Genomic DNA, 54717 nt, shown 5'->3' with positions numbered 1-54717 from the left:
CAGACCAAATGCATCAGTTTATTCAGTTAACATTGCCTTTGTGTTCTCACTTTAATTCCAAAGCCCATTGCATTTATGAGTATGACGTATGATCTGTCCATCTTCAAAGATCTTCACTAAGCCAGGACTTCTCTGTTCTGACCTTAGGCTGCCAAATGTTTGTTGTTGGCGTGTGCTTCTGTCTCTCCTCAAAGTAGTAGGGTAATACTAGCCTCCTTTACAAGAGGGTAAGAGTGTACAGCAATTCCCCTAGATGTTCAGGGAAAGTGGTGTGAATGCTTTATTATATTTAATGAGTCCAACTTAAGTTACTCTAAGGGTAGGAGGTCTTGACTATCACTGACCCTCATCTGAAAATGGGAAAGAAACATGTTAATATATATTGTCTCTTGGCAAATGAGGCAGGGTAATCTCTTACCTGAAAATGATCTTTCTGCTTTCACGTGCCTCTGAAGTTCAGAGCAAATTCAATGGAAGTTCCTACAGTCGTACTGATTCTGAAAGCTGTGAAGTCTTTGAGAGCATGTTCAGAGACCATCCCCTCCCTCCACTCGTTCTGGCCTGGGGCAGGTTCTTTCAGAACGCCCCAAAGCTCAGTCCTGCATCAGAAAACCCATCCCTTGAGCTCTAGAAGGGGCAGTGATTGCTACAAATGTTGATGACTTACCCATTGGTTGGCATCTGTCTCAGGAGACAATGGAGGAGCACCCCTTTGGGGATGAAGTCAAACTGTTGGAAGGTTACAGCGCCTGCTGTGGCTGTAGAAACAGATATGGGAAAGACATGTTTTGTTTCACCTGGGGCAGATGAAGGCATTCTGTTGTGCCACTGCAGATGCACCATGGCGCTTCTTCTCTGCACTCCTCCCAGTGATCATTCCTCCTCTGGTCACTGCTATGGATGATCTACCAAGACATACCTGCTGGGCAATATGATACCAACAATAGAAGGGGTGTGGTGTGGGGCAGACTCCTTCAGCCGTTTGAGAAAAGTGCTCTCTCATTTAAAAAGTCTGACCACGGAAATATTTCTCAGCTTGTGAGCAGGACATGTATATGTTATTTAGAAATAGCTTACAAATCATTCTGTCAGGGTTTCTGCCTCCCTTTAGTAGTGTGTATGATTTCCTGCATTGGACTGTGATTGTTGCAGAGTTCTCAGAATTTCCTCGTGGTGAAAAAAACGACAACTTTTCCTTTTGGATGCGAAGAAGGGGATGAAAATCTACATGTTCAACTTGTAGGTAGTCTAATGTCAAATGGTTAGATGTTCAATAAGCACAGCCCATTTTTCACCATGGCCTGTACGCTACACCTGTTCAAACACTTGAATATTGCACCTTTTGTAATATGGTTCATGCTCCAAATGTTTTCTGTGGGGCAGGGATTGGGGAAGAGCAAGAAACACCTAAGCTAATTGGGATTTGTGGGCTTCAGAATATTATTTTTGAAGCTTTTATGTTTTATCCGTATACTTGGGTAAGAAATCTTACGTGCCATAGTTAAATTTGAATTGAGCCTCATTCTGCTCAGTTTTTTGCCACATGTACAACTGGCTCATTCCCACGCAAAAATCAAAATTCTTATTTTCTAGAGACTTTTAACACTCATCAGGTGCAAGGAGATCTGTAGCATGCTTAACTGCCAAGGGGGGAGGTAATGCTATATAGAGACTGAAAATGGTGAAGTCAGGAAAGATCAAAGTGAGGATAAGGGGTGAAGAGAACCAGCCATTGGATTAGAAATGTAAAGCAATGAGTCATTTCCAACTTTGGAGATGAAGCTGAGCTGAGGAGGACAGCTTTTAAAGCTACTAATATTGCAGCTGGGCTCCAATGAATAAAGCAATTCCTAGGAAGGGTACAGATTTTCCTATGCTGCATAGTTTAATAACAAAAGAGAGTAGTTTAAAGGTGGTAATTGTTGTTTAGTCTTTTAGTCGTGTCCGACTCTTCGTGACCCCATGGACCAGAGAACACCAGGCACTCCTGTCTTCCACTGCCTCCCGCAGTTTGTTTGTTTGTTTTTTAAAATAATATTTATTAAAGATTTTTTAAAATTATAAAAAAGAAAAAATAGAAAAAAGACAAAACAAAAATGGAAAGAAAAAATACACCCATCATTCTCAAGTTTTTAACTTTCATTACCTTCTTTCTTTGACCTCCTCCTCCTCCCCTTTCTTGTATCCTGGTTAATAATTATCACAGCAAATCCTATCCATAGTTCATAATATTTTGTCCTTACATTATCTTGATTTATTTTCATCTTGTCTTATAGCAAACCTTAAAACTTAGAACTTAAATCTTATTTTTACCGACTTCTCATAACTATACCATTAACCTAATTCTTTAAACATTTTTACTAGAACCAAGTAGTTCCCCTTCAACATTTTTCTAGCATTCATCAATTATTTTAAAGCAGTCCTAATGATAAAAGAAAAACAAGTAAAACAATCCAATCATCATCCAGCGTCCCTTCCTCCTGGTTCCGGATTTTGTCAGTCCTTTTTGTCCCATTTATCTAGCGCATTAACCTGGTGTCCTTATATCCCACTGCCTCCCGCAGTTTGGTCAGACTCATGTTTGTAGCTTTGAGAACACTATCCAACCATCTCATCCTCTGTCCCCTTCTCCTTGTGCCCTCCATCTTTCCCAACATCAGGGTCTTTTCCAGGGAGTCTTCTCATGAGGTGGCCAAAGTATTGGAGCCTCAGCTTCAGGATCTGTCCTTCCAGTGAGCACTCAGGGCTGATTTCCTTAAGAATGGATGCGTTTGATCTTCTTGCAGTCCACGGGACTCTCAAGAGTCTCCTCCAGCACCATAATTCAAAGGCATCAATTCTTCGGCGATCAGCCTTTATCGTCCAGCTCTCACTTCCATACATCACTACTGGGAAAACCATAGCTTTTACTAAAGGTGGTAAAGAAAGCAGCAAATAGGGACCAAGTTTGTTTGCTAAAAGTAAGGCTATACTTAAATACTTTTTAAGAGGGCAACTGGTATGCTGAACAAAATGTAGATGGATTATTTAAAATGTTTGGCTTTTAATACAGTTGATGTATTTCCTGTGAAGTTTACAGCCCAATACATTCACGCAGAGTCTGACCGAACTCAAAAGTGTATTTCAGGAGTGAAATTAAAACTGTGAAGGTGGTTTGGCTTCTCAATATGGATGCACAAAGGGTGCAGAAGGTCATAGCCATAATGCCCTGTTTCTGAACTCCTAGGATAATCTATCTGGCTCCTGCTGGCACCTTAATTTGTAGTAAGGCATAGCACTAATGGAGTTGGGGGCAAGAGGAAAGGTGGTGTAGGCTTTCAGTTTGACAAGCAGTGGAGTGACTTTGCACAGGGCTCGTCCACACTTCTGCTTGTCCCATGCCTAGAAAGTTCCCCACTTGTTCTTTGCCTTCTAGACATGGATCCATTTTCTCCAAGAAAGTCCACTCTTTAGTGCTGAATCGGTGCAAACGTCAATCCTCTCTAAAACCCCATCGATGATGGTTTCGATTCGGCTGTAAAAATCAGATTTCCTCATGGGAAAGCGGTGGGAGAAGTGGAAGTCTGATGATGAGTCCATGGTCTTGGGCAACCAAATTGTTCTATATTTTCAGTCATTAGCTAGTTGGAAGGACAGCTGGGAGTATTTTTGTTTGAAATTTGCAGGTGATATCAAGCTGGGAAACATGGTAAAAATGTAGAGCAAAGTTATTCAGGAGCAGAAGAGAAATTAACTTCTTGATTCGTACGGGGCAAGTTAGGTTCGGTAAGTATTGGCATTCCTTGTTCAAAAGCACTGGTGAGGGCCTTGCTTTGCCTCCTGGCCTTCACAAATAATTGATTAACAATGAAGCTGCTATCATAGCCACTTTCTCTGCAAGCTCTGAACTAAGTGGCCTCATCTAGGCATTGCACAAGATGATGGAAGGTCCTTGGAAGACAATGAGCAATCAAGGATTTCCTACAGCATGGTTGGCTAACCTTTTTGGCCTGTGGCCTGTATTCACCCTGGCCCAACCTTCAGGGAAGGAGGATTACATATCAGCCGTAGGTGTGGCCATCCCATAAACTTGTATGCATGTGCACACACACAAAGGCACTCGGAATCCCTACTGAAATGACTCATACTGATTGTTTCTCCATCAATGAATCCAATGATTGGAAGGGAGATCTACAGCCTTATTAGGGTTCTGGTCTTCGTCTACCCAACTGCCATCTACTCTTGCCACCAAAATTGGTGGGGTTTGAGGGGGTAGAAACATTGCCTGGTGAGGCCAGATTCGGCTTTGGGGTTTAGTCAACCCTTGTCCTACATTCTCACTGGGTGACACCTGGCTTGAGAGCAGTACATGTGAAAAGGATCTAGGAGTCTTGGTTGACCACAAACTTGACATGAGCCAACAGTGTGACGCAGCAGCTAAAAAAGCCAATGCAATTCTGGGCTGCATCAATAGGAGTATAGCATCTAGATCAAGGGAAGTAATAGTGCCACTGTATTCTGCTCTGGTCAGACCTCACCTGGAGTACTGTGTCCAGTTCTTGGCACCACAGTTCAAGAGGGACACTGACAAACTGGAACGTGTCCAGAGGAGGCAACCAAAATGATCAAAGGCCTGGAGGCGATGCCTTATGAGGAACGGCTAAGGGAGCTGGGCATGTTTAGCCTGGAGAAGAGGAGGTTAAGGGGTGATATGATAGCCATGTTCAAATATATAAAAGGATGTCACATAGAGGAGGGAGAAAGGTTGTTTTCTGCTGCTCCAGAGAAGCGGACACAGAGCAATGGATCCAAACTACAAGAAAGAAGATTCCACCTAAACATTAGGAAGAACTTCCTGACAGTAAGAGCTGTTCGACAGTGGAATTTGCTGCCAAGGAGTGTGGTGGAGTCTCCTTCTTTGGAGGTCTTTAAGCAGAGGCTTGACAACCATATGTCAGGAGTGCTCTGATGGTGTTTCCTGCTTGGCAGGGGGTTGGACTCGATGGTCCTTGTGGTCTCTTCCAACTCTATGATTCTATGATTCACTATTTCCAGATGATGAACCAAATCTCAAAGTAGTTTCACAAGCATTACATCTTCAGTATAAAAAACCCCCACTCCTGCTTGCCATGTGTGTATTTGTGAGGTTATGCAACTGGAATGGCAGGGTTGTGTCCTAAGTCATACCGAAGAATAACCCATTGAAATAAATTGTCTTAAGTCGATTGATTTCAGTGGGTATACTCTTGTTAACCTAGGAAGCTATTAAAGAACAGTAGGAGGGGGTGATGGTAAGGCACCACTGTCCCTTTTCAATGACCTAACCCACAAAGCCTGCCATTGTAATGACATATTGTTCACTATTTTGTAATTACTGAGACACTTAACATTGTCTTACACTACTACTGCTTTTGCATTCCTACCTGTCATACGGGGTGGGGGTGGGGGGTGAGATGGCCAGAATTTTAAAGCAAAACTAGACTCCTCTTTAGCTTTTATTTATTTTTATTGCAAATATAGCATGCTGCTAATTAATTAAAACATACCAACTCTACACCTGAGCCAATAGATTCTATGATTTCTCTTATGTCTACCACCACTGGCAATTGTTGCATACTTACGGTAGTTGCAGGCAAAATAATTAAGAGCACTGGTTGAAATTTTCTCCAGCAAACTAGTGCTGTTAGTTTTTTGAAAAATTATTCACATGGACAGGGAATTCTGGTACAGAATTGTGATTGCTGTGGATTCACATATATTTCTCCAGAGAGAGGAATGTCTAGTTCTTTGCCTGTATTTTGTCAAATGTGTCTCTATGACAATGTTGACACAAGGTTTTGGGTTCTAAGGCATCCTCTTTCAACTTTGTGCTCTCCAAATACTTTGGACTATAACTCCCATCATTCCAAGCTAGCATAGCCATTGGTTTTTGTTTTTGGAGTGGGGGGGGGGGGAGGGAGAAAATATAGCAGGTTCCTGGGGAAAAGTTTGGCAACTGAGATTAATCAAGTGCAACTGAATACATTTAACTGAGCTCAGAATTTGGAAGCTTTTGAGATGCAGGTGTGAACCGTTTAGGTCATGAATTTCTTTAATGTGCTGTGGTTCAAGGGTAGCTGCTTAGCTGTCTAAACAATAAAGAATATCTTGAAGTGTGTGAGAACTTAATTTAGGGTGGTTATCCAGCAGTTCTCTAATGTCCCCTGTGTGAGTGCGATACACACTGCAATGTTTTCAAACAGCTTAGGAATTTCCGTTCTTGATCTCTTGGATCTGCTGGGGTTAGCTGGCAATAACAATTCATAAATCTGCAAAATTGAAAGGGACCAGTTTATAACCTTATCTTATTGCTTTCTAAAAACAAACAAACCACATTTGTGTCTTGATTCAAACAACCTAAAAGCTGAAAATTTTTCAGCAACAGCCTAGCAACATGTGAAGCTTTCTTGTGTAGAGATGAATCGTTAGTCCGTATCCCTCAGTGTTGCAGGAATATCTCCTAAAATTGCTACCTGGGCTTTCCCCCCCTGAAGATGCCTTTGTAGATTCTGAATGCCACTGAACTATGGACCCCTTACTATTTCTTATTCCAACAGGCTTTGGGGAACTAACAATTTTTAATGAAAGAGCTGGCGCCATGCTGTTTTTAGCTGTAATTATATGTTTGTTTTTAATCTCTCTCTCTCTCTCTCTCTCTCTCTCTCTCTCACACACACACACACACACACACAGAGGTTTATCTCAATTCCCAGTATCCATGTAGGTTAACATATTTTATAATAATCTTAATAACCCAAGTATTAACTTTAAAATTAGTCTACACATTTGCAGAGAACCACTTAACTAGGACTCCTGGGATTGTCAGGTGTAGATCTCATATATATTTTATACACATCTCCTCAAGCATAGCGGAAAATATGTGCTCAGCATGCTGTGTAAATGTGGTGTCCTGTCTTTAGGCAACATAAGAAGCCACCCTAATGTCACCCCCTGGGCTGAAAAGGAAGGTGAAAAAAATATTTAAAGGGGTGAGGGCAGAAGTTGGCATTGAGCGTGTGAGGGCACAGGATAGAAATTAAGAGGCTGAAGAGTAGGCTAAAACGCAAGTGCAAGAGACATGGTTGGAAAAAGACTGTGTATGGATGCTTATAAGCTAATGGTAGAAGCCTCCTAGCAAAGATTAGTGAGCTGGAATGCTTGGTCTTGCAAAGAATATTTAAATGCATTAATAACAGGAGACCTGCTAGGGAGGTAGTTGGGCCTTCGGATGACAAGAGAGTCAAAAGTAAGTTAAAGGAAAATAAGAATGCAGGGATGCAGAATGATTTTTTTGCTTCTGTCCTCGCAGAATAACTTTCAGGGCAGATCCCTGTCTCTGAACTAACTTCCACAGGAAGCCTTGTCAATATAATATAAACAAATCGCTGGATCTGAACGCCATCCCCGTGAGAGTTCTTAAAGAACGCAAATGTGAAATAAGTAACTTGTCCCTCTGATCAGCCTCAATACCATTTATAAATAAGGGTTCTAGAGGGGATTCTGGAAATCACAGACTGGTTAGCTTAGCTTGGTCCCATGTCACTAGCCTATTCAGGGGAGCTGTTGTTTAGAGTGTCAACAAGCATATAGATAGAGGTGTTCCAGTTGACACTGTGTACTCAGACTTTCAAAAATCTTTTCCCAAAGTACCTCACCAAGGACTCAAAAGTGAGCTTAGCAGGCATGGAATAAGAGGAGAGGTCCTCATATGGATCATGAACTGGTTTAGAAACAGGAAGAAGAGCAGGAATGAATGGGCAGTTTTCACAATGGAGGTATATAGAAAGTGGAGCCCCCCACACCCGATCAATATTGGGACCTGTCTGTTTCAACCTGTTCCTAAACAATCAAGAGTTTGGATTGAACAATGAGGTAGCTGACAATACAGAATAGTTCTGTGTGGTTAAAATGGGGTTTATGAAGAGCTCCAATGCTGAAGACACACTTCCCTGACCTGCCTTTTGACACTTGAAATGTCTATTTTAGGACCCATCTTATTTCTGTAATTTTAACTTTTAAACTGTTTTTAATATTGCGTAGTAGTGTGATTTAATATTAGCATTGTGTTTTAATTGTTGTAACCTCGGAACTTGGGGTGAAGGGCAATGGTAACCACCACCACCACCACCACCTCTTTGTTTGCTCCCTCAATATCCATAATCCCCATTAAAAGATTGTTCAACAATCCTGTGGTATGTTTCAGTGGCTGGGCCTTGGAAGGTGAGGCTGAACAGAAATTGACCAGTGACACAGACATGGTTGCAGTGAAAGAAGAGGCAGAACTTACACATTTGTGTGCATTTCTTTCACACGGACGGCGAAAGGCAGAGGAGGAGGAAAGTTGCCTGGGCAGTGGGCAAGGGCTCCTTTAGTAAGGCACATCAGAAGTCGTGTGTAGTTTATTGTACAGCCCTGGGGGGTGGGGGTGGAGGAAGGAATGTGGGCCGGGCAAAGTCTAGAATTACACCATTGCAGAATAGCTTTTTTTCTTGCTTGCTTTAAATAGCCAGCACCTTTTTCTTATTGCTTTCACGGTTCCCCAGTCAGCCAGACCCCTGACAGCTCATTCCTTCAAGGTAACAACTTAGTTTTGTACCTCCTCCTCTGCTGTGTCGGGCTGTGTTGCAGTCATCAGGCGGACTGTGCGTTTGTGTGTGGTGTGCATGTGTGTGGACTGCCTAACAATTTTTAGTGGCAAAGATATCTTTATGCACCCACCTCTTTCTCCTCCTCGCCTCCCCCTGCCCCTCTGATTTAACATGATTTCTTGTTCCTTCTGGCTATGCATTCATGTGTAGCTTTCAAAGCACTTTGGGCTGTAGTATTCCTCCCTGTGTATTGGAATCTCTTGTTTTCTTCACAAAAGGAACTGGCTGAGAGAATGAATGAATCAAAGAATTTGGTTTTGACGGGCAGGCAGGGTGGTGGAGGAAAATTGTAACCTACAAATGGCTGATGCTCTTCACATGAATTGTGCCATCACTATTTTCTTGGAGCGGTTCTCCATAGGGAGCGGGATCCAAAGATCCTTTGAGGTGCATCTGGAAGTGGCATGAAGGAAGTTAGCATGTGATTGGGCCACTGTGAGTTTGTGTGTGTATGTGTGTGTGAGAGAGAACTGGACCACTGTGAACTATTAAAGATTCTGAATTGGGAAGGTGGGGGAGAGGCAAAGTATACGCTGCACATGATGATTATGGGAATATTCTCTCACTGGGCAAAGCACTGAATGAGACATTTTCAAAAAAAACACACCTTGGTTGACTTGTGCTTGAGGCAGGTGTGGAGAACCTTTGGGGCTCCAGATTTTGTTGAACTACAAATGCAATCAGCCCAGCAGACCAGGGATGGTGGGAGTTTTAGTTTAGTAACATCCAGGGGGCCAAAGGAACCCTGGAGTATGATCTCAAAACTGACTCCCCCCCCCAAAAAACCCCCACACCATTAAGAGATGGTGTGCAATAGTTGGCACATCGCTAAGGTGAACTAATGGGAAAGTGATCAAGACTCTCTACTTTTACAAGTTACAAAGAAGTAGGGATCCCAGCAGGTGGAATATCCTCTCCTGCAGACCCATTAAAGCTGTGTTCTTCTGGCTTGGCTCCCTGGATGTTGTTGGACTACAACTCCCATCATCCTTGATGATTGGCTAAAGTGGTTGAGAATGGTGGGCGCTGTATTCCAGCAACATTGGGGGACCTCAGACTGAAGAACGCACTGCATTATTAAAATTACAGCAGATGTGTCATTTGTAGTTGTTCATCCTATTCTTAACTGGTTCGTTACTCCATCACATGTATTCAGTTTCTATTGAAATAATGCCCAAAGTGGCCTTAAAAAGGTGGATTTGCACCAGATCCCTCAGGTGCCAGATCTTCCTTGCATTTGGCCTCCCAGCTGGTATCCACTGTGTATTTTAATAAAAGGGCAATAGATGTCCAGATCTGTGAGCAGAATGCAGCGTCCTGAGAGTCTCAGAGTCAATATTTTTTCCAGGGAAAGAGGCATTTCTGGTTCAGAGGAGGCAGGGGGCAGAACCCAATCACAACAGAGAGTCTGCTTAATTTTCAGAAACTAATGTGCCTGGAGAAATTTACCGGGCTCGGCTACTTTTGCTAGCCTCTAAAGATCCCCCATTCTAGTCTCCGTCCCCTGTGCTGCTTCAGCTTTCCACAAAATAAAGGCTTTATGCTTAATAGTGACGTACAAATGTGCATGGTTTGTATAATAAAGTCTGATTATGGAACTAGCTTTCCCTATTTCAGAATCCTCCTTATTTAAAACAGTCCCCAGAGCCAGACACAGAATGCTTTCATCTGCCTTGCAGGCCCATTCCACTTTTACCACCACATCCAATCACCTAAAGCAGCCCTCTCTCAGCCTGAAGCACCACCACCTGCCGTGTTACCACCTTGATAGTTACTTGGTCTTGGACTCTAATGGCACCAAAGCGCCATTGATTTAAGAAGAACAGCAGACACACTTGGCTGCCAGATCTTTGCCTTGATCAATGAACAATGCTAAAGATTCGTGCGATGTGAGTTATGATGCTACAGAGCATATGCAATGCCCTCTGTCACTGCCTAATTTCTTAGGATTCGTCAAGTTCCTTTCAGTGATGCACTCGGGATCAGTCAATGCATCAAAGGCAGAGTAGCCAAGAAAGTGTCCTTCAGATGTTGTGCACTCTAAATCCCACTGTCCCCAACCAGCACAGCCAATGGTCAGGGGTGATGGAAGCTGTAGCTCAAAATGTCTGGAGAACACCATTCTGACCACCCCTGGTCTAAAGCAATGGAGAGGTTTACAAGCTTCTTTCCTCCTGGCCCTCCTTCCTCTTACAAGCAGGGCTGGGGTTAGGTTTGATGAGGCTCTAAGCTACTGAAGGTAGTGGGGCCCTTTATATGTCCAGTTGTCCTTTGTCAACAACAAATTGTTGCTGTTTTTTTGTGTTGAATATATACTATGGACCTAAAGCCATTTGCACATAACAAAATATGTATTTTATCAAATAATTGTTATATTTTGGAAATGTACATCCAGTTTTTTTCCTTTAAATTTCTTTGGGGGCCCCCAAGAGAGTGTGGCCCTAAGCTATAGCTTGTTTAGCTTATAAGTAAATCCGGCACTGCTTTCAAGGGAACACTGCCTACCTGCTACAGAACCACAATCTGTTGCAAGCGGTTTCTGGTACATATTCAGGATTGTCCACTTCATTTGAATGGTCAGGCCTGTTGGGTCTCACTGTTGCCCAGCTTAACTGAAAATGTCCTTCAGGACAAGGGTTGGAAACTTGTCCCGTCTCCCCCCCACCCCCCCCCCGATGTTGCTAGACTACAGATCTCATAACCCTTGGCTGTTGGCCATGCTAGCTGAGCCCAATGGGAATTGGAGTCCAGCAACCTCTGCAGGGCCACATGCTTTCCCACCCCTGATCTAGAGCAGGGTTTCCCAAACTTGGACCTCCAGCTATTGTTGGACTACAACTCCCATCATCTCTAGCCAGCAGGACCAGTGGTCAGGGACGATGGGAACTGTAGTCCAAAAACAGCTGGAGACCCAAGTTTGGGACATCCTGATGTAGAGCAATATTCTTCAACCTCAGGTCCCCAGATGTTGCTGGAAACAGCTCCCATCGTCTCTGACCATTAGCCTAAGCTGGCTGGGAATGATGGGAGTTGTACTCCAAGTGCTATTAAGTATAGAAAGAGAATATGGGAATGAAAATGTATTTCAGCACAAGTCACCTTCAACTGTATTGCTTAAATACTGGTAATTTAGCTGGGCCAGAATTTAGAGAGGCAGTTGAGGCTAGTATTCATCTAAAGTCATGTTCATGTTTCTGATGGTAAGAGCTGTTTGGCAGTGGACCGGACTCCCTTGGAAGGTGGTGGACTCTCCTTCATTGGAGAGTCTTCCTGCATTGCAGGGGGTTGGACTAGATGACCCTCAGGGACCCTGCCGACTCTACAATTCTACGATTCCATGGTTTGGCTTATTTTGATCAGTGCAGAAAGCCAATATGAAAAAAAACCGGAAGGTGCAATTTTAAAAGTAAACAAGCAAACACTACCACCTTCACTTGTCAGGCTCTACCTGGAATCCTCTGTTTAAAAGAATTTAGAAGTTAAATAGTGTCACCACCATTTTTTGCAGTGGGGGGGGGGAGTTGTTGTTTTTTAATAAAAATAAGGGGACAGAATATGTGCCCATGAGAACAAAGCATAGAAGTCTGTGATTTAAAGGTGGATAAATTTCAGAAGACTCCCCCGCCCCGCCACCTTCAAAAGCATCAGTAAGGTTCACCTCTGGTCTGAAGACTGGTGCTGTCGCCTTAGTTACAGGATGGGTCTGAGCTCTGGAAAAATTGGAGTCTACTGATGTACAGAAATAATGGGGAACCTTGACCCTTCTAATGAATGATGCTCTTCAACCCCCATCAGCCCCAGCCAGCATTGGCAATGGTCAGCGATTATGGGAGCTGTAGTCCCATCTGGAGTACATCTGGAATAATAATAATAATAAGTATTATTATTATTATTATTATTATACCCCACCTATTGGCTGGGTTTCCCGAACCACTCTGGGCGGCTCCCAACAGAATAACACACGATAAAACATCAAACATTAAAAATTTCCCTAAACAGGGCTGCCTTCAGATGTCTTCTAAAAGTCAGGTAGTTGTTTATTTCCTTGACATCTGATAGGAGGGTGTTCCACAGGATGTGCCACTACCGAGAAGGCCTTCTGCCTGGTTTCCTGTAACTTCACTTCTCTCAGTGAGGGAACCACCAGAAGGCCCTCGGAGCTGCATCTCAGTGTCCGGGCTGAATGATGGGGGTGGAGACGCTCCTTCAGGTATACTGGGCCGAGGCTGTTTAAGGCTTTAAAGGTCAGCACCAACACTTTGAATTGTGCTTGGAAATGTACTGGGAGTCCATGTAGGTATTTCAGGACTGGTGTCATGTGGTCTCAGCGGCCACTCCCAGTCACCAGTGTAGCTGCAGTTTCTCCATCCCTGACACAGATCACAGGAGCATCCAGCTGGTGGTCAGCTATTGTTCAGGTATCCCAGCCCCAGGTTGTGAAGTATATTGCACTGATGCTCCATGGCAAATGTGAATACATTTTCTTGAAGGGGGACCATAGGGCTATTTCTATGGGTCTGGGAGGATGTGATGGGCCAGTGACAGGAGCAAACATGGCCCAAAACATGTCTGAGCCCAGTGCTTCTAGGCATACTTTCGTAAAAGTAAACAGGATTGCAATATCTTCACTGAATTGTTTTCACAAGTGAAATGAATTAAAATGAAAAGGGGAAGTAAATAAACAAAATACCTGGTGGTGTACAAAACATCGGCGAATGCTTACTGAAAGGATACTCTGTGAGGAACCAGAACATTTTGAGATGAATCATTTAAAAATTAAGCTGACACTGTTCTTCTAATCCAAAGTAAATACCTCCTGCCTCAGTAAAGTCTATGGGTACATCTTGTGCACTTGGAATGTCAACATATCCAGCTGTTGTAAGCAAGGAAGCTGTGGTGTGAACTTTTGAGCGTGTCCCTGAGTTTGTCTCTCACTTTTCCTCCAGCTTGAGAATTTGATTGTTGTAAGCGTAACAGTGGAAGGGCGAAAGGCGACACTGACCTTTTGAAGGTGGGATGGATTACAGAGTCCCCGGGGCAGTGATCAATGGAGAAATACCTGCACAAGCCTCTGGGGAGAAGAAGAAGAAGAAGAAGAAGCAAGAAGCAAGAGATCAAACACTAGAACGCGACCACTGGAACAACAAAATGGAATATGTGCTCTCTGTAGCAGGAGAAATCATTGGCTTGGGGAACGTCTGGCGGTTCCCTTATCTCTGCTACAAGAATGGTGGTGGTAAGTGCAGCTCTTGCCTAGCAAATTTACATCGCATCTGCTAGATGTCTCAACTGTGTCACTTTCCCATTGATCACAAGAGAACCTGCACACCTGCAGTTGCATACCATGGGGGATGGGTGGGAGGGAATCAATAATGCCAGCCGAAGCAAGCCAAGTGCCAGCCTTTTTCAGCGTACGAAATGTTTTGCAAAGTTTATGCCATTTATCTTCACAGCACCCTTATGTGGTAGGTTAGGGTGAGAGAGAAAGAGGAACTTGCACAAAACCACTTAAGAGTTTCCTCTTCAAACCCCAGTACAAGGTGGGGAGGGGGGGACTTAGGAGGCAGACAGCGACTTCCACAATTTTCTCCCGAAAACTGTTTGTTTCCTTGCGAGCTAAGTGTAAAACCACACACAACATGAGATCTCCCGACATTACTAAAAAGAATAAATAAATAAATATTCATGCAACTATAAAGGCCTTTTTTGGGGGGGGGACTGAAGCAATGGTGCTGAGTTTCTTGGTGAACTTTTCCTTCCCGTGTCGCTTTCCACTCCCACCTCATCAAAAAAAGAAAAAGGAGGAACACACAGACCATGCTTAAAGCATGGAAAGCAGAAATAAGCAAACTAACCTCAGCCCCATCCCCACTAATTCCCCTGGCATACCACCCATTGTTCCATCACGCAGCACAAAACCTCCAGATAAAAACCTGGCAAACCAAAGGCCTATATCGCCTAACAGACTTCTATAAAAATATCAAAGACAAATACAAGACAAACTAGAAGACATCCAAATGCCTTGGTTAACACATCACCAATTACATGCCCTTTTAAACAATCCAGTAGTAAAATCAGCAGCAACTAGGCCCCTGACAACCTTCGAAAACCTCCTCCTAACAACAAAGGGACACGGCAAAGGAATGGTATCCGCAATATACAAAATGCTACTCCAAAATCCCACGAACCCCCTAGACGTAATCAAAAAACAATGGGAGGACAACATAGGCTATGAGATTAACCCCACTTAGTGGACCAGAATGTGGTCTAACCCCCCCTTTAAATCTATATCAATGAAAAGAAAATTACTTACTCTGAAACTTACCTATAGGTGGTACCTAACACCAAGGAAATTAGCGCTAATTCACCCAGGAACCTCACCAAAATGCTGGAGAGGGTGCACCTACACAGGCACATACCTCCACATGTGGTGGAAATGCCCCAAAATCCAACTATTCTGGACAACAGCCATACGAGAAATATGTAAAATAACTAAGCAAGTATAGTGGTACCTCAGGTTACAGATGCTTCAGGTTACAGACTCCGCTAACCCAGAAATAGTACCTCAGGTTAAGAACTTTACTTCAGGATGAGAACAGAAATCATGTGGCGGCGGCGCAGCAGCAGGAGGCCCCATTAGCTAAAGTGGTACCCCAGGTTAAGAACAGTTTCAGGTTAAGAATGGACCTCCAGAATGAATTAAGTTCTTAACCCGAGGTACCACTGTATTAGAAATCACCCCAGAATTGGCCCTGCTGAGCACCTTCCAAGACAATAATGCCCACTCACATCACAAAGAACTCATAACCCACCTACTCTCAGCAGCCAGAAACATCATAACCAGACACTGGAGAGACCTGTCAGGAGTAAGCATGGACCAATGGTACCAAACAGTATGGGAAACAGCCCTACTAGAAAAATTAACCAATAAACTGAAACTGACACAGGAACAAAAATAGAAAAAGATGCCTTCACTCCGGTATCACATACACAGCCCAACAAGACAATGACAGGAATCCACCAACAGCATACAAATCAATATGGCTAATCTGATTCAAGAACACCCACCCACCCCACTCACACACAAAAACAAAGTTCACCACAGCCAATCACAAACAAGCAATCACACCCTAGGCCAACCCCAACTTCTCTCACCACCAAAGGAACACAAGCGAATAGCAAAGAGAACCTGTACAAATGCCACTGACACAAAACCCCACACATACATTAAGTAAAATAGAAACATCGCCTCCAGACCCCCCCCCATGGCCCCCTCCACTTCTTCCCCCCTTTTTCTTCCTAATGTAACCCTAATGTCTCAACAAATGAAACTGACCTATGGAAAATGTAACTTGAAAAAGAGACATTGTGCATACCTTTGTAAACAAAAAAATCTTTAATTAAAAAAAGGGGAAAGGAAAAAAAGAGAGCAGCTATTAACCCTGCAAGCAGAAACAAAATGGACAAAGTTGAATTCAACCAAGTCCTGCTCAGAGGAAACCCATTGAAATGGATGAACCTAAGTTAGTCATGTTTATTTATTTCAGTGGGCCTACTTTGAATAAGGACTAGCACTGAGTATCATCCATACGTACCTTTCCAACCAAAACTTGTGCTGATTAACATGCTATGGCCTTTTAAATGTGTTTGTGGGAGAGGAGTTATTGGTTTGCTTTTGCTCATGTTATGTGCGCACGCCACACGGCTTGCGCCGTGATGCAAGCACAGTGCACGGCATGCGCACATCATGGCTGGATATTGAGGGCTCCCCCTAGCTGGCGCCCCTGTGTCCCAGTCTGCATGTAACAGACTTAACTGTGGCTTCATGGCTTCTTTCCTCACTCATGCAAAAGAAGCGAAAGGGCTGCACCTGTGTGCCCAGAGCTCATTAGTATTTATGAAGCCTGGTTTGGATTGTCCTAACACGGCTCCTGGCTTCCTGTCCCTCTATGGATGCTTAATTTACAAAGCGGGTCTAGGATGACTGCTTTGTAGTGCTGAAATGGTTGCTGTACTTATTTTCCATGCTTGAACTGATCTGTTTCAGAAGGCACATTCTGCATTCCATGGCCATTTTCTCCTACTGCTTCTTTCTCTATGCTGTGTCCGTGTGTCTGTCTCTTTCACTCACAAATGTCCATAGAGAACAATCCCTCATGCATCTGAAGTGAATGTGTGTCCACAAAAGCTCACGTCATAACAAATTAGCTAGTCTTTAAGCTGCTACAGGACTTTTATTGTAAAAAAACCCAATCTCACTAATCTTAACAAGAGCCTGGAAAGCCAGGCGGAGTAAGTGGCGTAGCGTGGGTTGTCAGCACCCGGGGCAAGGCAAGTAATTTGCGCCCCCTAACCCATGGATTTGCGCCCCCTAACCCTAACCCTAACCCCCAGATGTTGCGCCCGGCCCCCCTGCACCCCCCACGCTACGCCACTGGGCGGAGTGTTTGCTATATTGAGGGAAGAGGGACTAAAAACCTGGCTATAACATTATGGCTCTGTAATAAGGTTACCAGACGTCCCCGTTTCCCGGGGCCGTCCCCAGATTTACAAATCAGTCCCCACACAAAATCCATTGAAGTTGAAAAGTGTCTCCAGATTCATCGAAAAGAATCTGGTAGCCTTACAGTCTGTAATGGGTTAGCATCCCAAAAATGACCCCCAAAAATAAGGAAGACAGGGATGGCTTTGAAGCACTGGTTTCTCTCTCCTCCTTCCTTCCTCTGCTGAGAGCCCCAGCTAGTCAAATTAGTAGAAATAGTTCCTTGCACGAAGGAAGAAATTATTCTGTGTTCCCACTAAAGGCAGGGCTTTTCCCCTTCCCTTACCCATCTTTTGGAATGAGAGGACAGCCTGACTCCTTTCCACAACATTACAATTTTGCCTCACATGGTGCATAGTCCTAAGATGCAATGAAGAGAGTTGCCAAGGAGATGGCTTCTTTTACTCTGTCCTTAGAGAGCTCTCTCTCTCTCAGACACACACTTGTTTACTTGTGGGTAAGGATGAGGGAGAAATTTGATTCAGGACACATTTAAAGGAGAACCTACCTAACCCACACTTTCTGAAATAATGTGCAAACCGAAACACAATAAGAGCCACGCGTCTCCAAATTTTGCCAGGCACATACTAGGATAAAACGTGCAGAAAATGTATATATTTGTGAAAACAACCTATAAGCATGTGCAGGATTAGGGGAAAAAATATTTGTAAAAATGTGTATTTTAGGGGAAGTTGCATACAAATGTCTATACTGGAAGAAATTCACACTACAATGCTGACAATTTTTTCATGAAATCTTTTTTTAAAAAAAATTCACAAAGGTGGAGAAATGAATTTAAGATGGGAAAATGAGGTTCTGAGAGAAACTGAAATTGACAGATTCTCCCATCTGTCCTTGTGGGGCATTCAGAATGATGTAGGCAAGGGGTGGAGCGACTTGTTATGAGTCTCACAGTGATGTCACAACAAGACACGCATGAAACTATCATCCACAAAACAAAATATGCTGGGGCGAGAGAATTAGTTTTCTAGCACCATGTTAAGATGTTTGTGCTAGTAAACTAAATTTCCCCTCACAATGGAAGCATGTACCAGAGAACACTATATAGGTGGGTTAGTGAGGCCCACCATTCGTTGCCATACCTGCTAAAAAAGGGCCCCATGGTTTTCTTTTTATGTTAAGTGAAATATACTCAGAGTCACAAAGTGATTTCATGCTCTTTATTCAGCTCATAGTGGTGAGGAGGAATGAATGAATGTCCCCTCAAAGTATCTGCTTTATATACATTATTTACACAATGGGCTGCACATGATTGGCTAATTCTGGAATTCTACTGTAAGCCAATCAGGTTGTGGATTCACTTCTACCTGGAGCATGATTGGGTGGTTCCTGCCAACCAATCATACTGCTGCATTGTTCTAGGACCAATCAGACTGCTGCCTTTTGGATCCTATTGTTCTAGGACCAATCAGACTGCTGCAGTTTGGATCCTATTCAACTCAGTACATAACATTAAAAATAATAAAGTCAAGAAAATGTTTTCGTCTCTCTTTATATTAGTACCACTGGTGTGATAAGTTGCAGTTTGGACATAATAGGTGTTCATCTCGACCAGCTCCACTGAAGTAAAAAGTGCAGTAACTGTCTTAGTAAGATTTTAAATCCGATGAGTTGTATAATATGAGTACAGAAGTTCTTCTCTTCAGTTAAGATAATTTATAGGCTTTTGTAGTACAAGAACCTATTACAATAACGTTTCCTTTAAAAGACTCAACAGGAGTCATCTGCCACAGAGACGCTCTGTGCTGTCGTGTGGGTTATGTATGTGCTCTGGAAAAAATTACCTAGAGACCTATTTAGGAATTGTTCTCCTTGTTTTGTTTGATAACTATTTACTTAATCTGACTTTCTGGAAGCTTGTAGAAAAACAGGTTAGAAGGACTTGGTACTTGTAAGAGTTATCGGTGAGTAGATTTATGAACTCTGGTCTGAAATCTTTTGGATTTGCCTTAGAGGCCTACCTAAACCGCTTTCCCACCCTGACAGCATGAAGGGGATTAGCTACTTCCATGCCGGCTTTCCTTTTTGTTTCTCTTTCTGCTTGAGAATTTTGTTTTTGAGGAGGGATTAGAGGGGAGGCTTGTTTTTATTTTTATGAGGCTGGAATGTTCCTAAACTTGGGTTCGCCAACCCTATGGATGTTTACTAAGAAGCCCCATTGTTACTTCGGGAACAGGCAACATGGTGCACTTCAGATGTTGCTTGACTATCAACTGCACTAACTCCCATCAACCCCGCTACAATGGCCAATGGTCAGGGATGATTTCAATATTTATTTTAAACCATTTTTATACTGCTTAATATATAAAATTTCTCTTGGTGATGCATACCCTCTAACACCTTGATGGCAAAATCCAAGACACAATATTCCCAGACGCCATCTTCCTGTTTTTTCTCAAGAGAATGTTGGCCGTTTTGGATGTCTTGATCTCGTGTGGTTTTGCACCACAATCCTGCCCCCTGAAAAAGAGCTTTTTTTCAGGCATGGTGCTCCAAAATGTGTATTTTGGGGGCACTGCACAAGATCACAGCCTCAGGAAATAATTGTGGTGTACAATTGCGTGAGATCATGGCATCCAAAATGGCCAACATTCTCTCGCGACAAAAGAAAAACCACAGGATGTCTTGATTTTTTCCAGGACACTTTTGGGGTCTGGTGATGTACAACAAATTAAACCAAACCAAAGCAATTATTACAAAAATATACAATGCAACCATCAATACAAATTGGAAATCAATACAATAGTAATAAATATATACTGGTAGCAATACTGTAATTGAATACTGATGATGGATATTCCTATCCACTCAACCACTCTGATGAGTTTTCTTTCTTTTTTTTACAGTCAAGTGATATATAAATTTTATTAAATAAATAAGTAAGTAGCAAACCTCCCCTTCATATAATGCTGCTTTAAATGTATGGTGTTGAATGTGGCCCTAGTCTCCCTGCCTTCTACCTCCCAGCCCCATTGACACCAGCCACCACTGACACTCAGTTCAAACTTGACCTACATGTGGATCTCGCTATTGGTTCCATTCCTTGTTCCTCTAAAATATGACCTGGCATCATGTTTTAACTGGACCCTGGATTTCCCTTCAGCAAGAAAAAGGAATCATCTTTCAGCTGGTGTTCTTGACTAAACTGAAAGGTACATGCCCTTTTAGCACACACAAAAAAAGCAATGAAAAGCATGGAGGATACTAGCCCAGTTTCTGCTGTCAGGCTTAGTAAAGCATCCTCCTTTACTATTGGCTAGGAAGAGAGGAAGGCAACCAGAGGAGTGATCTCACCTCCCTCTGCCCCCAGGGTCTGAAAGCTCATTGCTTCCATAGCAGGCACAGCCTCCTGCCATGCCAGCTTGGTGTGGACTTCAGTCAAAGGGCAGGGAGCCCAGTCCAGCCTGCTAAGAGCTGGAACCGTTAAAGGGATTTCGGAGCAAATTAAAGTTAATTGTGATTTTCCAGTCAGTTAAATATTGGCTTGATCCTGGAACGGATGGAGGTGTTGAAAGTGGCTAGCAATTAACGCCGAGGAGCAGAGTCTGCATCTGTCCAAACCTGGACACAAAAGGCATTAGAATTGCTTTAATTCCTTCCCTTTTCAGTCAAAATGTTAGTCATGGGTTGTATCTACAGTAGGGTTGAGTAGTGCATCCCATCAGTGCAAAAATTTCTGCTTGCTCAGTGGGACTTGGCCCACCTCCCCGTTCATGCCTCCAACCCTCCAGTCTAGATTTGGGGAGGACATGGGGTGGGAAGGAGAGGAGGGGGGAGTTCTGCTGCAGAAATTCTTGTGTTGATGGGATGTGTTAGTTGGATACTGCCCCATATGTCACCAGGGGCCACCATTTTGAACGTTGCTGAATAGGTTGGTGGTACTGTCATAAGCATCTTTTGACTGCTTTAATGCTGGGCCAGCATCAAATATTAACAGCATTTGATATTACATGACAACTACTGAATGCTGTCTAATATTAACTATGGTTGCATGTCAGCTGTAAAAAATAACTTGCAAGATATCCTTGCATGGCAGCAGTCAAGCGCTGTTGAGTACGGAATACCATGTTGTATCAAGTATCAAACCTTATTCTGGTATCAAATAGTGAAGCGAATATTGTATGTAAAATATAGATTTCCAATCCCGAGTAAGTATTTGGCAAAGATAAGAGTATTCCAAAAATATCTTCAATATGTTCAAAGTTTGCAGAGCAAAATATTGTGGAGAATAGTTGGGAGCATATTCATTTGGGCTCTTAAGACTAATGAATTGATAGCCTTGCTTTGTGCAGAGGGTTAAGCTAGACAGTGTTTTTGTTCCAGAGCTAACTCTGTGATGTCAGTAAACTCATTTTTTTAAATGCAATTTATCTGTGATCAAATACAATCAAAGTTGCATTTGTCTCATCCTGATCAAAGGTTTGAACCTTCTTCTTCTGCTAGGCAGTATTCAAAACCATATTTGTTGTAGTCTGAGCTTTCTCTCTCAAAACCATGCTAAACCTGCTCACTGGGCCATTGGGTCAATGTGTCCACAAGCTCAACATTTTGCTGGCAGAATCCCAGAGAAGTGTATTGCTATTGGCTGGCCCAAACCCAAGGGAAGATCTTCAAACACCTCTGAGGGTCAAACTACTTCAATTGTGTGGTTAGCAAACATATCTTTTCTAATAATAATAATAATAATAATAATAATAATAATAATAATAATAATATAATAATAATAATAATAATAATAATAATAATAATAATTCAGTTTGGTTTTCTGAATATAACAAATGAACAACAAAAGGATGAATATTTTCATAAATAAATAAATAAATAAATGCCCCTCCCCATTTGGCTCTTTGTCATCACCATAGCTTCCTGTTTTGAAAGCCTGAGCATCTAACACCTCCATGTGTTTCTGAACCTGTAGGTGCCTTCTTCATCCCCTACCTCATCTTCCTTTTCACCTGTGGGATCCCAGTATTCTTCCTGGAGACGGCACTTGGGCAGTACACCAGCCAGGGAGGTGTCACTTCCTGGCGGAGGCTGTGCCCTCTCTTTGAAGGTGAGTTGGGTATGATGGGGCCAGCTTGTTTGCTAGAAAGTCTGTACCACCTTTTGCACTAAAGGAGCTATCTTACATAGGGCACCAATGGGATTTTCTGGGCCCAGTACACTTGCATGTGGATTGGACCCTCTGCCTGGCTTCCAAAAGGGGACACATATTTGCATAACATTTCCATACACTTTGTATCACGTGAAGATCTTTTTGCTCTGTGGCAGGTGGGGTGGAGGGCCCTAGCATAAACCAGAGGCCACGCTCAAGTAAATAAGATGTCTGATGGACAGACAGAATGTGAACAGGTAAATCCTTTGCCTCCCTGCGCACCCACAAGATTCAGCTGTGGGTGTCAGCATTCACATGCAGATGTCAACATTTGCCCAGTTTTGGATGTTTGCTGTAGCATTAGCATCAGATCATCGTGCATCGGCACTATTTTGGGTTTTAAACGACTGTGTCTCTTGCAACAGCAGCACCGCTGCTTCTTGAAGCTTGAGAGTGATACCTGTCAGTGGAAAATGCAAATGCCCCTCCGTTGTGACAAAGCTCACTGTTGTGGAGGCAACAGAGTGTGGCTGAAGTGGCCACAGGAATCTCAATTTTTATAAAAGAGGAAAATTAACATGATGCAAACAAAGGGAAAACAGAAGCTCAGGTTGCACATTAGCTGAAAGAAAATGTTAAATGCAGATGTTTACTGATTAAAAGAAAGGATCTACCAGGTTGGGGAAAATTGTATTAATGCAGTGCCAATCAGCATGGGGTGGGTGCTAATCAAAGATCTTTCTTCTTTTTTTGTTTTGCTCTGTAAAATGCATGCTTATGTCTACTTTTGATGTTTTTATGTTTGTTTTAAATCAAAGATTCCCTCACTCTCTTCCGGCTGGGGTAAGGTCTGTTGGGAATCTGAGATGAGATCCCCACACAGCAGAAGTTGCCTCCAGATCCAGTCACCACACAGAGGCAGCTTAGAGCCCCAAATAGTCTACTGCTGCAGAAGATAAAGCTTCAGTAATACAGTTCTGGATGCTGAGAAATATATATACAGGATGTAGCATATACAGCTACAGACACATACAAGTACAAAGCATATCTGTTGCTCCAGCAATTCAAGACGTAATGCCGACTCTCTTCACAAGACTGACCCGGACACACAACACACCCTGGCACAGATGAGCTGGCATGCATCAATCCCTTACACAGATGACCCTGGGCCGTTGCCATAGCAACTGGCTTGGCTGGCCTTGCACCTCTGGCCTTTTCTAATATATAGGGTGATCTGTGCTCGTGTAGGAAATTAACACCTTCCTCATGCCCAGTTCCTCCAACAAGGGCTGCCGTGGAACTAGTGTAAAGTAACAGAGAAAAGGGGGAGCCTCTACTTGTTTTCCTGTAGCATTGTAAGATTCTAGAATATAGGAAATGTACAGTGCATAAACAGGTGCAGGGAAAATTAAAAAAGTAAGTGGAGATTAAACCAAGGGGAAGACATGGTGAATGAAAGGAACACCCAGAATGGTGAATGGAGCACCTGAGAAAATGGGAAAGAAAAGTTGATGTATCCTGCAATGAGAATGCATGCCCTATGGGGATTTTATGAAAATTATGGATTAGGGCAGGCGTCTCCAATCAGCCTCAGCCAGCATGGCAAATAGCCTGTTCTGAATCCCCTATCCTTCAGATTCAGTGGATGACACCCCCTCTCCCAAGTTCTAGTATAGTGGAACACTTCACTTTCTGATCAGATGTTTGCATGATTTTAAGGTTACTCAGAATCTGGATCAAATGGAAAGTTGAGGCTAAAAGGTTCCTGGGTCATTAGGGACTCTTGATTTATTTCTGCTTCATTCCAGGACAAATTACTGTGTTAATCACAGCCTGGCAGTTAGCTCAGGTAGGTAGAAGTGGATGGAGTTCATTGTTCGCTGTAACATTGTAAGCAAAGGGCTGCTGGAATTTCTTGCCCATGTCAACAAAGGCAGTTGTTTCATTGCAATCAACAACTGATAGCCAGCTGACTTTAGCAAAGGGAACTTCAAGTCCTGGGGGCCAAGTATAGTCCTCCAGAGGATTTAATTTGTCCCTCAGGCCTCTCCTCAGGCCACACACCACCCCAAGGGGCCAGATACTCCTTTGCCTGGCTGGAATGAACCCTTGAACCCTTTGTTTGCATGGAAGGAGAATGGAGAGGGGTGTTATATGGAGCGTAAGTGAGTGCGCTTGTGTTTGTGTATAGAAACCACTGACTTTTACAACTTGCTTGCCCACCACTGGGATGCAACCCAGGGCAGATCTACTATGAAATTTAAGAATCTTAAGTTTCAGAGCCTTTAACCCCAGAGGGGCCCCAGAAATGTATATAACATTTCCCTATTTCTCACCCCCTCCCAAGAACTTGAAAACTACAAGGCATGGGAAATATTTATTTACTGCAGTGACTTTGACATGGGAGATAATCCAGTATAGCAATTTTAATCAAGATCTGAGATGTCGTAGTCATCTCATTAAAAATAATTGTGGGGATCTGTCGTGGAACAACCCCACTGAAGAAGATAACCGAGTGGTTACCGAGACCTCGTTGCTGGTTGCAAAGGGGGCCCCATAACAGTTCGAGCTTCGGGGCACCCCAAATGTAGGTGCAACCCTGAAAAAACAAAACCACCCTGGCTTTATTACACCAATTAATTTTCTTAAAATCCCCTCCCTGTTTCTTTTGTTCACTCTGCAGGAATTGGTTATGCTTCCCAGGTGATTGTTGTACTACTTAATTTCTATTACATTATTGTTCTGGCCTGGGCCTTGTTTTACCTCTTCAGCTCATTCACCATAGACCTTCCATGGGGCAGCTGTGATCATGAGTGGAACACAGGTAATCTGGAGTCCCTCCCTTGCTGTTCTGCAAGATGCTTTGTATTACTTTGTACTGATTCCACCCCCACCCCCCACCCCCGCTAGCAATAACCATCTACAGTACTTCATTTCCCATCATGGCTTCAACCCTTTGGAACTCCCTGTCCAGGGAGATCCACATGGCCACGTTCTTACTCTTCTGCCCCTCCTTCTCTGTAGGAGGCCAACCCAGCATATATCCTCTGTGTGCACTAAACACAAACAAACTTCTGCCCACTTTTGACAAGGCAGTGCAGGCTGCCTTGTCTTGCCTTCTCTCCATTACATGTGGACATGGATATTGTTGCAGATGACAGGCTGAAATTTAGCCCTAGCCCCACATAGGATTGGTATTGTGGCAGGGAGGGGGGAGAGGGGAAACCACCTCTGAACTAGCTGTAGTCTTGAGCTGTTAAGTCCTGAACTTCATGGGCTTTAAAAGAAGAAGAGGAGGAGTTTGGATTTGATATCCCACTTGATCACTACCCAAAGGAGTCTCAAAGTGGCTAACATTCCCCTTTCCCTTCCTCCCCCACAACAAACACTCCTTGAGGTGAGTGGGGCTGAGAGACTTCAGAGAAGTGTGACTAGCCCAAGGTCACCCAGCAGCTGCATGTGGAGGAGCCGAGATGTGAACCCGGTTCACCAGATTACAAGTCTACCGCTCTTAACCACTACACCACACTGGTGTAGTGGCCAGTCAATCAAGAGTAGCCAATCTTGTCTAGGAAAGAACTTGCCTCATCCTTTTCATACACATATAGGCTTGGATGCCCAGTCACACTCATGAACAGCTATCTCATGAACAGTTTGGCACCAAACCTTGAGGTCGGTGGGTTCGGCATGGTGTTGGTATTGGGTATCCCACCACATGCTCACCATCTTCATCGCTTCCCAGAAGTGCTTCAGTGGTAGATGGGCCCCACTTTTCTGGACACTGATCCCAGGCCTGCTCTCTGTAGGATCCTAGCCTCATGTGACACAGACACTTTCTTTCCTGAGCATCCTATTGAGTTCTGCAGTTTTATTCCTGGTCTCCCCCCCCTTTTTTTAGGAAAGTGTATTAGTTGCATTTTGTGGGGATGTCTTCCAATTGTATGTTTTCACAGTTTCTGTCACTTGGGCCTGTCTTACAGAGAACTGTGTGGAATTACAGAAGACAAACACTTCGCTAAATGTGTCGGCCGAAAATGCCACCTCTCCTGTCATCGAGTTTTGGGAGTAAGTGAAGATTCCTCCATTTTCAGGTTCGGTTTCCGCAGCTAGGACCAACCACCAGCCACAGGAGTGTTCTTCTGTTGGGCGTGCAAAGTCTACAGATCTCAATAGCTTGCATTGCTAACTGAGAAAAGCATGAACTGTGGGAATGGAATCTTGGTCTCTGAGCACCTTAACTCTTAATTTGCGATTTAAATCAGTTAAGTTCTGCACAAAGTGGAACGTAAATCTGGCCTTGGGTTTCTTGTCTATTCCTCATCTTTTGCATATTTTTAAAATGAACTATGCAAATTTCAATGCATACCTTACCTGTAGGATGAATATGCTCTTAACGTAAGGTCCACCCATCCGGTATCTTGTGGCAGCTGCTGCCTGCACCTTTGTAGCTACCCAACAATGAACCCCCTCCTCCTGATTCCAGGCACAAAAGCAATAATGGTTGTTTGCTGCCTTCTCATAGATCGATTGTACAAATACATAAATATAGATTTGTATATAAATCAGAAGAAGCAGTGAAGGAGGTGGCAGGAGAGGGCTGGCACTGGAAATGACTCAGGAGCACATAATGTATGCTCCAGCACAGTGAGCACATGGCACCTGACTGGTTTCAGAAGCAGTGCAGGAGTGGCACTTTTTCGTGATCTAATCCTGTTTTTCCTCCAGACATGCATTTACACCTCTGCACTCCTTTACCAGAGAGGACAATTAGGTCATTTCCATAGAAACCGCCCTTGCGTCTTCCTTTCTGAAATCAACTCTCTGCGTCAAATACTTGGAGGTTATTCAAACACACAACACAAAAACCCACAAAGGAGCACTGTAAGAGCGTGGCTTCTTTGGCGAGAAAATTTGTTTCAACGCATCATGACATCGGATGTTTGTCAGGTTCGTGGCCCTGTCCACCTGTCAAAATTGACCTGTGGGGTGGCAGGAGATAACGTTCTGGGCCACCGGGCCAGAACCGCCCCCCCCCACTCTTGCCCTTCATCAACAAACAAAGAGCTATTACTTATATATGCCCTTGTTTTGAAGCATATTACAATGAATTCCTTAATGGATGCACAAAGAGGGAACTGCTCCATTTACTTGCTTGCTGTCACCTGCAGCTGTGCAAAGTCAGAATTGACCAGGGCTCCAAACCAGTCGGAAAGGACAGTGTGTGGGGGCAGAGCATGTACTGGGCATGCAGGTGTGCTCTAGGTTCACCCCCTCCTCAGAAACCCTGATGATCAGTATGGGGACTTGCTTGAATAGGTTAAATAAGTTTGCAGGCTACCAAAACATCAGGTTGGGGTTCCATAATCCAGTGGGGAATATTTTGACTTGGGCAACAAAATAACTTGACTGGCCTTGAGTATTGCTTTTCATTTTGACCTGGCAGGTGTGGAGTGTGAGGTGATTTGCCTCAGCCTGCAACATGGCTTGGAGTGGCCCAGCTCCTCCTGAGGTTCCCATGGCAACCCTCCACGACATTGCGAGGGGGCACCATGTGCAAAACAGTATATTCTGGGGGAAGTGGCCAGGCTAGGAGATGTTACAAAGTGTACCCAGAAGAAATCAAGCCAGGCTCTGTTTCTTCTGCAGGAGGAGAGTACTCAACATTTCTGACGGCATAGAGCACTTGGGAGGTGTGCGGTGGGAACTGGCTCTCTGTCTCCTGCTGGCCTGGATCATCTGCTACTTCTGCATCTGGAAAGGAGTCAAGTCCACAGGCAAGGTGGGCATATTTTATTTCTCTCTCTCGCTTCCTCCATCACAATACAAACTACTTGTAGCCCTCTGCAGCTGATGGGCTTAACAACATGTTACTGTGCATTAGTTGCGTTGCTATTATCCACATCAAGGAATTTAAATACACCACCCAGGAGAGGGTGGCATCAATTATACATGTGCAGGATGCCAAGTTATGGAAAGATTGCCACTTGTACAGTGGTACCTCGGGTTACAGACGCTTCAGGTTACAGATGCTTCAGGTTACAGACTCTGCTAACCCAGAAATAGTACCTCAGGTAAAGAACTTTGCTTCAGGATAAGAACAGAAATCGTGCAGCGGCAGTGGGAGGCCCCATTAGCTAAAGTGGTGCTTCAGGTTAAGAACAGTTTCAGGTTAAGAACGGACCTCCAGAACGAATTAAGTTCTTAACTCGAGGTACCACTGTAACTATTTTTCCTGTGTGAGTGACAGGCAGAAATTCAACTTGGGCAGCTTTTCCTAGAAGGCAAACATAAGAACAGCAGACGAGCCTGCTGGGTCAAGCCAATGGCCTATATAGTCCAGCCTCCTCTTCTCACAGTGGCCAACTAGATCCTGCAAGCAGAACCTGAGCACAACAGCACTCTTCTTGCCTGTGACTCCCAGCAACTACTATTCAGAGGCATACTGTGTCAGGCAGTGGAGGTGGAACACAGCCATTGAAGCTGGTTGCCGCTGGTAGCCTTGTCCTCCATGAATTTGTCCAGTCTTCTTTTGAAGATATAAAGATAGTGGGAGGCAGGAGGCAACGCCTGAACTGATTTGGCTGCTGAACAAAGCCAGCAGTTAAAAGGCATGGAGCTTATCTCAGCAAAAAGTGGTGCTAACTGGGTCCTTGGAAGGAGGGGGCCCTCTTTAGGATGTTTCCCATCCCCTGTGGAAGTCTATCATGCAACATTCACATGCAAGGGGAAGCTATGCCATCTCTTTCATTAGACAGAGGTCATTGGGGTGGGAGCCCATGCACAACCCTGCTACTCATGCATTTCGTATCGTACTTATTTTGCCCCAAGAAAGTGCTTTATGCTCTGCAGGGGAAAACATGCAGGCACCTCACAATGACCTCAGTTTTTTGCAGCCTTAGGAAAACCCTAGTCTCTGCTGGTTTCCTGTGTCTCCATGTATGCAGTAACAGTTGATTGTGTGCAGTACTGGACTCATGGCAGGCCATCACAGGTGCTCAAAATAAGAGGATGTGGCCGAAAACCAACACGGAAAAGGCTGCCCCCTCCCTGGTGTGTACTATGCATTAAGGTGATTACGAGTTGGCCTCTCAACCGTTCCATCTTGTCTGCCTCCATCTCGGTTTTCACAATATGTCGCTGTCATTTGGCTGTGCTCATTAGTGTGTTTTTAATACACTCCCCTGAGCCATTCCCAGCCAGCTTTCTGTTTTTGCTTCCATCTGTTCTTAAACTTCAAAATCATGAGGAGACCGTCTTTTCCCGATAAGGTGCAAACCACAGCGTGGTTATTAGGCCAGATGGAATCAACACATGCGTGGCAAAGGTTTCCGTATTATTTTCCTCCGCTGCAAAATGAAATGAGAGTCTGCCTTGAGCCTTGACACTGTGATGAGAGACAGAGCCTTATCAGCAGGTTTCCACCAAGTTCCCCGCTGCCACAACACCCCCAGTAATGAAATGGAGATTTGTTTGTTTGTTTATTTGTTTGTTAAATGTATATCCTGCCCTTCCTCCCAGGGGAACAAACAACAGCTGACGAAACACTAAGGACATCTTAAAAACAATTCCAATGCAGACACAGACTGTGAACGTTCTCTGCTTGAAAGTCTTGTTGGCAGATGAGAGTCTTCATGAGGCACCTTCAGGAGAGGGTATTCCAAAGGGTAGGGGGGTCAAAGCACTAAAGGCCTGATTCTCATATTGTGTGGAAACAGTGCTTTTTTCTGGTGCTACTGAATGGTACGCAGCACCCGCACCTCCCCCCCCTTCAAATCTTGAAATAAGGTAAATAGAGGATGGGGAGAGCAAGCAGGCAACCGTGACTAAAAGGGGGATTGCGAAAAGCAGGAGGCTGAGGCGGTGAGGAAAAGGAGGCCCTTGTTCAGAGCTGTAGTTGCTGCTCTCAGTTGACAGGTTGCACCATTTCCCCTCAGCTGCCCCACAATGGCGCTCTCTCTCCCCAGACGTGCCACTATGCCGCTGCCTTGGTGCGCTGCAAGCGGACAGGCTAGTGTGAGCCCCTCTTCCCTTCTGTGTTTGGTTGCTCTTTTCAGAAGGAGAAGGGGGAAGGTGGGATGCTGGGTGGGTGTGAAGAGCAGATGGGGCAAGGTGGGGAGGTGTAGGTTGAAGAATGGGGAGGGGATATGCAAAATGGGGCTTTAATTAATTGGGAGGGAACAGGAGACAGTGTGTGTGTTAGAGAAAATGGGGCTGGGGAAGAGGACCATGGTGAGCACCTTTGTTTTCTAGAAAGAAAGAACTGCGTGGAACAGATCTCAAATGGAGTGGGAAGAGAGATCCAGAAAGGCGTTGGAGGGCTGCCATGTGTGTGCTGTGTGCTCTAACTTGTTGCTCTTTGGGCATGGTAGAAGATGCTGCTCCGTCTCCAGACAGAGTCAGCTGCCAGGCTGGATGGCTTCCATACATGGAACCAGGGAGGAGATGCCATCTTGTGTTTTGTCTCAGGCAGCAAAATGTATTGGGCTGGCCCTGCTTGGAATGTAGAAAAATAAGACCAAACATGCTGATGCATAACTGATGTAGTGGGAAAAAAACCTCATGTCTTGTGAAGCATATGCTATGTGAAAGCAAAGCTGGCATGCGACACAGAAACTCTGAAGAGAAGATCTAAGAATGGAAACTGTGAAAATGTGAAGTCTTCGGCACACATTCCCTGAATGGAGAGAGGCTGTTTACATTTTGACCAGAGAACTTTGCTATGGGGAGGTGTGCAGATACTTAATAAGTAAAATAAGCAACTGTTAGTAACGAAAAAGTAACTCACTACTAACAAGAACAGATATGGGTAATGTATAGCCCTCTTAGATGTTGTCAGATTATAACTCCCTTCAAGTCAGGCCAGATTAGCCCAATGGTCAGGGATGATGGAAGTTGTAGTCCCACAATTTTTAATGGGCCACCAGTTCCACAGCCTTCTATATGCAATGCCACAACATGCTCTGGACTGAGCTATGGCCCTTCCCTATTCAGGAAAACTGAAACAGCAATAATAAATTTACCATTCAATGCTTAAATTGTCTACAATTCCATTTTGTTCCCTCCTACTACTAACATTTGTTGTCCAATTTCTCCTTAACATTTCAGCTGTCTTATTTCATTCTTGGGAGGTATTTCTGCGTTCATATTTTATGTCAATATAATAGAGTGCAAATGGATCTCCTTGTCTGGAGTAATCTGGAAGTAATCTAGGAATATTTCTTAAACTTCGGCTCATTAAGATAAACACTAAATTTGCATTGAGCTCCAAATGACCAAAAACAACCCTGGCTTGGCTTCTTTCCCAACACATGCTGGGCTCCTGTTGTGTGAGGAAATGAACATGATGAAAGTGTTCTCTTACAGCTTTGGAAGGCCCAAGAGGTCAAGGAAGGATTAAGGTAGGACAGGAAAAACACCCTTTCTAAAGGCATGTACACAGGTGCTTATTCTGTGATCCCTATAGCCCACTTTCTTTGGGAAACATTGGTCTGTGTTATGACTACCTCTCTGTAGCTGATTCACAACCAGTGGCTATGGTTTTGAGGCCAGTGCTACTCAAAAGTGGTGGCCCATGAACCAGCGCTGGTTCGCAAGCCATCTGCTGCCCGTCTGCATTGGACTCCACCACAGCCAAGGTTGAGTGGGATGCTTGAGGGACCAGATACAGTACCGGTCCTTGGCATATTGGGGCAGGGTAAATTGCTGGTCTACTGCATTGTTTGAGAAACCCGGACGTAAGCACCTGGTTGTGATAGGAATATTCTCGGAGCGGAATTTGTGAGAGGACCTCAGCAGCTACGGGGGAGTTGTGTTTAAGGAGATGTTGGTAGTGTACTTTCCAGCGCAGTGCAATAGCTTCTTTATCTTTTAGAACTGTGGTACCATCTGCTGAGCATAGGGGGCATATGCCATGATTTATTGGCCCATAGATGGTCTTTGTGGCTTTAAAGAAACTCTGTGCATCATGAGTGTCGAAGACAGGTGAACTAATATCAGTGTACTGGATGAAGCAAAGATCACCAGTGTTGAAGCAATGATTCTTCAACATCAGCTTCGTTGGACTGGTCATGTTGCGCGGATGTCTGATTATCGTCTTCCGAACTTAAAAATGGAAAGTGTAATGCTGGTGGTCAACAAAAGAGGTTTAAAGACTGTCTCAAGGCAAATCTTAAAAAAGTAGTATAAACACTGACAACTGGGAAACACTGGCCTGCGAGCGCTCCACTTGGAGAACAGCCTTGACCAAAGGTGTCATGGACTTTGAAGACACTCAAACTCAGGACACAAGGGAGAAATGTGCTAAGAGGAAGGCACGCTTGGCAAATCTACACCGTAATCAACTCCAGCCCATGAACCAATGTCCCCACTGTGGAAGGACGTGTGGGTCCAGAATTGGCCTCCACAGTCACTTAGGGACTCACTGTTAAAACCATGTTTATGGAAGACAATCTTACTTGGCTATGAGTGATCACCAAAGAAAAGAAGATTATGGAAGCAAAAGTGCTGGCCTTTTCCATGAATGCTTCCTGTATTTTTAGTTTGGATTTGTAAGAGCCAAACTAGATGTGATGCAGCAGCTGCATGATTCATGGAGGATAAGTCTGTCAATGTCTGTTAGTCATGACAAGTGGGACTGGACTTGCAACATTAATGTTGCAGTACAGAGTGCTCCTGCTGTTCAGGGTTCAAGCCAATAAGTTATGCCATCTTCTAAGGGATGCTTTTATTTCCCGCGGCTGATGGCTGTCTGGTTCTCTCCCCTACAACTAGCATTCCATGCATACACATCTCAGTCCTCATTGGGTGGTCTCTGCAGTTTCCTCAGACCTCCTGACACCTCCCTATTGTCCATGGAGGGTGCCATTTTGGCTACATAAGGACCAGCACTCAGAGGATCGAGTTCAGTATTAGTGTACATGACAGCTATATGCAGCCTGCAGGATTCAGAGGCTCCTCTGAAAGTACCAGTTGCTGAGGAAAGACAGGAGCAGGCTTTTGCCCTTAGCTTTGCAAGCCCAGTCTATTTGAAACCCCTTGTTGCTTTTAAGTCTTTTAAAAGAGTTGGGAGTTCTGATAATGGAGCTCCCACATAAGGATAAGTGTATCTGTCAGTTTTGGTTTCTCTCATTTCAAATTTTCCAGTCTTGAGTTCAGTTCTCCATATTTCCACATCACTTTGCATTTTCGTTTAAAAGTCATTGTGAGAATTCAACACTGTATTCGTCCTAATATAGACATGGTTTTTATGCAATTTTGCCTAATAACAGACATTTTTGCAAAACATTTGCGGCTATTTCATGAACATGCACAACTTACCCTAATATTTGCATTTTTGTACATGTAACTTGGCTGGCGAGCTGCAAATAGAGGCTGAAGGCCCAGCAAGCCGGGAATTTACCTTTGCCCTTAACATGGGGCCAAGCGCCGCTATTGGTCAGTTGGTCCCACGCCCAGGGTAACACACTCTAATTCCTGTCACCATTGGCCAATTGGGTGGCAGGAGGATGATCTGGCCTGCAATAGGCTGGTTCACAGAGGAGACCTGGGGCCCGCCCACAAAACTGCCTGCCTGAGAAGGGGCGAATGGATTTCTCCCACATCCAATGCCATTTTCCCAAAAAAATGCTCTAAGTGGCTGTCTTAGGCCAGAGACAGATATTAGTGTTTTGGAGAGATGCCATCATTGTCTGCGATGTGACTGCTGGCTTTTTCCATTCCACCGGAGCAGGAGCTTCATGCGCTGAGCAGATGCATAAACTTGTCAGTGCTACAGGAAACACAAAAGTTGATATTTTGTCCCCTTCAATGGCATGGATGGAATAATTTGGCACTGATGATGCATGGACCAGATCCAAACAAAATCCTATCTGTTATAAAACAACGTGAGTCAAAGCACAATGTCTTTGATCGCAGTTGGCTTTTTCATAGTCAAGTCAGTGTGAACAGTGCTCTAAAAACGCCAGGGCGGGGGGGGGGGGGAGGTCACAACTAAGCTGAACATCTGCTATCGTTTCATTGAAGCAACAATGGTTGGATTTGGGCCAGTCATTTACACCGGAGCAAATATTTTGCCATTTTCAGGCACACAATCCCATCACAAATTCTTGTAGGAGTTGGGAAAAGGCTTTGTCATTGCAGGTTTGTGCCTGTCTGGTGCTCAGATAGGATTTGAAAGGTGCAGAGTCTGGAAATTGATGGAAACCTCCACTCCCTGCATGAGTTCGCAAACGCAGACCCCGCAAGTGTCCCTATTTTCCAGGGATGCCCCTGATTTAGAGAAGCCATCCTGGTTTCTGATTTGATCCCAGAATGCCCCACTTTTCCTTTGTTGTTGTTTAGTCGTTTAGTCATGTCCAACTCTTTGTGACCCCATGGACCAGAGCACGCCAGGCACTCCTGTCTTCCACTGCCTTCCGCAGTTTGGTCAAACTCATGCTGGTAGCTTCGAGAACACTGTCCAACCATCTTGTCCTCTGTCGTCCCCTTCTCCTTGTGCCCTCCATCTTTCCCAACATCAGGGTCTTTTCCAGGGAGTCTTCTCCTCATGAGGTGGCCAAAGTATTGGAGCCTCAGCTTCAGGATCTGTCCTTCCAGTGAGCACTCAGGGCTGATTTCCTTAAGAATGGATAGGATTGATCTTCTTGCAGTCCATGGGACCTCAAGAGTCTCCTCCAGCACCATAATTCAAAAGCACCAATTCTTCGGCGATCAGCCTTCTTTATGGTCCAGCTCTCACTTCCACACATCACTTTTTTTTAGGATGTCCCTATTTTCATTGGAGAAATGTTGGAGGGTATGGAGTTATCTGACCCTTGAGCCTTCTGAAGGCAATCCTGTATAGGGAAGTTTTTAAAAATGTTCTATTATGTTTCTATATATATTAGAAGCTGCCCGGAGTGGCTGGGGCAACCCAGTAAGATGTGTGGGATATAAATAGTAAAATTATTATTATGGAATGGGACGTCGCTATTTCCATCAGAGAAATGTTAGAGGGTATGCATAACATGGAGGAAGAAGGTGTTTGTCCATGGTTTGGGGGGAACCAGTTCCATAGGAGCAGTGAGCAAGTCCCTTTTGCCATGAAGAAAATTCATAATGAATAATTGGACTGGGAATGAATGGTTCTGAGCATATGTATGCAACATCTATAACAGTTTTATTCATGCTTTCGATCCCCCTGGCTCCCCCTCAAAGAATCTAGTGAACTGCAGTTTGATGAGAGCCCTGACTCTCTCTGTTAGGTAGCCCAAGAGTGGAAGCATACACACACACACCAGAATTTGGGGAAGAAAAAATGACTAGGACACTGGTGTGGGTATACCTTCCAAGTAGGCACTAGGTTTCAAAGGATGGGTGTGTTTCGGCTCACATTGTTTTGGAAAGTGACTTCATCTTTAAAATGCCAAACTGAAACAAATTTCTATCCCCAACCCTAAATCTCAGTGAATTTGACTTCCACATGCCTTCATTATTATTTTTTAATAAGGAGACCAGGAGGAGAATACTTGTGTGAAAGCAATTTTTGTTGTTGTTTCTGTCTGTATTCTACTGGGTGAGAGCATTAATGTGTCCTGCCCTGGTCTTTGGGGAGAAAGGTTCAGCTTAGGAGGGATTTATGCTGTTTCTAGGTTACAAACTGCAAATCCAAATAAATATAAAAGCTGGTTGTTTTGCTGTTGACGTTGTATGTGCGTTTTTCTAAAGGAGAAATGCATATGCAGAGGAAGACCATGGCTAGGATTCTTCCTTACTTATTTTGCTTATTTATTACATTTCCTCCAAGGAGCTTACAGAAGTGTAAATAAAAAGTTCCTCCCTCCCATTTTTTTATCCTCACAACCACCCTGTGAGTGGTTCAGCTGAGAGGGTGTGACTGGGCAAAAATCCCCTCATGGCTAAGGAGGCACTTGAACCTGGATCTCCCCAGTCCAGCTCTCTCTCTCTCTTTTTTTTAATGAATATTTATTAAATTTTCCAATTTTATATAAAGACAAAAAGAAAAAGAAAAAGAAAAATATTAAAAACAATTCAGTTTCAATAACAGTTTTTCAGTCCCATGTTTCTTTGACTTCCTCATACCTCCCCTTCTTGTTCTCTAGTTCAATTTGTTAATTCAGCAAATCCTCATCTCTTAACATTCCTTTTAAGATATCACCTTATTTTCCACTCAACTTTTTTTTTTTAAATTTAGTAACAAAAACCATTATAATCCCCATTATCTTTCTCATAACAGCTGGAGACCACCAAAGTTCAAACCAACATCTTTTCAAAGTTCATTAATTTTATAATATTTCTGTAGATATTCCTTAAATTTCTTCCAATCTTCTTCTGCTGACTTTTCTCCCTGGTCGCGGATTCTGCCGGTCATTTCTGCCAGTCCCATACAGTCAATCAACTTCATTTGCCATTCTTCCAGAGTGGGTAAATCTTGAGTCTTCCAGTGCTTTGCTATAAGTATTCTTGCTGCCGTTGTGGCATACATAAAAAAGATTCTGTCCTTCTTTGGCACCAAATGGCCGACTATACCCAAGAGAGAAGCCTCTGTTTTTTTCAGGAAAGTATACTTAAATATCTTTTTTATTTCATTATAAATCATTTCCCAGAAGGCCTTGATCTTTGGGCACGTCCACCATAGGTGAAAAAATGTACCTTCCACTTCCTTACATTTCCAGCATTTATTATCGGGCAAGTGATATATTTTTGCGAGCTTGACTGGGGTTATGTACCACCTGTATATCATTTTCATAATATTCTCTCTTAAGGCATTACATGCCGTGAATTTCATACCTGTGGTCCATAACTGTTCCCAGTCAGCAAACATAATGTTATGTCCAAGATCTTGTGCCCTCCCCAGTCCAGCTCTCTGACCACTGCATCACACTAGTTCTCTCTCTCTCCAAACCCAGTTTTTATGTTCTAAGAAAGACATTAATTTGTGTTCTGTGATCAGTCACCACTGGAAGTTGTTAGATTCTTATGTCTACTATTTGAGTGACAAACCTACAATTAGGTTAAATGACTGTGTGCTTTTTAAATTGTGTATCTGTTTGCCAGTCTGGGTTCCTTGGAGGAAGGGCGAGTTATTTCAATCAATCAATCAATCAATCAATCAATCAATCAATCAATCCTTGATCACTACAGCTTCTTCAGCATCCAACCATTCCTCCTGCCATCCTCCCTCTGAGTACTCCTTAGTGTCCCACCACCAATCCCTGGGCTCTGAGCCTTCCTCCTCTGGGGCTTCCCTTGGGGGTTCCCCATCTGGTACCACACCTGTTATCTAGGAACTTAGCTAGAATGGTAAAGAAAAAGCTATTGATATGCCTTGTATATGCGATATAACACTGGGCCACCAGATGGCGCCGTGGAGTCCAGTTTTTCTTTACCTGTTTCCCCTGTTTAAATTTACAACGCGTTTAACTGAAACGCTTCTTTGATGTGTCTAGATCCAGCCACAGATTCAGCTATACAGCTGCAAATAAAACGTTTTATGTGTGTTTTAAGTGCAATATACAATGTGACGCTAGATGGCGATGATGAGCCCTATGGAAAATTCAATGCATTTTTAAAAACGCTTTTTTTTGGAGGGGGGGAAGCATTTTCAGAACGGTTTTTATATGTGTGTGTAGATTCCACCTTAGCCAGTCCCTGACGTGCTGTAAGATCTGGACTCCCTCTCTCTAAATTCAAGTGCAAATATGTGAGTAAACCATATTCTTAAAGGTACAACATCTTCAAATCTCCAATGCAGCACAGACCCTGCTTGAGGGCCAAAACCCCTGGAATTCCATGCATGGCTTGGCAGAGATTGGGGTGGCCTGTAACAATATTCAATAACTGCCTCCCTCTCCCTTGATTCAATGTGATGGCAGGTCTATCTAGGGGAGCCTGCTGTGGCAGGCGCTTCAACTCAGGTGACCCACAAACTCTGTTCCAGCCCTGTTGTTTCAATTCAGAAATAAGTAAGAGGAAAATTTCCACTTGGATTGTCTCCAGAACCAAATAAAGCAAGGCAGGGGGAACAGACTATGCTTTTGTTTTAGAGTCCTCATTGATATATTCAGTTTTCACCTGAACTGTTGTTTTGTTTTAGCTTGGATCTTAGCGATCTTGAGATGGAAAAAATATCGAACAAAAAGATTCGCCCAGAAACCGCCAATTCCTTCATTCAGCAATTAAGTTGGTCTTCTCAATTAAGTTAGTGGCAGTTAAAATTGTCAGGGTTGAGTATTGGAGATTGGATTTGGTGCCCTTTGTTTTTATAAGCACTTAAACACTTGCTGTAGTAGGAATGGAGAAACGGGCTAAAATCCAACTGCATTTATTTATTAATTGCTTGGATACATATTGCAGTCAAGCGCTGCTGCAGTCATATATTCTATTTAATAATGTGTTCTGTATCTGTGTATATTCTCATGATCTTCATAGGGAATATTAATGTACCAGGAAATGACATGTGAGCTGCTACATGGAGATGTGGGGCAGCTGGAATAAGGAAAAATCCTCTAATATCTGGGTCATCCAGGATGTATTTGAGCCCTCCCAAGTCACCTTACCTTTCTGCATTCTCGATTTATATTCTTAGCTGTCACTTCTATGTATTCTATTACACCTGAACAGCAGCAAAATTTGTAGAGTGACCTATTTGTTGTTATTTACTGCCTTTATATCCTACGTTTTCCTTCAAGGCTCTCAAGGAGAGCTTTGCCCCTCTCCAGATTATCCTCACAGCAACCCTGTGATTAAGGTTGGAGACTGTGAGAGACAATGACTAGCCCTGGGTCACCCAGTGAGCTTTGTGTCTGAGGAGGGATTTGAACCCTGCTCTCCCAGGTTCTAGTCCAGCATTCTAACAACTGCACCACATTTGCAGCTTTGACTGGAGACCTGGATAAACAGAAGTGTGCAGCTGCAATGGCAAAGTCTCCATTTCAGTGAGCTTTCAGAGGGAACATGTTCCTTCCTTGCTTCCACCATCCCATCCCTTATACAGTGGTACCTTGGGTTAAGAACTTAATTCGTTCTGGAGGTCCGTTCTTAACCTGAAACTGTTCTTAACCTGAAGCACCACTTTAGCTAATGGGGCCTCCCGCTGCCGCCGCGCCACCACCACATGATTTCTGTTCTCATCCTGAAGCAAAGTTCTTAACCCGAGGTACTATTTCTGGGTTAGCGGAGTCTGTAACCTGAAGTGTCTGTAACATGAAGCGTCTGTAACCCGAGGTACCACTGTAATGTTTGAAGGCTAAGCAGGCTTTGCTGTAGGTCTACTTGAAGCTCCGGCCACCTGCCTGCCTAACCCGCCTGTTCTTCGCAGCAAATTGCTGATGCTGTGCCTGCGTTTTGTCCTCTTGCCAGGTGGTGTACTTCACTGCTACGTTCCCATACCTCATGCTGGTAGTTCTGCTGATCAGGGGTGTCTCCCTTCCCGGGGCATCTAAAGGGATCCTCTTCTACCTTTACCCAGACCTCACTCGGCTCAGTGATCCCCAGGTAAGCTGAGAGAAGCAAAGAGAGGCTTCCTTATCCTTGTGTATCCCTTTTGCAAATCTCTCTTATCCCCCACCCACCCACAACCTGCTTCCTTTATGTTTCTTTTTTCTCTGTCTCCTTTTAAGGATGCTTCCAGACAGGTGTGAGTTGTGGGATTGGTGCTGCTCATGTATGCAAGTTGTTTGCAGCTCACTGGCATCAAAATGGCAGCCTTTAACTCCCTCCCCCCCACCGTTTAACCTGGATTTATCCTTTCTGCAGAAAATCTCATCAGATATATATATATATATTTAATAACCTTGCTGCCAATGACCCTTTTAGGAACATACCGATCTGCCTTATACGGAACCAGACAAAAAGCAGAGGAGGGGGTGACCCCAATAGAGGTAACAAAAAAGGCAAAGTTGCGGGAACCTGATTAAGAACGATGTTGCTATAAATACGTGGAACAATACAAGCCAAGGCCGTTAAGTGCTAAGGCTGCTGTGTGAACGAAAACACTGCAATTTCCCAAACAATACAGAATATGTGGACAATGAAACAATTCTGCAAAGAAAACAGGAGGGGATCTCCAGGGCTGAACCTCCGTATTATTTTTTATTTCTTCAACAAATGGAGGATATGCATGGATGACAGCAATTAACCCATTTTGGCCTCAGTTTTTCTTTCTGGATTTTTCTCCTGCCCAGGGGAATCTCCTTGTTGCAATTCTGTTATATGCTCCTGGGCAACAAAGGTGGTTGTGACTCCAAACACTATGCTCCCCCCCCCACAAATGAAGACTCTTCATTCATCAAGCAGGGCTGAAAATCCAGCTTTCATGTATACAAGCCCCCACCTCTACCATGGGACTCTCCCCACACTGCACCTCCTCCCCAGCCACCGAACCTCCTCTTCCCAGGCCATGCCACAACCCTCATATGGTGCCATAGATGCCTTTGGTGGCAGTCACTTTTGTTTCTTAAAGTCAACATTGTGCCACCTTTATGCTTTTTATGGGCCTTAGTGAGTGATAGCTTTTTTCGATGCTCAGGTGCTTAGAGTTTGCTGAGGGGCAACAACAAACGGTAAACGGATCTGGTGCATCTGTTCAGAAGCAGCTGCTGTAGCCTCCTTGGCCCCCCAAATGTTTCCCCCTCCTTTCCTCTCCTTTCCCCCTCAGTCATCAAAGCTCGTTCCACTTTGCCTGGCTGAAAAGTTCCACTTTGCCCGACTGCCCTCTTTTAATCTCTTCAAGACAAGTTCCTCCATGTCAAATCCCGGTTCCAGCTGAGCTGCTGTACCAGCCTTTTTGTGTAGAGGAGGTGTCTACAAAGGAGATTAAGGGGGTGCCTGCCTGGGGGGGGGGAAGGTCAGCAAAACCCTTTGTAACCCCTTTAAACCCCTCCCAGGCCAGCCTGGAAGCTTTATTTTGACAGCATCAGTAGAGAAGTGCTATTCCTGGAGGATAAGGCAATCAATGGCTACCAGCAATGATGGCTGTATTCTGCTTTCGTGGCTGAAGGCACACTCCTCAAAATTATTCTCTGAATTTCAAAGGAGAGATGGTTAGCCAGACATTCTTTTCAGGGTTCAATATTTTTCCAAAAATTCTCTGAAAACTTGTCCGCTGTATTGGATTCCGACAGTTGAAAATTTTGCAATATTTGATAGTTCACGCAAAGGGATATTGAGTATTTGGCAGTACTGATGGCAGATGGTGTAACACAGTTGTTTTCAAGCCTGTTACCTTCAGTGAGCACAGTGGTGGAGGATTTTCTACACCCCCCTCTGGGATGACACCTGGGGCAGACCGCCCCCACCGCCCCCCTTCCTACACACTTTCCAAGTCAACATGTGCCAAATGCATGTCTGCTGCAACATTCCTGCACACCAAGGAGGATTTTAGGATATGTTCCAGGCTGCGTGTTGCCTGCATTTGCATGTTGATATTTCAGCTTAATCGGCTGAGATGTGGATGGGCATCATGTGCCCACATGCATCCCTTTGCTGTCACTGTGATCTTTCCTTTGCACCAACCAGGAAAGGTTCCTTCAGCCACAGTTTCCTGTAACATGCAGATGGAGAAACTAGGACAAATGGCTTCTAAGCAAAGCAGAATATGAAGCCATGCTTTAAAGTGGGCTTGCAGATATTGGTTTATTTGGCAGCCATTCGCTATAATTCTGCGTTCAAATGTAATGAAAAGCTGTAGTTAATTATGGCTTCCTGGCTTATATAATACCTTCCAACTTTTTCCCATGCAAAACTGGAACGCACGTCTTTGGGATATGCTTCCGGGTGAGTCACGTGAACTGCGCCTTGCTCCTGCCCTGAAAAATGTGCTATTTTGGAAGGGGTGGGGTGAGATTGTGGCCCCGGGAAAAGTGCCATGCTTTTTCATGAAACCACTGTAAACACCTGGGATTCACCACACAGTTTTGTAATCAGAGCGAAAGTGGCTTTGTGGAAACCGCATCAAATTGCAGTATTTCAGAAGAAGCCAGAGGATTGAGAGTAATTGTGGATAACGTCATGTATACATGGATTCGAAGGCTGGCGTGAAAATGGACTAAAGCCAGACGAAAGGCTAATGTGTACAAACCTTAAGTGACAGGTAGACCTCACTTGACACAACAGCAAGCAGATCAGCTTCCCTTTTTGTTACCTACTTAATTTTACTGTTAGGGAAGGGGGACAGAAAAGGATTTTCTTTTGGGGAGATAAATTTCTTCTTGAAACTGTAGGCTGAGGTATTTTCTCTAGTGGAGTTATTCACAAACAAGTCCCATCCACTGTCTTTCAAGTGGCAAAGCTTCCTTGAGGTGATGCTCATTCTACTTTGGTATGTTTTTTCTGTTGCTTACAGGTGTGGATGGATGCTGGCACTCAGATCTTCTTCTCTTATGCCATTTGCCTTGGATGCCTGACAGCTCTGGGCAGCTACAACAAGTATCATAACAACTGCTTCAGGTAACTGAATGTGAGTCCACCATGCAAAGTCCTGCCCTTTTCACTTGTGGTTGTTTTCTTTCTGAACCTTCAGTATGCTTTCTGCATAGCAGCAGAACTTTACTCGATTAAAATAATCCCTGCTCTGATCCTGTGTGTTGTGTTTCTCAAACTGCCTGTCTTTTCCAAATGAGTTTTTAAATTTGTTCGTTTTCCAGAAACTAAAAGGTGAGCCATCTGTTACAAGAAGCACAAGGTTTCCACCAAAAATGGACCTTCCATATCAAGTTGTCCCCTTCCAGCCCTCTGTAAAGTGTAGCAAAATTTAACCCACTTTTTCACATTGGTTGGTTCCACACTACTAACATATCTGGAATTGCGATCCTTCACTCACTCACTCACTCACTCACTCACTGACTCACTTTTTACAGAAAATCCAGACAATGTCATTGCCAGCATTTAATTCCCCCCTTCTCATCCTGTGTTTTTTCCCCAGACCTAATTTGTGACAATTCTTTAATTTACATTTTAAATGTAAAAGAAAATTGTCACTGGCAAAAAGTGAATTGAGGTTCTTAGGAGTTACTGTGCCTTTAGTTACAAGCTTACTCCTTGCATCTTCTTCCTTCCTGTTTCTTGTGGCAGCAACTACACAGTTATAACACCTAACAATAATTATGAAGGAATAAATGAGGCAGAAACTGCAAAGAGTAAGCTACTAATTAAAAGCACAGTAACCCTGAAAAACTTCAATACACTTTGCCAGCTTTTAAATTAAAAATGTAAATTACTATTTTTTAAACTGTATTGCACTCATCCTGTTCTCTGCATGGGGTAGAGATGGGGCCTTAATTACAAAAAATAAAAGAAATAAAAAATGATAGAAAACCAGTAATTAAATCTGCTTTCCCTTCTACCAGGTAGAACAGCAAATGAGAAACTAAGCTGCAATTAAGAGGCTATTCATCAGTAACTGATTGATTAATAATTCATGCAATTCATTTAGTGATTTCCCTAAGATGCACACATCTTCATTTGATTACTTCAGTCTTGTTGGCTACTGATGCTGCTTATCATTTGATTGGCTGCCCATCTTTATAAATGTTTCATTCTTACTAGATGTATGGTTTGTTTTGTTGCTCTGACATTCACCTGTTCTTCCTAGGGACTGCATTGCTCTGTGTTTTTTGAACAGTGGGACAAGTTTTGTGGCTGGTGTTGCAATCTTTTCCATCTTGGGCTTTATGGCACAGGAGCAGGGAGTGCCTATTTCTGAGGTAGCTGAGTCAGGTGAGTGGTTTATGCAGAAAAGTAGTGTTATGATCACCAGCATCCTAGAATGCTGTATGTGACTGTGCTTTTGGGGGGCGGGGGCAACATGCCTTGACTCTATAATGGGAGAGCCAAATCAGACTGGGAGGCCTTTTCTCTTCCCCCTTCTCCCTTCTCTTGTAGCAGCGCCCACAGCTTTACTTGCTGCTGAAGATGGTACCCAACACTTCAGTAGCCTTGTTTCTTTATTATCGTATTTTTTGCTCTATAAGACACACTTTTTCCCTCCTAAAAATGTGTGTGCATCTTATGGAGCGAATGCAGGCTGCGCACTATCCCAGAAGCCAGCTGCGCAGCGCTCCCTCTCGCTGTTCTAGCTTCTGGCTTCACTGCGCGCAGCCTCTTCAGGGCAGTGGGGAGCCTTCATCCTGCTGCCCTGAAGAAGCTGCGCAGCTATCCCAGAAGCCAGAAGAGCGAGCGGGATCGCTGTGCTCCCTCTCGCTGTTCTAGCTTCTGGCTTAGCCGTGCTCTGTCCCTTCCCCCACCTCCCGGAAAAGCCTGCAAGCGCCGCACACACGCTCCACGCGGCTCGTGAAAGGGAGCGCTGAGCAGAGCCTGGGATGCATACAGGCTCTGCTCAGCACTCCCTTTAAAGAATATATATATTTTTTGCATTCCCCCTCTAAAAACTTGGTGCGTCTTATGGTCAGGTGCATCTTATGGAGCGAAAAATACGGTAATACTGTGCATGGCGGTGCACAAAGGCCACGAAAGAGGCTGGACTTCCCTGCCCTATAAATATAATTTGGCGAATGTGGCTTACATTTTGAATTGTTCTCGCTGCCTGCCTGGTGCTCATAACACCTCTTCACAAAACTCTCTGATTCCAGCACACCTCGCTTAGCAACTTTCTCTCGACAGGGCCTGGCTTGGCGTTCATAGCCTACCCGCGAGCTGTCGTCATGCTGCCTTTCTCACCGCTATGGGCCTGCTTCTTCTTCATCATGGTGGTTCTGCTGGGACTGGACAGCCAGGTAACAATGCCTTGAGTGGGTAGGTTCAGCCAAGAACTTAACCTCTCGCCTGGGAGGCAGAAGACAGCTTACTTCTTTTCACTGTGGGTGATAACAACAACTTCACATTGAGGAAAAGGGCCTCGGACAGACCTAACAGGGCATGAAATACATTTTCCCCTACCTGATTAGACTTGTCTTGGTGTGCTTACCCAACTCATCATCTGCCGGGGAAGGTGCAGGAAGATGGAATCTTGTTGTCTGAAGGAGAACTTGTAATGTTACCTTCAATTAATTCATTGCTTGGGTGAGCAGCCAACGTTGAAGGTAAAAATGCTGTTCATGTTGGTTGGGCTCAGGACTGGAATCAAGCTTTGGGGACCGGTCTGCTCAAGTCTTAAGGTGTGGCAAGCATTAAAAAGGTAAAGGTACCCCTGCCCGTGCGGGCCAGTTGTGTCCGACTCTAGGGTTGTGCGCCCATCTCACTTAAGAGGCCGGGAGCCAGCGCTGTCCGGAGACACTTCCAGGTCACGTGGCCAGCGTGACGAAGCTGCTCTGGCGAGCCAGCACCAGCGCAGCACACGGAAATGCCGTTTACCTTCCCGCTATAAAGCGGTACCTATTTATCTACTTGCGCTTAAGAGTGCTTTCAAACTGCTAGGTGGGCAGGAGCTGGGACCAAAAGACGGGAGCTCACCCCGCCACGGGGATTCGAACCGCCGACCATGCGATCGGCAAGCCCTAGGCGCTGAGGTTTTACCCACAGCGCCACCCGCGTCCCAGTGGCAAGCATTAGAAGCCCTCAAATTCTTCTCCAGCTCAGAACTGCTAGGGCAGTGTTCAATACTTTGTGGAGAACTTGTTGAGTTGAATGATAAGGGAGGGTCTAAATTGGGTGATCTTCTCTGATTAGAAATTGCTGATGGGTGCCTAAATTATCTCCCTAGTTTGTCTGTGTGGAGAGCCTGGTGACGGCCCTAGTTGACATGTATCCTGGAATCTTCCGGAAAAAGAACCGCAGAGAAATGCTAATCCTTATTGTATCCATCCTCTCGTTCCTCGTGGGGCTGGTCATGATCACAGAGGTATCGGAACTTGCATTTCCTTTGCTTATATAACTTCTGCATAAAAAGGGAGGGAAAGAGGGTTTGCTGTTGTTGCAAATACAACATACTCTTTTTAGCCCCATGGGTGCCAGTGGCACTAAAATGAACAAATTGCTCTACTTCCCCCGCAGGACACCCCTCTCGTTAGGAAATGGAAGTCACCTCAGAGGACCCTGTGGTCTCCCACTTCATAGTGGGAGGAGTGCCCTGTTAAGGCAAGGAGATGCCAGGGAGACTCAAGCAGGATTTGAGCAGGGGTGGGAAACCTTTGACCCTCCAGGTGTTGCTGGACTACAGTTCCCATCATCCTTCACCACTGGCAATGCTTGCTGAGGCTGAGAGGAGTTGAAGCATCTGGAGAGCCAAAGGTTCACCACCCCTGGATGAAGAGGCAACAAATTGTGGCTCTGCCTTTAACTGATCACCAGCACTTTATCAGTTGATTTGAGTAATCAGTCAACATTGCAGCATGGGTTTTGATAGACAGCCAACTATCTAATCATGAAATGCAGCATAGGAGCCAGTTCCTAGGGGCCAAGGGGTGTTTGCCCCCACCAATAAAATATTTGAGGGGGCTATCCCCCCAGTTGATGGGCATTGCCATTCAAATGGTTGCATGCACCATGTCATGTGATCAGTTATGCTTGGCGGGTCTTACCTGCCCCCCCAATATTTTATTCAAGTTGGCACCCCTGAAAGGTAGTCATATTAAGAAAGTATCCTACTATCTGCTAGAAAATGTATCATCACAGTTGAGTTCCTTGTTATGACAGATATTCCCCTCCTAATGCTGGTTAATTTTGAAGATTTAAGAAAAACATACCATAATCAGCACCTTTCATGAAATATATAAAAAAACTGCAATTTTGCTGCCTTGGTTATGCATAAATTGTTCTCTGTTGATTTATGCACATTGCCTAGAAACATCAACAATTAATAACCACAAATTTAATAGCAAACAATCCAGAACAGAAAGCATAATGGAACGACTAAAATATTATTTGCTGAGATACAGGTCTAATAATACAGGTCGTCTGGAAAAGGACTTGCATTTTCATGCTCAAGCCTACTTTTTCTTAGACTTCTGATATTAATGTCTAGAAACTATGTGAAAGTGTGTGAACCGCAGGTCCACTGTTGTGTTGTGAATTATCAGGAATTGCCTTCCTGGTCATGCCCTATGGCTGGAGTGGGAAACCTCAGGCCTGGGGGCTGAATATAACCCTCCAAGCCTCTCTAGCTGACCTTCAGGACCAGGCCATGCAAACCTCCCTGGCTTCACCTCTCACTGTTCCTGCCTTGCGCTCCCTTTGAGTGGTTTTGCCTGGCTGGGGGTTGTCCTTGAGCTCTGACAATTCCTCTTGCTTGCTTGAATGGAGGAGAGAGAAGGGTGTCTGAGAAACTAGCTCACTGCACAAGACTAACATTTACATTAATTGCTCTGCCCACTTTTGCCCTGCTTGCCACTGGCATGTGGCCCTTGGAAGTTGGCCCCAAAGAGAATGTGGCCCTTAGACCGAAATAAGTTACCCCACACCCACCTACCCTATGGGCTTCTGAAGGCTGATAAGGTGCCTTTTGGATGGAGATGAACAGCTGCCACCCAGTGCATGGACATCTGTGCAGCGGAGCTCCCTCTTTTCCAGCTTTCTACAGAGGCATGAAATGACACAAGAGTTTTTGTAGCTCGTCCTCCTGGATACCTTAGATTCTTAGTTTCTCGCCATGTGGAGGCTTAAATATAGGCCTGCTGCATACTTCTGCATTCCCAGACTATAACTTATCGTCTCTTTTCTGTCTCGTGGTAACAAGAGGCTGAAAGGAGAACATTGCTAAGATTGCATTCCAGAGACACTGGCTTTCCATCATGATGTGGCGTATTTAAGGACTAGTCCCTGGGGTCGGACTTTTATGATAAATTACTTATTATCCATCTTGGACCCCACTCCCCACAACATGCACACCAGTTGCTGCGTAGAGTACTTAACATTAAATAGTGCAATATATATAAACAGCCACTAGGGCCTTTGTTATGCTACTACTTATTATTATTATATAACCTCTGCAGAGAGGGGAATTCAGAGTTGATATTGGAGCAACAACAGTGGTTTCCCCTAAATTCAGATATTTTTTGGCAGCAGCAAAGAAGGAAATAGCAACAACAGGAATCTGGAGGGAGCAGATGGAGCCCACTGCCAATATAAGATACATTGACAGGATCTCCAAATACCAAATAATGGCCCAGTGGATGATAAATATCTCTGCTTAATAAGCCAAGATGTGGACCATTGTAGAATCATAGAATTGTAGTGTTGGAAGGGACTCCAAGGGTCATCTGGTCCAACTCACTGCAATGCAGGAATCTTGCCCACGGCTGTCCCTGGAAGGGCTTGAACCACCAACCTTCTGGTTAACAGAAGGTTGCACTGACCCATTGCACCACAGGCTCTGTTTGCAGTCACTTTGATTTTCCCTTTGCATGAGTAAGCCAGGGTGCAGTTAACCATAGTTTCCCATTGTGTCTGAACTGGAAACTATGGTCAATGGCTTCCAAACAAGCCATAATCTGGTAGCCAATTTTAAATTATGGCTTCATGTTCTGATTTTGTTTGGATGCCATTACCCATTGTTTGATGTAATTTTTGTCTATCCACATGTGTAAAGGGAGACTGTATTGAAATGCCAAGTTGAGATACAATAATTTCCCAAACTGATATTTGGAGAGGAGGTTTCAAGATAGAAGAATGTTATACTATACAGTAGTACCTTGGTTCTTGAACTTAATCTGTTCTGGGAGTCTGTTTGACCCCCGAAACCGTTTAAAAACCAAGGTGTGGTTTCCGATTGGCTGCAGGAGCTTCCTGCACTCAAGCGGAAGCTGCGTCGGACGTTTGGATTCTGAAAAACGTTCGCAAACCGGAACACTTACTTCTGGGTTTGCGGTGTTCGGGAGCTGATTTGTTCGGGAGCCAAGCTCTTCGAGTACCAAGGTACCACTGTATTGAAGATCAGATCAGTAGAAAGCTATATTAGATCAATATTAGAATATTAGATCAATATTAGAAGAATTCATGCTGTCACTGGTTGCTTGGGAAGAGAAGCTCTGTGCACTAACTACAACCCTTGGCTTTCTCTCTCCTTCTTTCTGCATCCTTAACTTCCCTTCTTAGGGTGGGATGTATGTCTTCCAGCTGTTTGACTACTATGCTGCTAGTGGGATGTGCCTGCTCTTTGTCGCCATTTTTGAAACCCTGTGCATTGGATGGGTATATGGTAAGTGCAAATGCGATGGGAAAACATGCCACTGTTTTAAGAGCACGTCTCTATTGTTTCTGAAGCAGGCATTAAAACCACCAGACGAGGGGCTTCCCTAGATGTCATTTTTAACACACATTAATGATTTGTGCTCACGATACTAATGGGGTGGTTGGAAGTGATGCCTCTTTCAATATTGTTTGTACCCGCAAAGGTTTTGAGGTGGTCGCATTGCTTCATTTGCAATCAGTACACATCTCATAACTTCCTGCTGAAATCTCATAACTTTTTATATCACAAGTGCCCTGGTTTACAGTGGTGCCTCGGGTTAAGTACTTAATTCGTTCCGGAGGTCCGTTCTTAACCTGAAACTGTTCTTAACCTGAAGCACCACTTTAGCTAATGGGGCCTCCTGCTGCCGCCGTGCTGCCAGAGCACGATTTCTGTTCTCACCCTGAAGCAAAGCTCTTAACCCGAGGCACTATTTCTGGGTTAGCGGAGTCTGTAACCTGAACCGTATGTAACCTGAAGCGTATGTAACCCGAGGTACCACTGTATTTTTGCCCTGCTTTTGTTGCACTGTAGCCCCTCCAGATAGCAACAACATGGTAGGATCGGTAAAACATTGCAGAACAACGCTAAAACACTAGTGCACTATTATTTTTTATGTTTGATGTCTTATTATGTTTTTATATTTTGCTGGAAGCTGTCCAGAGTGTCTGGAGAAACCCAGACAGATGGGCGTGGTATAATAATAATAATAATAATAATAATAATAATAATAATAATAATAATGTCAAGAGCATGTTGCAGAATATACCTGCAATAATACTGAAGGGGCCTTAGAAAAACTCCTAGTGAATGAGGCACCTTGATCTCGCTTCTCTGGCCTACCCTACATTGCCTTACTGGCCAGAGAAGTTGCCAATCATTGCTTTGATACCTTAAACAGGTGCTGCTAACCTTTCCTTCTCCCCACCATATGTTTCTAGCAGACTGCTTTCCCTCTCCTCTTTTTCCTTTTCACAGGCGCTGACCGTTTCTATGATAACATCGAAGACATGATTGGCTACCGGCCATGGGCTGTCATCAAATACTGTTGGCTATTCATCACTCCAGCTGTCTGCCTGGTGAGTTAGACATCCCAGTCATTTGATCAGGAGGCACAACAGGAAAGAGTGCACTTGGGCAAATGGGCAGCGGGCAGTGATTTTCCAAAATGGGGGTACAGATCGTCTTTATTCTTGCTGTACTGTACTGCAGTGTGTGGTTCCTCAAGGAACTGGGGGATAATGATAGGATTCTGCATAAGTGGAAACAGACAGAATCCAGAAGACGTTAAGGATGCCTAAACCCAAAACTGGATGCAGGTTATGGGATTGGTCCTTTCCCACGTCTCCTGTTACATGTTTGTGCTGGAGTTATACTAGTTTAATTCTGATGGAGGTGGGTAATAAATGCGTCAGAAGTTGATAGCCAGGTTCGGTTACCTGAAATGCAATGTGTGGTCAAATAGTGCATTGTGGGTAATTGGCCATGGCAGGTGACTGTGGCGGATCGGGATCAAAAGTGCTGCCACTCACCAGAAGAAAATGGGCCCTTCTGAGCCCCAGGGGCCTCATCCTGTGCCCGACCACACCAACCCCTAACAACGGGCCTGGGAAGATATTTGATTGTGGATCACCAAAGCCAGCCTATACTATTGGGCAGAGTTCCAGCTAATTTTTGGATGTCAGGCAGCTAATTTTTGGGTGTCAAGAAAAGGCAGCGAATGCTTGGTTATTTAATGGATGGTGATAATGATACTTCTGTTGCTATGAGAGAGGCGTCTGTGAATTTTGTTTTTTGTTTTGCCTCAGATGCCAAAATAGCTTGGCCAGCCATGAGTATTATGAGTGGGGAAGGGGGGAGTGGCATTTGCTGCTTTGCCTCAGGCAGCAAAACATATTGGGCTGTCCCTGCATATCTCACCTAATTCGGCCCTGATGATATCTATATGCTGTGGGTAGCCAACAAGATATGGTTGGGCTCTGAGACTCTTCTTCCCCAGCCAGCAGTAGTTCAACAACATCTGGAAACTAACCACATTGCCTACCTCTCCTAGTGTGTGTGTGTGTGTGTGTGTGTGTGTGTGTGTGTCTGTGTGTGTGTGTGTGTGTTGGCTCATCAGGAGAAGTACTTCCTTGGTCAGAACTCAGAAATCTTGGTCAGGGAGGTTCTCATTGTGTCATAGGCCATTTTGCTCTGGCCATAAAGTGAGCAACATGAATTAGGTACGGATGGTGTGCTTAACCCTTCTTCCTCTCCTCTGCCCAGGCTACATTTCTCTTTTCTCTCATTAAATACACCCCACTGACATACAACAAGAAATACGTGTACCCATGGTGGGGAGACACAGTGGGCTGGCTGCTGGGACTCTCATCCATGATCTGCATCCCGCTCTGGATTGTCTATAAACTTTCCACCATCAAGGGCTCCCTGAGAGAGGTGAGGTTGTTGTTGTTGTGTTTAAGAACTGGACTTTGAGAGGCTGCTTGGGCGAGGGAGGCTTGCTGGTTACTCAGGCCTATTGACGCGATGCACTTTGGAGGCAGGCTTGTTGTGTTGCAAAAGTAATTAACGGGGACATTGCACTAATTTTTGCCAAGGATCATTCAGTTACTGGCGAGAGGAGTTCGCAGCTTTATCGAGCTCAGCTTGGCTCGAGGGCTAGGCAGATGAAAACTGCCTTCCTGTGAGCTTGTTATTGACTGCGCAGCATTTTTAAAATGTCACCATTTGAGAGCTTCGCTTTGCAGTGCTCTCTGGCTCCCTTCCTTCCCCTCCTCCTCTGCTTATTGACTTCCAGACAAAACACTTCATGTATTTCCTGTGTGATCTTTTAAATTTGTTTTCCACTATTCAGAGCTATTGAAGAAGTTGCAGTATCATGAATGCCGTGTGGGGTGATGCCCCCCCCGCCCCCCCGTAGTTGGAGCTGTGCCTTCTTAAAGCCATTTCAAGTTTCTTTCTCTACCCCCCAAATAATTCATAGCAAGTTTCAAAAGCCTTATTCAGTATTAAATCACACAATACAACAGTATTCTCAGCCCATGCTGCTTTGTTTTATTTCTTCTTTTCTACATGTTATGATTCCTAGTAATGGTGATTGATTGATTAATAAATGTTGATTATATGTTGATATTTCTTGACTTTATTTCTGTACCATTCCTAATAATTTGGAATGGCACTCTCAATTATGGGACCTGATATAGACAAACCAACAGCGTATGTTATTGGGAAAGGAGATTGGGCAAAAAATCCAAAGGGTTTCCCCCCACCATTTGGCATGACTCTATCACCTATGCAACACTGAATGAGCATGGGCACAGAACTCTGCCACCACACCGAGTCCTTTGGAACAATACTTTTATTTGATAAAAATGTCAAGTTTCACTTGTTTCATTTTTTAATTGCTTTACTTTTAATTTCTGCAGGGCAGGGGGAGGCTGAAGGAGGAGGAGGGCTTTTTTGTTTCTTCTGAATTATAAAATAATAACAATAAAAAGTTGGAGAAGAAGTTGGAGTCGGTGACAACTTTATAAGCTTATCAGGGGGTTAATGAACTCAGGAAACCCTGATCTTGATTGACCAATAGCCTGACTTAGGATAGAGCAGCTTCTAGTGTGTGTGTGTGTGTGTGTGTGTGTGTGTGTGTCTACAGAGTGGCACTTTGATTGCTTAGATCATGGGTAGGCAAACTAAGGCCTGGGGGCCGGATCCGGACCAATCACCTTCTAAATCTGGCCCGTGGACGGTTCGGGAATCAGCGTGTTTTTACATGAGTAGAATGTGCCCTTTTATTTAAAATGCATCTCTGGGTGGGTTATTTGTGGGACATAGGAATTTGTTCATTATTTTTTTTCAAAATATAGTCCGGCCCCCAATAAGGTCTGAGGGACAGTAGACCAGCCCCCTGCTGAGAAAGTTTGCTGACCCCTGGCTTAGAGGAATAATCTTCCTTCCACGTTCTCTTCCTACCCACTTTGTTTTTCAGAGATTCCATCAACTTGTCTGTCCAGATGAAGACTTGCCCCAAGGCATGTGCCCAAGACAATCTTTTCCAGCCTCCAAAACTAGGCTCCTGATGCTGACTGAGTTGGATTCTCACTGTTAGAGGGAACCAAGCCCCTTCTGCATTGGACAATCCTGGACTTTGCCTGTGGGCAAGGAGAGAGGGACCCAGGAGCTGATTTCCCCTTCCCCCCTTCCGAAGGATCCGTGGTGGCTGCTAGGGAAAGAGAGTTCTCCCAAGACGTTGTGGTGGAAGCTGATTCAGCTTTGTCTTTTCTCTGGGGGGACAACCCCAGGAGATGGTTCAAACCAAAATGTTCCTCCTGTGAGATCTTCCAGGAGCGGGACTGGAAGGACAGAAGCCTGGGATGGAAATACTTAACACCGTCACAGAAGCATTTTATCTTGCATGGGTTTTAGGGAGCTTCCCATTCCATCTATAAAATCATTGTTCTTTCCACATATTTGTGATGTGCATTATTGTCTATTAAAGTGGGTGCAAGGCTTTGCACCTGTTCCATTTCCAACTTGTAGGGACGTATGGCTTGGGACAGAAGTACAATATTCCAGTATTGGCCTTTTACCTTGTTGCAGTAGGATTTTGTCCCCTTACCCTTTTTTCTTTAAGGCCCAAACTGTGTACAGCATCAACAGCAGCTCCTTTCCTCATGCGCTGAAAGTAGCTCTTTTGGGAGGTGGAAGCAGTCATCATAACCATGGCAGGGAGGTGTGATTTTAAAAAATCCAATGGTCCCATTTCTTCTGACCCCCAACAGCTGCTGCTATTATTGCTATTACAGTCCTACCTTAGTTTTCAAACAGATTGCGTTCTGGAAGTCCGTTTTACTTCTGAAACATTCGGAAACCTGTTCCTTCTCTTGCTTACCTATTGGGACTTTTGTTACTCATTTTAAAGAACACTATTAGCTTCGACCACCACCACTCCTAGATGCAAAATTGCACACAAACCTGTGCATGTTAGGATAAATTCCCACTAAAATGCTCATGAATATTAGGGAGGATTTATATTGATTGTAAATGGGGCGAACCAAACATGAGACTGGAAAAAAGAGAAGGCGAAATCAACATATATGGCCATCCCTAATTGCAATGAGCACAAGCAAGGGCACGGAACATTTTCCTCATTAATGGCAGTATGGGTGTCTTCCTACACGCAGAATTCCTTTTTGAGCTGTTGCTGTGGCTTCTGAGCAGAATAGTGGCTGTCTAGTGGCCCATGGAAGGGGAAAGATTAATTATAGAGCAATGC

At 44.2% G+C, this 54717-nt stretch overlaps 1 protein-coding gene across 2 annotated transcripts; it reads left to right on the top strand.

Moving 5' to 3' along the window:
- Positions 1 to 8559: 8559 nt before the first annotated feature.
- LOC310742789 (sodium- and chloride-dependent GABA transporter 2-like) lies at positions 8560 to 53907 on the top strand. Of its 2 annotated transcripts, none has more exons than XM_083572358.1 (15): positions 8560 to 8594; positions 13613 to 13902; positions 22148 to 22282; positions 25008 to 25148; positions 26305 to 26389; positions 27971 to 28103; positions 39683 to 39817; positions 42666 to 42769; positions 43914 to 44038; positions 44942 to 45054; positions 45981 to 46118; positions 49310 to 49412; positions 50424 to 50524; positions 51711 to 51881; positions 53431 to 53907. In XM_083572358.1, exons 2-15 carry the CDS (start codon positions 13683 to 13685, stop codon positions 53548 to 53550), a joined length of 1824 nt encoding a protein of 607 aa, XP_083428484.1. In that variant the 5' UTR covers positions 8560 to 8594; positions 13613 to 13682; the 3' UTR covers positions 53551 to 53907. The 2 variants fall into 2 exon arrangements, with proteins under 2 accessions (XP_083428484.1, XP_083428485.1); XM_083572359.1 differs by lacking the exon at positions 8560 to 8594 and adding an exon at positions 8962 to 9113.
- Positions 53908 to 54717: the final 810 nt, after the last annotated feature.

Source organism: Podarcis filfolensis (assembly GCF_964270895.1).
Source record: "Podarcis filfolensis genome assembly, chromosome: 10".
Classification (NCBI taxonomy): domain Eukaryota; kingdom Metazoa; phylum Chordata; class Lepidosauria; order Squamata; family Lacertidae; genus Podarcis; species Podarcis filfolensis.
The sequence above is the reverse complement of the archived record's forward strand: the minus strand, read 5'-3'. Positions and strand labels throughout refer to the sequence as shown.

Coding starts and splice junctions, on each gene's coding strand:
- LOC310742789 (XM_083572358.1), top strand. CDS start 13,683: ATGGATTACAGAGTCCCCGGGGCAGTGATCAATGGAGAAATACCTGCA. Junction 25,149..26,304: donor TGATCATGAGTGGAACACAG/GTAATCTGGAGT, acceptor CCTGTCTTACAG/AGAACTGTGTGGAATTACAG. Junction 50,525..51,710: donor TCACTCCAGCTGTCTGCCTG/GTGAGTTAGACA, acceptor TCCTCTGCCCAG/GCTACATTTCTCTTTTCTCT.